Source organism: Onychomys torridus, chromosome 2 (assembly GCF_903995425.1).
Source record: "Onychomys torridus chromosome 2, mOncTor1.1, whole genome shotgun sequence".
Classification (NCBI taxonomy): Eukaryota; Metazoa; Chordata; class Mammalia; order Rodentia; family Cricetidae; genus Onychomys; species Onychomys torridus.
This window is the reverse complement of record NC_050444.1, coordinates 39,363,583-39,435,671: the sequence shown is the minus strand read 5'-3', so window position 1 is coordinate 39,435,671 and position 72,089 is coordinate 39,363,583. Positions and strand designations below refer to the sequence as shown.

Here is a 72,089-nt window from a genome sequence, read left to right as displayed (position 1 = left end):
CCAGTGGTAAGGAAGGAATATGAGAATCCAGACGAGAGCCAAAATTAAGGCCAGTTTTCACACCCTCTGCCTCTGCCTGGCTCTCTCTCCCCTACATCTTGCCTCATCTGTGTTTAATGCCCATCCGCGTCAGGCCTGCTCTATTCTTGCCTTATATTGCTTTGTTTTCCTTTTCTTTACTTCCCTCCTCTCTTTATCCTTTCTGCTTACTTTCCCCGTCCTGAAGACTATAGTCTGCCTCGGTTTGCAGGGTTCCGTGCCTCAGTCCTGAGGTGACTGTTCTGCGTGATCTGGCTGCACATCTTTGTCCTTCTCTCTTCAGTCTTTCAGCCAAAATCTCTCACCCCTTCCCAACGTCTCCCACTGCTTCACTCTTCTATTTATGCATCCCTCTGCTACTTTCTACCATTCCAGTGCTAACCAACAGTCTACACTGTGTCTTTTCTTTTCCATTCATCCCTGCAATAGCTAATATATTGTTGGCATGCACAGTGCAGTCAACACCCCCTTGCTCCCTGGGGTGATAAGGTTTGAGAAGTGGTTGTTGTATAGTTGACTATTACTCTATTGTCATAGTAGGTCTACCATGAATAGTAACTGTTATTTTGGGGTCAGGGATCGAGTGTAGGACCCGGAATACCAGTTTCACAGGAAATAACACCTCAACCCTACTGCAACCTGTCCATCTCAAACACTGCAAACACAAAATATTAAATCAGTGAGCTAACTCCTGATCTATAAGTCCCAGCACAAGCAGCAATTAAAAAAAAAAAAAAAAAAAAGCTAACAGGTCCCTCCAAAAACTGCCCAACCTGTAGTGATGGTCTCCATGGGAATGAGAGTTCCAAAGAACTCAAAACAATGGTGACTAGACTGCTTAAAGAAATGAAAGAGGAAAAAACCAAACACTGAATTCCAAGGGAACACAGACAAGCTGTTGACAGAAATAAGGAAGTCAGCGCAAGATGTGAAAGTGGGATTCAATAAAGAGAAATACTGAAGAAAGATGAAGTGCATGATGCTGGGGATGCAAACACTCAAGTTGCCGTTTGGAAAGAAATCCAATAGCGTGAACACTACATCCACCCTCTGACTAAGTGACAGCTCCTTTCTCGGCACCTACCCAAACTATAGCCCCGAATCTGTCCCCAGATCTCACCCATATTTTCTTCCAACAGAGTTTATAAACTACAGCCCACCATCTAAACTTCAACTTGATTTTCCCCTCGAGTTCTCACCTACCTATCGACAGGTGTGCCTTTGACCCCTTCCTCACCACAGCCAACGTTCCTCAAGTAAAAAATCCCTTCCTTCCTTCCTTCCTTCAGCAAATATTGACTGAATACCTACTATGTGCAGATGCTTTCACAGAGTGAAGACACCTGACTTTGTGGAGATTATCTGTTTGGTGGAGTGAAGAGGAGGACAAGGAAAGGAGAGCTATACAAAGAACCACACGCTAACAATAAGTACATTGTATGTAGTCAGTTACAAAAGGATAAGCATCCTACATCATGTGACTAGATTAAGTCTGGTGTCTTCCATTCCTGGATTTTCACTTAATTTACTCTGAAAAACAAAATATCGGAAACAAATCACGGTGCCGTGTTAGCAGTTACTTTCTTAGATTCACAGAAAGCAGTTGAATCACAATGTAGATGGTGGAAATAGGGTTGTGGGCCACACTGGTAAATGCCTGAGTACAAATGGCTCCCAGGAGCTCAGAGGATTTGCTATTAAAAAGTGCAAGAAGCAAACTGTCTGCAGACCAAAGAGTAATTGGAAAGAACACGTTCCGCAGATGTGTGGGAGACGATGTCACTGCCTGAGCACACTGGTTGCTGGCCACTGGCGACATCAAACCCTGTGTACACCCTGGTGTTTGTTCCACTCTCAGCCACCACCACCGGGGGAGGGGGCCCGCCTCTCCATTGCTGTAGCTCCATATTCGTCCTTCTTTCTGTGTGTCTTTTGTGGGGGCCATAACAATCTATTATTATTTGTTTCTATCCATCAAAATTTATGATCCTGGTCTTAAGAGACTTCCTGGCTGCTTTAACGACCTTCAAGGGGATGCCAGGAATATCACCTACTGTGTCAACTTCTCAGGCATGTCCAGGAACCAGAACTTCATCTGTGTCTTGTTGAAGCTCAAGCAATCATCATTCGGCACCAAAGCTGTGACCTTTTTGTCATTTCTGATCAGCAGGGCCCTGATACACCTTCTGATGGTGGAATCTGGCTGAGCTTCCACCCTGCTTTGACGGGTCTCTCTGAATGAAAAGGTCCTTCAGAAGGGCCAGCCTCGGGGCTGTGCCCAAATACACCTGTGTGCGTGCGTGCGTGCGTGCGTGCGTGCGTGCGTGCGTGCGTGCGTGTGTGCGTTAGCATGCCATATCTGGTCCTGTTAGGGACCACAGAGCTTCCTGATAATACAGAGACTATGACACTAGTCCATCCTGCCAGTGCCACAGACCAGAGCAAAAGGACTGTGTTAGTCTTGTAACTTTAAATGAACTGTATGTATAACACCCAACTTTCTAGGGGAAGATAGTCTATCATGTGCATGTGGGCTTATACTGGGACAGGATATCTCTGAGAGGATAGTTTAGAAACTGAAATTGCCTCTGGGGTGGGACCTTGGGATGTGAGAGGAAGAAACGAGGGGCAGTTCATGCCTTTGAACTCTTGTTTTAACAAAGTGTATCTTAATTTTTAAATTGTTTTTAAGATTTATTTTTGAACACTTTTAAACTTCTAAAAAAAATTAAAATTAAAACGTGGGAATACAGTGAGCTCCCATATCATCTCTCCCCACCCAGTCTCTGTTTGCCTCTGTTATAACTGATCGGCATCCTAGTAACCAAGGCCAGGACTTACCTCAGCACTTTCTTCTAGAAATGCACCTCCCATTAGTTTGGCAGCTGTGTGAGGACATCCAACCACCGATGATTGGCATTTCAGAATAGTCTCACCTGCCTAAACACCTCATCCTTCCTCTAAAGACCTTGGCAACAGCTAGGTCTTTCTCTTTCTTTGTGTGTTCTCCTGTTTGTTTAGGGTTTGGTTTAGGTTGGATTCTATAGCTTTGCCTTTGTTGTTTTGTTTTGTTTTTTGTTTTTTTTCCTTTATGAACTGCATCTTAACATATTTTACAAAAGGTTTTTAACTGTGAAAATATTTTCAAGGGGCTGGAGAGATGGCTCAGTGGTTAAGAGCACTTGCAGGGGACCCAGGTTCAGTTCCCAGCACCCACACGGCGACTCATCTGTAGCTTCCAGCTTCAGGAGACCCCGATGCCCTTTCTCTGCTCTCCATGAGCACCAGGCATGCACATGGTGCACATACATGCATGCCAGCCAAACACTCATATACATAAAATAAATACATCTAAAAACCTTAAATAATTTAACTTAATTGGCCTCTCAGGGACTGCCTCTAAACCACGGCCATAAATGGATTTCACAGTGTTGACTAATGCTAATAAATACGTGTTCAGAAAACTGTTTCAATATGGTTGAGTCCTTTCTAGATAGTCATCGGTTGTGTCTAGTGTCTAAAAATTAGCTCTGCTGATATACAATCACGCCACCCAACAGGGGCCAGGGAGAGACTTCGGTGGCCAAAGCACTACTATGTAAACTGAGAACCCCAAGTCATTTCATACTCGTAATCTTTGATCCCTTCCTTAGCCCACCCCACCTCTGGGGAACTCAGAAGCATCAGCACAGAGGCGAGGTCGGGGACCTGAGTAGGACTTGAGGTGGATGAGCCTCTTGTTTCATTTGGTGGTCAAGTAAGCTTTAAAATCGAAAATTCTTTTTTTCCCCTCAACTCTTTTAGGCCTCTTTTAAACATCTATATCAAAAGTCCACGTGCAAAGCAGTGATCACAAAATCAGTGTGTCCTGAACAAGGTGCCAGTCTACCTCACGTCAAGAGGAGGCGCAAGGTCAAGCATGCAGAGAGGGATGCTCACTCAGATGGGATGTGTCCCACCCCCATATTTGATGCATTTCAAATTAAATGCTTTCCACCACAATAGATATGATTCTTTTATTTTACTTGTACTAGAAACTACCAGAATGTCTGAATTATTTAAATCGACTCCCGGCTTGCTCTGACAGTAAGCAGTGATTGCGTGACGTGATGCTGAAACAGTAATGGCGGCCTAACTCGGTTATCTCCAGTCTTTCTTGTCCCATCACCACCTTCTGGCCTGAGTTTGTTTGCAGAAATCAACAGGGGGAATGGGAAGTGGGCCTGGGGGTCTCAGGGCAGGAGGGCACAGCAAGGAGGCTGGCCATGCAGGAAAGCACTTTTTGATGCTGACTTTTAAGAAAAGTCACCTTAAACTCTTAATTGTCACCTCGAATCACTGACTTTGTTCGGATGCTCATTCCTGGGCTTCTCACCCAGAGATTATGGTAGATTTGGGAACAACATCTTAAAAGGTCTCAAATACAACGAAATCTCGGGGGATCCAGATGTTAGTGGGCCAATGGGCCCTAACTCCTTGGTGGGCTTCTCCAATTCCCCGTCCCTGCATGTTCCCATAGCCCAGGCTTTCCTGCAGAAAAAAAAACGAATTCCTAAAGGGGATTCTTACTTAAACAGTCCATACGTCACTATTCCCTTGTGGCTTACACGCAATCTGTCCCCAGAACTGTTCAAGTTGGTCACTGCCTGAGCAGCTCTGCAGTGAGAGGTGACTTCAGAGAAAAAAACAGATGCAGAACCTCACAGACTGCACAGTGTCTTTTCTATTGCAGATGCTCTCGTGGGATCCTCCCAGCAGGTCTATTTCAGGTGAGAAACTGGAGGCTCAGAGAGGCCCAAGCACTTGCTCACGGTCACAGAGACATTGAGTGTGTTTGCATCTGCTCTGATGCTGGATGGCCAGCTAGCTACCTAACAGCTGCAGTGTCTCTGAAGCAAGCAAGCAAGGGTGACATCATTTGAGTTTATGTCTAATGGGAAGAGAGAAAACAGAAACCTTTTGAAAACGCTTTCACTTGTTGGCTACATGAGCATGACTGGTAATAACCCCTTTGAGGAAGGAAATAATTTGGCTACTTGTGGTTTAGAAATTCGGCCCCACCCTCCGTGTCATACCTTTGGAGTAATCGACCTCCCAACTCACTGTGCCCTCGGCTTGAGTCACGTCAGTGTGGCGGGAACAGGAGAAAGGGGAATTCCACTGAGTCTAAATCTTAGTTCAAGAATGGGTGACTCATGCACCGTTGGCAACCTGCCATCCTGCTAAGAAGACACACACAGTCAGAACACAACAGCAGGCCGTGGGCCTCCAGAACTTCAGCTTTTAGCCGATAGCTCTAATGTAGGCCCAGAGCACATATAATACTTGTCCACAGAGAAATTGTAAAGTACTCTGGTGATTAGTGTTAGCAATCAACTTGACTGAACCTAGAATCACCTCTTTCCATGTCTGTGAGGGATTATCTTGATGACATTAGTCATCTATGGATGGAACTGTTTCCTAGGCAGAGGATCCTGGACTGTATAAAATGGAGAAATCCAGCCGAACACCAGCAAGCATTAACTGTTCAGTTTCTTGACTGTGGATGCAGTGTGACCAGCCCCATCAAGCGTCTGCTGCCTTGACTGCCCCACCAAGGATGGACTGTACCTTGAACTAGAAGCCAGAACAAGCCATTTCTCCAAGGCATTGCTTTTGTTAGGGTATTTTATCACAGCCACAGCCAAGAAACTAGAATACCACCAAAAAGTTAGGGAAGTCTTGAAGTTGACAATAACGGTGTCAAATTGATCTGAGTTCTTTCTGGGTTGTCGCAAGAAGGGGGAAAATACTGACATGAAGAGAGCGTTCAGCTAAAGTGCACCCTGTCGGCTTCATTCTTTGTGAGTTGAGCACCCGCTGGGTGCTGAGGACACAGGGAAAAGGCAGACAGGGCAGAGATAAGGCTTTGCTGACAGTACAGTGTGATGCATGCAGGGACACAGGAGGAGCTGAGGCAGGGCTGCAGAGGAGGGCTGACTCACCCAGGAGAAGCTGGGATGGTGAAGTACCAGGAGGAAGAGGTTGCTTGGTAACAAAGTGGAAAGAGTGTCAGACAAAACAAAGAGTGAAAGAAAACCACCGAAGCCGAGAACATTTAATAGAAGAGCGCTGGTTGGCTGCGGAAATAGTACATTTAATAGAAGAAGAGCGCTGGTTGGCTGCGGGAATAGTACATTTAATAGAAGAAGAGTGCTGGTTGGCTGCGGGATTAGTACATTTAATAGAAGAAGAGCGCTGGTTGGCTGCGGGAATAGTACATTTAATAGAAGAAGAGCGCTGGTTGGCTGCGGGAAAATACATTTAATAGAAGAAGAGCGCTGGTTGGCTGCGGGAATAATACATTTAATAGAAGAAGAGCGCTGGTTGGCTGTGGGAATAATACATTTAATAGAAGAAGAGCGCTGGTTGGCTGCGGGAATAGTACATTTAATAGAAGAAGAGCGCTGGTTAGCTAAAATAAATCCATTTCCTCTGAAAAAACAAGAACAGTACTTAGTGGAAACAGAAGGCAAGGCTGAGAGTGCTCTGCTGAGCCTTGCATTTTACTGTGATTGGCAGTGGGGAGTCACAGGGAGCTCACATGAAGAGCAGAGTGCTCTAAGCACACCAGCGAGTGCACTCGGAACAACTGTCAGCAGGTCGCGTCTGTCAAGAGCAACAAGGTGTTCTCAAGATGTTGAAAAATAACCAAAAAGGACCAAGAATGAAGAAATAGTCAAGCAAAACTGGATCTGGGTGTGTCATGGGCCCTCCAGTTATCCTTGAGCAATTGTAAAGATTACAGGGAGAAGCATATAATACCCTTTGGAGAATGGGCTGCCATATGCTGAATGGCATATTACATCTGGTGACACATTCCAAAGTGTGACTGGAAACTCACAGCATCCAAAATGACATTTGGTCCAATCAAATTACTAATAAAAATAGCTACCCCCTAGACATGAGGTCAGTTCCTGAGGAAGCCAGGGAGGGTGGTGGTCTGCTTTGCTAGACAGGGCTTCTCTGGAGGAGAATCTTGCAGTACTCAGAGGACGGATATTTGTCAAGACCTCCTGCGTTCTAGCAACCTAAAGGTTATAAGAATACAGAGAAAACAAGAAGAAATGGCTTCCATCTCAAGGGTGTTTCTAGGGTGTGGAATAGCCCCAACAAGATGAACTCAGCAACATGGACCTTCACAACAGCACAGATAAGATACTATAGAAATTTAAAGTGAGAAAAATGATTTGGAAAACATAGTAACTGCACACAATTTTAAAACTGCCTAAAATCTTTGCTTTTTTTTTTTTTTTTTTTTTTTTTTGAGTTATAATCCAGGGAACCAGAGCCTGTTGGAAATGCAGAATTAGCATCTGCCCAGAGCTACTGAATTGAGATCTGCATTTTCCTAAGACCCCTCTGGTGGTGTGTGTTCACATTCAAGCTGGAGGTGTGCTGATATTAAGCTAGTGAGATACTAAAGTTCACTTTAAACATAGTCCTTAAAAAAATAAGTAAGCAGCAAGTGGTCCAAACCAAATCATTCATGTGGTAAGATTAGTCTAACCATTATATAGTCTTTCAAAATTAGTAGTTCTCTCCCTCTGGTGCATCTTGTATTTCTAATTCTTGTATTACTCCCCCTGAGGAGGATGCAGGTGTGTGGTGGGCAAAGATGAAAAGAGAAGAGAAAAATTGGTCCTCATTGGGAAGCAGATCGGGCTGGCAACCCACCAGCAGGTTCATGCTAGAAAAATGACTCCTGGTGCTTTGAGGTGGGCAGGAGGCATGTGAGCTTAGATCTCTGTTTCACCTGTCTGGCAGCTGCCCTGCTGCCTGGCCACGTCAACACTGTCAGGTGCCAACTCCAGTGCACATGTCCACCAGGCAGTAACTAGACAGCAGCTAAATCCACGGCATGAGCTCATACGGCAAGGCGCCCAAAGACACCATTGAGTGCATGCAGAGATCATTGCAAGAACAGAGGGAAAGGGAAGGATAGCAAACAGGAAATACAAAGCCAAGGGAAAAGATGTTCAGATACCAGGGTCCTGGCTCAGGAGATCCTGGTGGGCTTCATGAAGGAAGCAAAGCGACTAAGCCTTGACCCCTGACCAGGTGGTGAAAATTGGAAGTGGCAAAGTCTAGAGCAGTGGTTCTCAGCCTTCCTTATGCTGTGACCCTTTAATTCAGTCCCTCATGTTGTGGTGACCCCCAACCATACAATTATTCTTGTTGCTACTTCATAACTGTAATTTTGATACTTTCATGAATCATAATGTAAATATCTGACATGTGACCCTTGTGAAAGGGGTTGTGACCCACAGGTAGAGAACCACTGGTCTAGGGCATATTTAAAAAAAAAAAAATTTATTTTTATTTTCACTTTTAAGTATATATGTTTGTGAGTGTGTGTAGGTGTATACAGGTACACATGGAACCCAGAAGAAGGTGCTAGGTCGCCTAGAGATGCCTGATATGGGAATTGAACTTGGGTCCTCTGCAAGAGCTACAGGCACTCTTGGCCTCTGAGCTGTCTCTCCAGCCCCCCAGAGCATTTTTTATGGTGTGTGGGTCTGGGGATGTAACTCAGTAGAGCACTTGCCTAGCATTGTGTGAAACCCTGAGTTCTATGTACAGAATTCAAAATAAGTAAACTCAAAAGGGTATTTACACCAAAACATCAAGGAATGGGGAGAAGAGTAATTCCTCTGAGGAGTGGAGGCGAGCTGCTGTGCATCTGGGAAGACGGCTTAGCAGGGAATGAGCTTGCTCTCCAAGGGCAGTCACAGAACTTGGCATCTGGATAGAACTGTATGCACAAGGAGCTGTTCTGCCAGCTTGCTTAACACAGACTCAAATGACCTATTGATTGCAGAAGGCCAAGCTTAGAGTATTGCCTTGTGAAAATATATATCAAATGTGCAACTGGAAGAGAACGTCTGACAACCTCCCACCCTTGAAAGTGGGAGTTTCTTCGTCACCCGTACCTGCAAGGCTGTGGCCATTTCTAGGAGTGGCCAGCTCTGGCCTCATTGCAGATGGCAGGCCAGCTGCATATGAGCTTACACAGAGTGCCAGAGCAGGTGGCACTCAGGACCACCTGTGATGCAATCTGGGTGCCCTGGCCCCTTCCTAAAGCTCAAGTAGTGTTCAGGGTGCCTACTTCACCCCTAGAAACAGAAACACAATGAGATCATCAACTATTTAGAAGAGAGAGTTAAATAAAGAAAATGCCACTTATTCCACTTGGCCTAGACCAAAGGACAAAGAGATCGGTGTGAAATCACTTCCTGGATGGGAATGAGGTGAGACATGTTCAGTTGCTTCCCAGTGGAGGTGAGGAGATAACTTTCCTTTTCCCTAATTCCCACGGAGAATCACTGTATGTGGGAGGTAGGTCCTTCCTGGTGAGGGATCTAGCGCTTACCTCTGCTCAGAAAGAGAAAAAAGGACACCTCCTTCTCCACATGGCCTCAGATACCCCCCTGCCAAATGCCCTTCAAGGCTTTAGCTCATTGTGCTTTGATGTCAACTAACGAAGGAGAGACAAGATGACAGTTAACTAAGGCGACAATTAAATTCAATTACCTAATCTTTCAAATTAGAAGTCATTGACGGAGCCAGGAATGGTGGTGTACCCTGCAGCCCCAGAACCCAGGACACTGAGACAGGAGGATGGTGAAGCTGAGGCCACCTTAGACTCTGCACAAAGAGCCTAATTGTTTTTGTTGCTCAAAACAAGGACAACACACGCACGTTAGATCTGCCTCTTGATCAGATCCACCTTTTGATCAGATCCGCCTTTTGATCTGGGCTTTCTTGGCTAGCCTGTGCTAAAAAGAAAAGGGCAGAGCCAGAAATTCCATTTCAGAACAGTTTCAGCTCTCCTGAGCTCAGATCCTTACTGTGGCTCCCCAGCAAACACTGAAGGCAGAAGGACTGGGCTTCTCAAGGGCAAGGCAAAGGCAGATAAGAACATTCTGTCACTGTCCTCTCACCTGACCCTGTCACTGTCCCCAGCCAGCTTTCTGGGGTGGGGGAGGGGATGAGTGCTGGACATTAAACCGTAGATTATTTTTTAAACTTTCATAGTAGGATCTATTTCTAATGCATTTCACATACATAAGCTTAATTATTTAGAAGCCATATTCTTTAAAAAGAAAGAAATTTTATTTAATTTTCCCTAACATATGTAAATTATGATCATTTCAATATAATATATATGTAAGATGTTTTTCTTTTTTTCTTTTTTTTTTTAACTAAATCTTGGAGATCTGATATAGTGTGCTTTCTGCACATAGAGAACATTCCTTTCAAACCAGCCTCATTTCAAATGATGAATGACTCCTTGTGGTGAGTGGTTCCTACTGAGTCTCTCAGAGTTGGAGAAGTAAACATGAGTGGGAAAGATAACCTAAGGATATCAGTATTCTGAGGCATTAAAAAAAAAATGGCTGCCTATTTCAGGAGGGGAAGACAGAGGAGAATGGTCAATCTTCTGGGAAGGCCATGATCATCATTGTCATGGTCATCTCTTTATCCATGCTGCCATGATCTATAGCCCGACCCTCAGTATTGGGTATGACCGACCTCTTTCTGATTGCCAATAAAGAGACAGAAGTACTTCAAATGAAGGATGGGAATGGGGGGGGGGGGGAGGAGAAGGAGAAACAGAGTATCAGTAAACTAAGGACTTATTCATGCCCATATCATGTAGCAGTGAATGTGGGATCTTGTGTGCAGAAGACAGTTCTCAAATTCCCAACACACCTCTGTGACATTGCTGTGTCTCATCCTGCACAGATTTTACTCTTTAGTAAATTTTGTTTGGGGGCTTGGGAGTTTGTTTTTGGGGCTATCTCACGCTGAGGCCCAGGGTAGCCTCAAGCTCACAGCCACCCTCCCACCTGAGCCTCCCAAGTGCTGGGAGCCAACATGCCCAGATTTTACCATTTTAGAAGAACAGTGATGCCACCCAAACACACCTAACACCTGAGCTTGTTATCTGGGATGGTGTCTCGGCATCACAGTTCATAGGGCAGGCAGGAGCCAAGCAGGCTAACTGTGGATAAATATGCCAGAATCGGGCTTTTCAGGTCCCCTGGTGGGCGGTCTCTCTGAGCTAGCTTCAGAATAGGGACCCACTGCGGGGCACTCAGCTTGGTTCCCTAGTCCTCTTTCATAGTAACTTCCTGTCTCTCCCAGGTCTCACGCACCAGGAACGATTTGGCACTGAGTACCAAAACCTCTATCACCTGAACTGGAGGAAGAGGAGGAGAGGAGAGCAGAGGAGGAAGATCAGGCATGCTATCGTGACCAGATCATCTTTACATATATAATGGGCCTTCTAGAGGGAACACCCAGCTAATGAGAGCAAGTCAGTAAGATATGGTTCATGAAAGAAAAGGAGCTTCTTCTGCCCCAGGGCAGGCGTGTTCTAGAGCTGACAGTTCTGTTCAAATCCAATGGTCATTGCTCACTCTGTCTAAACAGTGGTCAGCTCCAGGCCCGGGTAAGTCAAATTCACTAGAATCAAAGTACATGGCTACGGACAGCAGCGTTCTCTTGGCCCCTACCCATCTCTCCAGCCATACCACAAGCCTGCAATGGAGATGCCCATCTGCCCTTCCTGCCAAGTCTTGTTCTGGCCCAAAACTCTGGTCCAGATGTACTTGGGAAGAACTTGCAAATCTCAGTGTCTCTCCCTTCTCGCCAGAGTCCTGCCTCTCTGCACGAGTACACACCCTCGGTCGGAGCTTGTGGGGCAGCTCTGGACTCAGCGTGAGTTCCATGATCCATCATCCCTGACACCCTTGTATTCAGCGTCTTAACAATGGCCGGTAAGACCAGCCGGTGCTCGCTGGAGTGCAAACATCGCCCTGGTCTCTGCCCTCAAAGGCCAGATGGAAACACCCACCCCATCCCCCTTACCCCACCCCCGCATTCGTGGCCCAGATCGCACAGGCAAATGGCTTTTATCTCAAAGGGAAGAGGCCGGTCCTGAGCCACAACTCCACCCCGCAAGCACACACAACGTCAAAAAGACATTAGTCCAAAGGGCCTGTCACAGTGAAAACAGTTCTTTCACTTCTTTATTCATTTTTAATTTTCTTTTCCCGCCAAAATGCCTGTAGCAGCAGCAGCGGATCCTCGGGGACACCTGCCATCTGACCCGCGGGTGCCATCCCTAATTCCGCCCCATCTGGTGTCTGGCAATCACAAAGGCTGGCGGCCGCTGCGCTGGGCGGGCTGCGCATTTGTGCAACACAGGCCACAGCCGCCTCGCGCCGGGCGGACGCGACACCCTTCTGGCAGGCGTGCGCCGCCTGGGAGCACAGGGCCAAGCAGACAAAGACCCCGGGCCCCGCCCCGCTCCTTGGCCTCACTGAAGACAGCTGGTCGGCCTCAGGCCTGAGCAGGGATGTCGTTTGCTCGACTGACCTTCAGCAAGGGGCTGGCAGTTTAGGGGCCCTAAGACCTTCTCTAGCATTGGCGCTCTCATGTGCCCATCGGTTCAATCTAGGAAGTACCTAGAACGCACACAATGGTCTAAGGGGCGCTGCCAAGTGTGCGCAACACTACCTTTTTGTGTGTAGTAGCAAAACTTTGGAAACACAATAAAAACTAAGAATGAGGGAGCCCGGTGTGGTTGTTCTTGCCTGAAATCCAAGCATTTGGAAGTTGAGGGAAGAGGATTACCAGTCGTTTGAGACCATCTTGGGCTGCATAGTGAATTCCAAGCCTGTGTAGACTGCAGAGGAGAACTTGCTTCTGAAACCAAAAGCATGCATAGATAGATAGATAGATAGATAGATAGATAGATAGACAGACGGATGGATGATGGATGGATAGATGATAGATAGATAGATAGATAGATAAATGGATGGATGGAAGGATGGATAGATGATAGATAGATAGATAGATAGATAGATAGATAGATAGATAGATAGATAGATAGATAGATAGATAAGGGCTGGGTTGGGTTAGGGACCCATCTTAGTGATAGAGTTCCCCCCTAGTTGATGTGCCACACCCTGCATTCTGTCCCTAACACAGAAAGGGGTGGGAAGAAGGAGACTGAGACAAGGGAATAAGGGAGAAGTGATTCTGGTCACATAAATCATGGAGCAATTATTGCCATAAAATAGTCTACTTGATCAAAGATGATGCCAGAGGAGTGTAGGTATCAAACAATATGCTCAAGGGCACATTGCTACAAAATAAAAGTATTTGTTATAATCTGTGCTGCATTTCTATACACATCCTTGTATATATGTGTGATTTACAAAAACTATAACATCAAGATGCTCACAGTGATTATTTCTACGTAGTGAACTTGAATCTGGTTTGATCTCTCTGGCTTTGGTTATCTGTATTTTATGACTTTTATATATTTCTATAATTAAATTTGTGTTGTCTGTATAACAAAAAAGGAAAAATTTAAGGAATAAACTCTGGGAACTATTGAGTTTTTGTGTAGATGTCACATAAAGCCATGGACCGGATGATATCACCTGTGGAAACTGACAACTCACTTGTTAACACACATGTCACGGATTCTCTTTTCAGTGTAGAAGCAAGAAGAGAGCCCAGGAAGAGGCCTGGAGACTCCGGAGTTTACAAGTTAGATGTAGAAGGAGAAAGAGACAAGATGGAACCAAGTAACAGTGACCAGGAGGAGAGAAAGCAGAAGACAGGGATCCCAGAGGCCAGACGGGTAAAGGGAGAAGTGGGCAGAGTTGGGGACCAGTCAACGATGAAGAGAACTCCACGGAGTTTGGAGAGAGGACATTGGCTGTGAAGAGCAACAGAGAAGTGGGAGTTGGAGGCATAATGAAATGACCAGGTGGAGAGAGAGAGAGCAGGGGACGTGATGCAGGAGAGCATGGACACTACAATGAGCAGGAGGGTGACATGGCTCACAGGTAGCTTGAACCAGGAAGCCCTGCCCTTGACAGGGAGAGAAAGCAGAGCAAAGATGAGCATGACCCACGAGTTTGGAGGATGAGTAGGGGATAGTGATGAGGTTGTTCGGACTGCCACATGTTTCCAATATGGATTGCAAGAGTAAGTATGAGAACCATCCCCTGAACCAGGAGAAGGGATTCCAGGTGGGCAGGATCGTACAGCCACTCAAGGGACTGCTTAGTTCTGTGGGCATCACACATTTCACAAGTCAGTGGGAGCCCCTGGAAATTTTCCTCTTGGTGCCCTACAGGCCTCCACCAAACTTGCATGTGCTGGTGGAGGCAAGGCTGCACCCCAGCATGATTCTCAAAGCAGAGTTCTGGGTCCTGATGCCCATCACCTCCTTACTGGGAACAGCATCCCCACCCCTGCCTGAAACTGGTTCTGACTTCAAGATTTAATTTGGGGGCCACATCCCACAGAAATCTGGGGGAGGACTGCCACTGGGGACAGGAATTGTAACCATATAAGGGCATCTGTTTCTAAAATGAGACCCAGAGTTCCTTGAGGTACCCACAATGCACTGTGTTTATTGCTATTCCTTGGTTTCTTAGTGTGGAGTTCAATAAATCTGTGTAGCATGAAGAGGGATTGAAACGGGGGATTGGCAGCTCTCTGGTTTTGGAACTGAGGAAGTCAAACAGGTCTGGGCTTTTTGTAGTGCCAAGATCAGAATTTGAGGATTCACGAGTGCCAAGCAAGCGCCCTGCCATGAAGCTACGTTTCGGGTTACAAATTCTGCGTATTAGCCACGAGCTGCAAACTAACTGCTTTATTATTAGACACAATTTGGAATTAGAGACACTTGTGTACTGTCTGTTGATGTTTGTTGTTCCAACATCATTATTAATAGAACCGCATTTTGAGCTCCAATCTGCACCCATTTTAGATGATAAATTATGTGTTCACTTCAGTTATAATCATTCTCACGTTAACCAGGACCTTCTGAGTCATTCTCCCATGAAAACAGGTCCCTCACAGGTACCTCAACACTCAGATGGAATTGTCAGTGGGCTGAGCACTGAATGGGGTTGGGGTAGTTACATTGGTTCAAATATTCAGAACAGTTTTTGCTGCTCTTGATTTTTAGCTATCTGTCTATGGCTGTCCAACTCTCAAATCAGAGTTGGAATTGGAGATGTGAGCCACCATGGCTGGCTATGAATTGTGTATATTAATTTTTTGCTTTGATTTTCTTTTGTTACAATTTTATTAGCTATATATACCAAACAACACTAAGAGGAGAAGAAAGAGGAAGAGCAAGAGGAGGAGGAGGATTTGACTGCTGAGGATCTGAACCCAGAGGTAAACTCAGGTTCTTTTCTACGTTAGGCGAGAGCTCTGCTGCTGGGCTACTGAGCTAGTTCCCCAAACAATTACTTTAATAACTTGATTGAAATATAATTTATATTCCATAAAGTTCATTAGTTTGAAGTGTTCAACAATTTTCAGTAAGTTTACAGTTGTACCACAACACCACAGGGTTTGTGTTAATTTTATTCAAGTAATTATAGCAAGGCATATTGTTAGGATTTTTATGAAATGAATTGCTTAGAACCTATAACTCCATCCCCAGACGTGTATGTCCTAACTTTTTTTCTCAGCACACTATTGTTGAATAACTTACCTCATTTTCCAGAAGATAAGTGGGAATGATACAATAGCCGCGTTCTTGAGAGAGACATAGCTTTGATAGCTCTCTCCAGGACATGCTCCACCTTAGAGTCTTATGAAAGGAGGGAACGGAATCATAAACAAGGAGACGGTTCTCTCCTTACACTGCAGGAGAAAGTTGATAGCCGACATCTGATGACTTAATTGACGGCCCAGAGCCCTGCTGCCCAAACTCCTCCTATCCCAACACCAACATTACATCCCTCCACTAGCCCTGTGGTTTTACTTAGAATTCCCGCTTTGTCATTGAAAGCCATTTTCTCTGGATTATAAGAAGAAAATTGTGCAGCTGCTGGGAACGCAATAGGCCCTGTGTTCCCTTGGCCTTCACCATGGTCCTATGTTCCATAGGAAAATCCCAGATCTTAAAACACCAACCTTCTTCTCTTTCACCAGCGACCCTAATGAAACACCATCCTGGATGCAGTCATTTTAATTGAAATATAGTATTACCGTGTTCCTACATATTTAATATTGTGAAATTGACTAAGACAAGAAAGTGAGTGTATTTTCTCATATCAATGTGCCAAGGAAAGGATGGAAACAAAGGCTAATCTCTGCAAGTTTCATGATGTGCCATTCAAGAACAATATAACAATACAAGAACATAGCCAAAAAGAAATAAAAGAGATCTTTCTAAGACCTTCTAGCAAAAAGCTACACGGATAAAGTCTCTGATCTAAGAAGCTCAAGGGTGGTACCCAAAATTTTGGATTTCATTTTATGACTTCAAAAACAGGTTGGGAAGATGGATCTGAGGGTAAAAGCACTTACTGCGCAACATGAAAACCTAAGTCCAAACCCCCAGAACTTACAGAAAAGTTAGGAGCACAACTAGAGTGTCTGTCATCACAGTGTTCCCGTGGGGAAGAGGGAGGGTTAGGGTTAGGGCTAGGCAAGAGAACCCCTGGAGGTTCACAGGCTAGCTAGCCTGGTACCCAGCAGAAAAACAGGACTCGAAGTGGAAGGAAACCCTAACACTACAGGTTGTCTTCAACCTCCACACTTACAAATGCTCTCTGTCTGTCTGTCTGTCTGTCTGTCTCTGATCTCTCTCTCTCTCTCTCTCTCTCTCTCTCTCTCTCTGTGTGTGTGTGTGTGTGTGTGTGTGTGTGTGTGTGTCCTAATACACACACACACACACACACACACACACAAAATATAAAGATAAAAAAATCTAGGGATAAGAGGTGTAAAGAAAATCTTAGGGATGTAAGAGGCCTAAGACTTCTAGGGAGAATTATCACCGAGAGTCTTCCTTGGCTGTGAACTCCGAGGACAACACTGCCAACTAGCCAGGAAAACTGTGTCCACTGGTACAATAGTGGCAAATCAATAATGGGGTAACCAACTGCTCTCTGCCAAGAGAGGAGCCCACTCCACAGCTGGCACTGTAAACCTGGTCAAAAGCCTGTGGCTGGGGACGTCCCAGGCCCTACCCTAAGACAAAAGCTGCTGTTATTGTTTTACTAAATGGACTTGATGTATCCATCAGATTGCCTTCTAAACCATTTATGTTTATACTCATAGATTATGGGCACCACCATCTTTTATCAAAGAATCTCATTTTTGTGGTGGGCAGCAATAACTACAGTGACTTATAACTGGTCAAAGTGCTCAGAATAAGGGATTTATTTTTAAAATATTAATTTGCTCATTTGTTTGTTTGTGTATATATTTGTGCATACAATATGTATACATGTAAGTTCATGTGTAAGGGCATATGCATGGCACAGTGGATGTGTGTCAGAAGACAACCTTGGGTGTCAGTTCTTGCCTGCCATCTTGTTTGAGAAGGGTCTCTCTTGCTGTTTGCGATACCGCACTGCGTGTTCCAGTCTAGCTGGCCTTTGAGTTCCCATCTCACTGCAGGAGTGCTGCGATTACAGACACAGCCCACCATGTCTGGCTTTTACATGGTTGTAGAAGTCTGAACTCAGGCTATCAGGTTTGTGTGGCAAGTGCTTTTAGCTGCTGAGCCATCTGTACAGCCATAATGAGGGACTCAGCCGTATGCAGGGTCTACATCACCACCTCCAAGGTTCGGGAACATCATAGAAGGTGGGCCAGAAAGAGTGTAGAAGCTAGAGGAAGTAGAGTGAGGTCAAACACGGCCACTAGGACATGGCATGATTATTGCATTCTTGACCTTGTACAGTTGTAATAACGGCTCAAGACTCGCACAAGATTGGAGCTACCAGCGTTCCCTTATGAGGGAAAGAAGGGCCCTTTAGCCATGGCCCTCCCTAAGACCTATAGAAAGGGAATGGTAGATAGAAGGGAGGTCCACCCCCCTCCTGAGTATCCATGGTAGTTAATTGTCACTGGGAAGGGGATGTATTTCTCCAGTAGTATAGCCACTAGTAAGGTGCTTGTGCTCTGATGAATGACCCCTTACCCAGAACCCTGTAAGAAACCCTAATGAAACTCACTGGGCCATCAGAAAAACAGAAGGTGGGGGGAGGGGAGTAAAAGACAGACTAGTTGGGAAGAGGAAGGGGATCAATTAAAAAGAACAAGAGAGGATAACAGGGATAATGGTGATAAAAATACATTATATGTATGCATGAAAATGCCATAACAAATCCCAGTATGCATAGTTGATATATGTGAATAAAATTTTTATTTTATTTTTTATTGAAAACAGATTTTAATACAACATATTATTCTGATTATGGTTTCCCCTCCTCCAACTCCTCCAGATGCTCCCCACTTCCCCACCAACCCAAATCCATACTCTTTCTTTCTTTCATTAGAAAACATGCATCTAGGCCAGACGGTGGTGGTGCACACCTTTACTCCCAGCACTTGGGAGGCAGAGGCAGGTGGATCTCTGTGAGTTTGAGGCCAGCCTGGTCTACAGAGTGAGTTTCAGGACAGGCTCCAAAGCTACACAAAGAAACCCTATCCTGAAAAACCAAAAAGGGCCAGGTGGTGGTGGTGCACGCCTTTAATCCCAGCACTCAGGAGGCAGAGCCAGACAGCTATCTGTGAGTTCAAGGCCAGCCTGGTCTACAGAGTGAGATCCAGGACAGGCACCAAAATACACAGAGAAACCCTGTCTCAAAAAACTAAAAAAAAAAAAAAAAGGAAAAAAAAAGAAAAGAAAAAGAAAACAGGAATCCAATAACGATGATGATGATGATGATATAAAAGCAAAGAAACCAGAACAGGACAAAATAAATATACAAAAGAGACAAAGAAAAAGTATGATAAAGACATACAGACTCTGAGACACACCAAATTTGCACAATCTGAAAAAAACCATAAAAACAAAATTAGAACTCTTAATATATAAGCAAAAGATCTGTAAGGTAAATAAAAAATAAATAAATCAGCCTAGACAAAGCATATTATTATGAGACAAAAAAACAAACAACAAAAAAAAACTCCAAAAATACCATTGAGTTCATTTTGTGTTAGCCATCTACTGTTGGGCATGGACCCCTGCCCTTAAGTGTGGTTTAGTCTGTGCTGGCTAGTTTTATGTCAACTTGATACAAGCTACAGTCACTAGAGAGGAGGGAGCCTCAACTGAGAAAATGGCTCAACAAGATCAGACTCGAGGCAGGCCTGTTGGGCATTTTCTCAATTAGTGATTGATGAGGGAGGGCCCAGCCTATTGTGGGTGGGGCCACCCCAGGAAGGTGTTCCTGGGTTCTATAAGAAAGCAGGCTGAGCAAGGCATGGGGAGTAATCCAGTTAGCAGCTCCCCTCCATGCTTCTGCATAAGGTCCTGCCTCCAGGTTTGGGCTCTGTTTGAGTTCCTGTCCTGATATCCTTGGATAATGAACAATGATATGGAAGTGTAAGCCAAATAAACACTTTCCTCCCCAACTTCTTTTGGTTATGGTGCTTCATCATAGCAATAGCAACCATAACTAAGACAGAGTCCATTGGAGAAAAGTAATTTTTTCTTTGTGGTCTCTCACTCTATACACAGTGTCCAGTTGTGAGTCTATTTGTTCCAATCTACTGCAGGAGGAAACTTCTCTGATGATGGCTGAGCAAGAGACTGATCTCTGAGTACAGAAGAATGTCATTGGGGGTCATTTTATTACTATGTTCCTTTAGCAGAATAGTAATAATTTATTTTCCCCTAGGTCTACGGCTCATCTCTCAGATTCTTGGCCACCCAAGCAGTGTTGGGCATGCATTCCATCTCATGAAGTGGGCCTTAAATCCAATCAGATAATAGTTGGTTACTTCCACAACTTTTGTGCCACTGTTATACTCAAGTATCCTGTAGGTAGGACACCATAGTCCATCGCAGAGTTTGTGGCTGGGTTGGTGTTTACTTTCCTGCTCTGATAGCATGCAGGGCACCTTCCAGTACAGTGAACATTAGTCAGTAGGGGTAAAGGCTCTAGATGGACACAAGCTCAACTTCTCCACATTTAATGAGATATGTAGATGTTGGCAATTGGGCCTTACCACGTCTGTGGAGATCAATCAATAGTTTTAGCAATAGCCTGGGTTGTTTGGGAGTTCCATGGGACCCCTTTGGCCAACAGCATGATAGGATGTAACCCATTCCCAGCACTGGAGGCTTCATTGGGTGGCAAGAGATATCCAGGTGGGGCTTTGTCTCTCCTGTTATTTGCTGATTCTGTTTAGGTTTCTTTCATATATGTATATATTTCAAGAGGCCTATACTGTATTAGGTTTTTATACGACCCCTCAAATGGCCCTTAGTTTTAGCTATCCCTCCCCATTTCCCCTCTCTTGCTCTTCCCTCTCCCTTCCTCTGTGATCTCCTCCATTATGCCTACTCAGTATAAGCTAATAAAATTTTAAAAAGAAAAAACTACAACAGACTTTATACCAAGAGATACAAGTTTTACACTGTATTTTTTAACATGTCACTTTATATCTGTGTGACCTTGGGTATGACCTGAGTGCCTTGGTCATGAATTTTAGTATCTTTATAACTAAAACAAAAGATATCTATTTTTTTTCAAATTATACCCATCAACCATCAGCTTTCCTTGAATAAGATTATATCCTCACCCAAACTCCCTTTTCCCTTTTAAAAATTTAGTTCTTTGAAAATTTCATGCAAGGAGTGGGTCTTTTTTGAAATGGTATCTAACATCTCCCCAGCTCCTCCCAGTGCCCCTCTTTCCTATCTGCCCAACTTTTTCCTTTTTTTTTTTCAGCCATCTCACCTAACCTCCTACATACTCTTGACTGCATCCCTTTGCCAAGAGTTTTTAATTGAATGTTCATGTGTATGTGTTTTAGAGAAAGCTTTAAACACTGAATTCCAGCTTTCTCATTAGTTTCTGTGATAGATATCCATGGTCTACACACTGGAGATACTCAGTGACTCTTCATGCTTAATCAAATGGAAAACAACTTTAACTGTTAGTCACATTACTTTGGAGCCAAGGGTCCTGAAGCATGGCATTCCTTTATGATGTGTCTTTCTGTGGCCAGGACCAACTTGCCTGCTTTTCAGTTGAAGTAATCACTGTAGTTGCAAGTTTTCCTGTGTCCCAGCCAGCCAGTGGTCAGAATAAATCTCTCCCATTCGCTTCTCCCAAGTAAACACATTCAGAGGCTTATATTAATTATAACTGCTTTGCCATTAGCTCAGGCTTATTACTGACTAGCTCTTACACTTAAATTGACCCATCTTTCTTATCTATATTTAGCCACATGTCTTGGTACCTTTTTTTAGTTCTGTCTTGTCATTTTGCTTCCTCTGTGTCTGGCTGGTGACTCCTGACTCAGTCTTCCTCTTCCCAGAATTCTCCTTGTCTGCTTGTCCCACCTATACTTCCTGCCTGGCTACTGACCAATCAGCATTTTGTTTATCAACCAATCAGAGCAACACATATTCACAGCATATGAAATGGCATCCCACAGCACCTTCCTTTTTCTGTCTAATCAAAAAGGAAGGTTTTAACTTTAACATAGTAAAATTACATATAATAGAACAGTTATCAAGCAAGAATTACAGTTATAATATCTAGTCTATTTGTAATTGGCAAAATTAAAGAAAATATTCTATTTATTCTACATTTGTGAGTCTGAACTTTCATATCTAATTTATCTTTATCCTTACCAAGGAAAATTATAACTATCTAGTCTTCAACTACATCAAAGACCCCAGAAGGATATAATATTACCTAAGTAAACAGGAAATGTATTGTAAGCAACTTCCAAAATTCTGGAAATGATAGAGATAGCTGCCTGCCTGGACAGTTACCCAAAGTTCCTCTGCAACATTGGGGACATCCATCTTTAGCCTATAGGCCTAGTCTCTTAGTCACTTTTCTCTATGTCCTGTAGAATGTCTGGCAGTCTCCTCTGCGAAGCAGGAACTTGAAGGACCATCTTGCCTTACAAAGTTCAGTGGTCACCTTACTATGGGTCCTGCATGTCCAGTTGGTACAACATTTTGTCAAGCAGTCCAGGTAAGAACAGTTTCTTTCACAAATGGCTATTTTTGCCAAGAAGAAGATAAACTCCATATGGAGTGTCTTTGATGCCCATCTTTCTCTTTGAAGTAAATTGGTGCTGCCAGGAGCAGATGTGTCTCACTATCCAGAAAGTTTAAGTTTTAAAACATTTTAAATGCCATATTCTGTAGGTCTTTGAAGTGTTTGAAGATTACCTAATTGAAATATAGCTATGTATACCTAGAAAACTTACTAACATGAAGTTTGATTATCATAGATGACTAATTATTAATCTATATTTCTCAACTATACACTACAATTTCAAATTAGTTTCACAAACAAAATACTTTAAACAAGAGTAGAAATATACATACAGTATAACAAAATTAATTTTAAATTTGTATCAATAGGCTGGCGGTGGTGGCGCACACCCTTGCTGCAAGCTGCAGGAAAATGCAATGGAATTTAGTTACTATCACAAAAGTCAAGGACTTCTCCAAAGGTCAAGCCACAGCTTAAAAAGTCTTGGTGATATTTTCGCTTTTGTGTATATACATATATATTAGCTGGTTCCTAAAATTATTTTCTTGTGTGCTTCCAAGAACTCCTAACAGTGTATTTATCTAAATGCCTATCAAGCATCCAAGGCCAAACGAAACAATACCTGTCTCCTAGGTCAGGTGGATAGCTTTATTTCTTGTGCAATTTAGGGTAAGACCCTCCTTTCTTAAACAACCTTACTAATAGACCCCTAACTTCCTACCTAACCACTTCTGGGAATGTAGAATGAGCACATAGATCCCCTTTCTCATATACTAACAGTCATTAGCACTCAGGTGACCTCCTCTTTTACCACTCCCACTTTGGATTGTAAAGAAATCCTGGTGGTCACTGCCTGAGGAAAAAGTCTTACCTGCCTTTGTGACCCTATAGAGTTCAAGCCTGGTGACCTTGCTCGACCAGGGGATTGCTATTGCTTGGGTTTATAACTAGATTCCTGGGAAACTTAGGAGGAATGTGGAGAACTTATAGACAGAGGACGGAGAGGGATAAGGAGGTTTTGACCAGAGAGAACCTGTGGACGAGATGGAAGATGAGGAAGAGTCAGATGGGGAAGTACTAGCTGGGTAAGAACAAGATGAAAAGGCCCTAGATGGGGCAGAATTAAGACGAGGGAATTAAGATAGAACTTAGAGGGAGCAGTAGATAAATATAGACAGAAATCAGGCAAGAAAGGAGCGATGCACGAGAACAGAACTGAAGCTATGTAAATAGGATGTTATTCCAGAGGAATTAAAGCAAGTGGACTGTAGATCTCGGTGTGCTGAGATTCTATTTCCCCAAAATAGTCCTCACTGTTCATAGTTCTCTCTCTTGAACCCCTGGGATGTATAATAAAAAGGCTGGTCCCTCTAATATTATACAAGACACCTCTAATCCCAGCACTCAGGAAGCAGAGCCAGGCAGATCTCTATGAGTTTGAGGCCAGCCTGGTCTACAGAGCAAGAGCAGTACAGGTACCAAAACTATACAGAGAAACCCTGTCTCAAAAAAATTGTATCAATAAACTGATAACCATAGCATTGTAAAACATTTCAAACAAGTTGTTGTTGTTTAAAAGTAGAGTCAATAATCTACCCTTTTATTCTATCATATTGTGGGATGATGTTCTGTATGCTGTGAATATGTGTTGCTCTGATTGGTTGATAAATAAAGCTGTTTGGCCAATGGTGAGGCAGAATACAGTAATGTGGGACATTCTAAAGAGAGAGAGAGAAAGAAACAGAGAGCAGAGGAAAAGCAAGATGTAAAGACACTGGTAAGCCACAAGCCACGTGGCAAAGTATAGATTTATAGAAAAGGGTTAATTTAAGATATAAGAGCAAGCTAGCAAGAAGCCTGCCATGACTGTAGTTTAAAAATAATATAAGCCTGTGTATGTTTATTTGAGTCTGAGTGGATGTGGATCGTGTGGGACACAAGAAAATTTTCAGCTACAAATCACTCACATTTTTTACATTGATACATATGCTCTTGTTCTTAAAAATAATTTTTGTATGATGATGAAAGCCATGTAGGTTCCTGTGTGCTTTTGGGATAAAAGTTCAACATCTTAGCAGAATTTTAAAGACCCTTTAAGATCTATCTCCCATGGACATATTCATAGTATTGCTTCTTCAAGGCAAAGTTGGCCACTTGTCATTCTAAGAGTGTCTTTAATTTCCTATTCTCTAGTTTTTACCCCTTCTTGCTGGCTAAGATGCAATTCCATCTCTACTGATCAAAATTACCTTATCATCATAACCCAGTTTTGGAGTACAGCCAAATCTTGATAGATCTTGCATAGATTCATGTATACATTATTCTATAATTATCCGCTGAACACCTGCCACATCTGAGGCACAGTATATATGCTTGAATAACAGTTGTAAACAAAACATATGTTTTCCTGTCCTCTTAATCATCCTTGCCAATACTAATTAGACCACCTGTTCAAAGAATTTGAGTTGGATATCTATTTACAATAACTTTTTTTGTTAATGAATTAATACATTTGGCCAATAAGAATGCTTCATGTCTGTGCACAAGTCCATAGTTTATAGGTATCATTATTGCATTTCATCCTAATTCCAAAACTTGTTTGTTTCCTTTTTATAAAAGGAGAGCCTGGCATCTCAGGAGCCAAGTTGACCAACTCAGGCTAGTGTCAGGTCAAGGATGAGTCTCCTGCCTTTTCTATTCCTCCTCCAATTTCACCCTCTCCTTCAGACCCAAGGAGAGCTTGATGGAAGAAGGACAGATGATGTTAGCTCTATTCTCTAAAAGAAAAGGAAAAAAAAACTATGGATAGCTGTCAGAGACATGGTGAAAATAATTGAAAGCAGTGATATTTGGAAATAAAGTCTATCTTATTGTTTTGACCAAGATAATATAAATCTAAAAGATATCTGAAGTTCACGAGGCTTATTGGAATTTGTTTTATAATCACTTCAAGCTTTAAAAATTAGCATTATAACTTACGATGGTAAAAATTTTAAATGTAAATAATTGGTATCTCTAAGCTTGCCTCTACTATTAAAGTAATTTAGCATTTCAGTCGAGGAAAGGCAAATAATCACTAATCCAGAAATTCTAACATACTGCTCTCAGCTTGAAAATGTTCCCTTTTAACTCTGACTGGATACAGAGTTTTGTAGGGGTTTTGTTCTAATTCCCACATTCCACCTTCATACTTTCAACAAAATGTCCTATTTATACTTTTTTTTCTTTTACAAAGTCTGTAAAGTTAGGTTTCTGAATCAGAAAACCCAAATTCAAACCCATCTCTGTAGCTTTCCTCATACATGGGAAGGTTTTGTGGGGCCCAACATTATTACAGTGTGGAAGCTCCCCTTTCAGAATACAAAAGTGAAGTAGGATTGACTGACTATTGCTTTTCAGTGACAAAGAAAATCAAAACACACATCTGGAGACACCAAGATTTAAGATCTCCTTTTCTGAGATTTCATTAGTCAGCTTACCAGAAATGCTTAGCTAGACCCTCTCAAAGACTGCAAGCTGGCTCCCTTTCCACACCCTGAGACTCCCAACACGCACAGGAACCAGTGCAAGTGATGGCCTTGACATTTAAGCATCAGTTAATAATAAATTCACCTCTGCCAGTATGAGCAGGTGGAATAACTTCCAGTCTTCAGTTTGCTCATCAAAAGGACTCAGAAGTTAGTTATGCATATGCAAATCAGAAAGTAGTGTTGGAAAGCTGAGGCCAGTTAGTATTCTCCAATAACAGAGGCCAGGTGGTGAATACTGTATCAGAAACACCCAGTAGTGTGTTCTGCTCCTTGGAGAGACCAGTTCCTTTCTGATATATTATTGCCAGCTTTCGGCAAACAATCTCTACCTTCATTCGTTTTAATAGATTTTTTTAGACTAGAAGATATCATGCATTTTTACCAATGCTTCACTAGTAATGAATGGCCAAAACTGGAATTCAATAAAGCAATGCTTTATCTGGGTCTTGCCCTTGATTATTCCTTCTGAAAACAATATCTAATGAGATCTGAAACATGCCCCCCAAACCCCGGCCCCCAGAGCATTGAAGCATCTAGAAATGAGGTTAGAGGACTCAAGAGACTCAACGGCTCTGGCCTGTGAGCAGACGGGCCATTCATAACTTTGTAGTCTCCAATTCAGAACCATCTCCAGTGAATTTCCTGCCCAAGCTGGTCTGCATATTGAACAAAAGCCTGGAGACACAGTGTTTCACGCCCTATTGGAGGTACACACTGCCCAGGGCTGGCCTCTCTGGTGGCCTGAAGTCTGACCGAAGGGACTCTGAGCTGCTTTTACAGTCACTACAGGGAAATCCAGTTTGGGCTGTGCAGACTTTCTCCTTCCTTCTGGGATATCATCCTCTGAGCTGAACCCACAAAGGCTTCATATGCTATTTCCTGTTCCTCACCAGAAACATACGTCCCTTTGATGACCGTTCTAAAAAAGTAGGAAAACTCTGCAAGTTGGTGTTTGTTTGTTTGTTTGTTTGTTTGTTTGTTTGTTAAGGTAAATAACAGGAAAACAAAGCCTTGGCAGGGACCAATGAAAGTTGCTGTCACTCAGGCACCACTCCCCAGTCCACTAAATGCCTCTGCAATTATAAAAGCTCAGCCACAGCCCAGCGTTAGCTTCCTTTCTGTAACAATCACAGAAGGAATGGAAGGGAGGATAGGAAATAGTAACCCCAACAGTTCTGGGGTGACAGGGCAGGAAAACAGCCACGTGTAGCTTGGGGTAACAGAGGAAACAAGTCAGGGAGAGGGAGGTGGGTTTCTTTATCGCCCCCCCATGATGTCTCTGTGCTGGTCTTTTTCTCTTTCTCATATTAAACACAGCAGGGCTGGGACTGTAGCTCAGCTGGTAGAGTGCTTACTCCGCATGCACAAAGCTCTGGGTTTGATCCCCAACACATCATGAACTTGCTTTGGTGGCACATGCCTATAATTTTACTACTTGGAAGGTGAAAGGAGATAGATTAGAAATTCAAGGTCTTTAGAGCCCAGCCTAGACTCCATGAGACTTTGCCTCAAAAAACAAACAAACAAACAAACAAAAAACCAGGAGGGAAGTGAGTAATATATGTTTTAAATTCTTGGAGATGAGATAGTTGAATATATAAACAGATAATGTTGATGTCTATCAGTTGATGTCTATCAGTTACCCACTCTGTAAGACACAGACCTTATCTTAAATTTTTAATTTAAGATTTGTGAATCTTTACATTTAAAATTAGTTTAAATTTAAAATTTGTGAAAGTAGAAAAGACACCTGCTTGATTTAGTATTACCTTTTGATGCTATGGTAAACCTTAGATTTTACTTTTTTGAGATACTTGACCCAAACTGACATACTAGATTATACCAAACTAAAAAGTTTCTGAAGTCTACAGTCAGCGATAGGATACTTGCTTTACACGCACAGAACCTTGGGTTCAACCTACATGAAGGCAAGTAAATAAATACTTCTGTTCAACAAAGGTAGCAATGAACAGAGTGGAGAAATAGCCTAGAAAATGGGAGAAAATTCTGTCCAGTTACTCATCCAATAAAGGATTAGTACCCAGACTCTGTTAAGAATCCTAAAAATTTTAACAGCCAAAGAACTAGTAATTCAAATTAACAAATAGACCAAGCAGACACTTTTCAAAAGAAGAAATACAAGTGACTAATAAATGTATAGAAAAATGTTCAAAATCTTTTTTTTTTTTTTTTTGGTTCTTCTCTGTGTAGCTTTGCGCCCTTCCTGGAACTCCCTTTGGAGACCAGGCTGGCCTCGAACTCACAGAGATCTGCTTGCCTCTGCCTCCCGAGTGCTGGGATTAAAGGCGAGCGCCACCACCGCCCAGCTCAAAATCTTTAGTCATCAAGGAAATGCAATTTCCAATAACATTACAACTTCTCCCTATCCCCATTTGAATGGTCAGCATCAAGAAAACAAAAATATTGTATCATATACCCTGAGTGAAATTTTGGGAGAAGAAATGTTTACACATTGTTGGAGGGGGATGTGGATTAGTGTAACCACTTCAGAAACCAAATAAAGAGTCTTTAAAAAAAAATCACTAAAATTTGAACGATCTTATGACCCAGCTCTACTACTCCTAGGACTACACCCAAAGGAATCAAAATGAAATATGGTAGACTTTGGCAGATCATAGCCAGGTATGCATCTGTGCCTGCTGAAGCTGTGGCCTCTGGCCTGATTGCGTTCTTCCCCAGGAGTCCTAGTAGGGGAGCAGATACTCTTCCCACATACACACAAAATAGCTTTCACACGCACACGCACACGCACACACAGTGGAAGCAATGATGGTACAAATTGGCGAGTAGTTAAGGGGTGATGCCAATTCAGAAAAAGCAGAGCGGCTTCCAGTAGAGAACTATCCTGCCTCATTCATGAACCATGCCTCTTGGTAATATTCCACACCATTTGCTTCTCCATCCTTTGTATTGTCCTTTTAGCAAACGGGCATTCTGCCTGTTTCCTCTGCTGCTACTGCAGATCATCCTTGTCCTGTGATGCCGAGGTCAGGCCAGGACTGTGTCACTGTGCGTTCAGGCTTCTGCCTGTGGTTGTGCCAAAGGGGAAAGGCGAGCTGAATCAGCACAAGGGCATCCTAGGGACCTGGTGGAGGGCCTGGACGCATGCTCACCAACCTAAAACAAGCCTTCGTGTTGTTGGCCGTCACTGCATTTCCTTAATCATATCTCTTCCTTGTTCTCTTAGAGGACCTACTTTCTCCGTTCATTCACAATTTTGTTCACGTTTGTTCTTTAAACACAGTTCTGCACACTGTCCTTATTCCCTTCCCCTCCCCCAAGCCAGGCCCCCTCTTCTCAAGTCTTCCTTTTGTTCTTTTCCTTGATATGTGGCCCACCGAGTTTAATCAGGGTTACTTTCATGAGCATGGCTGGGCTTTATTTATTTAAGCAAGGGCAACTTATCAGGGGCTACACTAATGTGGTATGACTACCTCTCCCCAGCAGCAACCATCCATAGTACTCAGAGAGAGATGGGAGTCCCGAGACCCCTCCCCAGCCATGATAGAATGTTCCTGAGCTGTTGTACAGGTGTGCACAGCTGCTTGTGAGTTCGTGAGTGCGATAGTCATGTCACATTCAACAGTGCTTCATAGCACAACTTTCTGTCCTCGAGTCTCATGGTAAGTTCACTCCTACAGTGTTCTCTGAACCTTGGAGAGGGTGACACAAATGTCCCATTTAGGACTAAGAACTCAGAAGTCTTGATTCTGAGACCATTGTCCATGTTTTTTGTTTTTTGTTTTTTGGGGTTTGTTGTTGTTTTGGTTTTGGTTTTTCGAGATAGGGTTTCTCTGTGTAGCTTTGGTGCCTTTCCTGGAGCTCACTCTGTAGCCCAGGCTGGCCTCAAACTCATAGAGATCCACCTGCCTCTGCTTCCCTTTAAAGGCGTGTGTCACCACCACCCAGTGATTCTGCCTTCTTTTTAGTGAATGCCCAGACATTTTAAGGAACTGCATCTTCTGACACATGTCCTTGCCCAAGAGCAGATCTCATTCCTGGACAGCTTACATGCAATGAAGACCTGGTCTCTTCACCTCAACTTGAGCAACTAAAAGAGCTCTACTAAAGAGATCCCATGGAGTTAGCAGAGGCCTTTACAGAGACCCCCTGCAGCTCAGCTTTTCCCTGCCAATTTTGTTTCTTCTGGATGGCTTAAGCACCCCCCTATGCATTACCTGTATGCTAATTTTGGTCTCCTGTATGCTTCCCATACAATGAATGGCCTACCAAGGTAGGCCTACCTCAGGAACCTCTTCTATACCATCCCCTCCTCCATCAATCCCCATACTCACACCCCTAACCTTGGGGTCTTTATTTTACTTTTTGGTTTTTGGAGACAGAGTTTTTCTGTGTAGTCCAAGCTGTCCTGGAACTTACTAGGTAGATCTGCCTTCCTCTGTCTCCCAAGTGCTGCGATTAAAAACATGCACCACTATATCTGGCTTGCCTTAGGGTCTTTAAATATGGAATTGACTTTTTTTCCCTAAGTCTTTACCTGGTGTTCCCCCAATCTATTTACCCATTTGCCTCTGGCCAATCAGTCTGAGATCAATCACTTCAGACACAATTTTCTCCCAAGAAAACCAGATCCTCATATGAAACACCAATTATTTCCTGCATAGACCTCAGGTTTATGTCTGTCTGTTCCCTCAGCAGCGCTGTTCAGAACTGCTCAAGGCTGCCATCCTTGGCTGTCTGCTAAGTGCTAGGTAAGTCCATGGGAGCAAGACAAACTGCTGGCCTCAGGAACCTTACAATCTACCGGGAGAAGATGGGGTTTGAAAATGTGATATTTCTCTATTTTCCTAAGTCAGTGACTTGCACAAGGTCACAGACAAAGAGAAGAATTTAGATTAAACTCAAAGATTCAGGAAGGAGAGAAGGCACTGATTGTAACTTACTAAATTATCTATTTTGACCTGAAGTAGGCAGTATTTCTTCTGAATTACATTCTTCCGTGAATGCATAGTAATCTAGAATTGCCCAGAACTGTGAATGTATTGACCAGTATACAAATAGTCACTCACCACACGTGGACTTTAAGCCCATGAAATATGGCTGAACTGAATTTCTTATGAACAAAATAGACATTTTAAAAAATTTTATAAACTTCATTATAAAAATACCTACATATAAATAAAGACATCACACATTAAAAGTAACCAGAACCAAAGTCTGTACAACTCTATGAATTTCTATACAATTAGAAAGGCATTTGGAACAGAAGTGGTGGATCTGTAGATTAAATCTCACTTTCAGTATTTCGTGCACTTATCCATCACCCAAAACAAAATCTATAACAGGATTAGAACTAGAAAAACAATTAACTTTCTATTCTCTTCTATAACTCGTGTCTATTACCTGCATTAAGTCCTTCCCTGTCCCCTTATATTCAGCCTTTTCTTCATGTTATACTGTACCCACATGTATATTTGTTTTCATACACACACACACACACACACACACACACACACCACGGTTAGACTCCGCACATTAGAACATGCAGGTTTCTTTCTGAAACTGTGTGACCTCACTTAATATTACACATTCTAAGTTCCTGCAGTTTCCTGCAAATTTTTTCCATTTGGAGCTAAGTAGTATTCCATATTTTATGTATACAAAATTTTTATTATTCATCTTTTGATACACAACTAGCTTCATTCCACTTCTTTGCTATTGTAAATAAAGCAGCAACAAACTTGGGGCACAGATACCTCTATGGCAGGCTGTGGAGTTCTCTGGTCATGTGAAACAGGTCCTATGGTAGTTCTATTTACATTTTTGGATAAATCTCCAAACTGATTTGCACAATGGCCATATCAATTTGAAGCCTCATCACCAGTGAGTACGGGCTCCTTTCTCACCATATCCTCTACAGTTCTGTCAGACTTCTCCAGAGCAGCCGTTCTGACTGGGGCAAGGTGCTATCTCAAAGGAGTTTTACTTTGCATTTCCCTGGTGGTTAGGGATACTGAACACTCTTTAAAATAATTATTGGCCATTTTTGTGTTTTGTTTTTTTTAACTGTCTACTCAGTTCATCTGCCCATTTGTTGATTGGCTATTTTAGTTCCTTGGTATTTAATGTCTGCAAGTCTTCGTAAATTCTGGATATTGGCCCTTATTTGAAGTGTAATGAACATTGGATTTCAAACATTTAGAAAGAAAAAAAGGAAAAGAAAAATATTTAATTTATAATCTTGTGAAGTAGTCCCACATTAAACTTACAATCTATTTTTTTTTGTTTTGTTTTGGTTTTGGGGTTTTGTTTTTTTGTTTTGTTTTGTTTTGTTTTGTTTTTTGTTTTGTTTTTTTTTGTTTTGTTTTGTTTGGTTTGGGTTTTTTTTGTTTTTGTTTTTTTTTTTTTGGAGACAGGGTTTCTCTGTGTAGTTTTGGAACTCTATCTGTAGCCCAGGCTGGCCTCAAACTCTCAGAGATCCACCTGGTTCTACCTCCTGAGTGCTGGGATTAAAGGTGTGCACCACCACCGCCCAGTTAAACTTACAATATTTTGAATATATTGATTTAAATAAATTAGGTTGTTAAACTGTAAAAATTAGATATCTTCTCTCTTATCAGTTAGGTAAGAGCAAAAGTCTACAATCAAGTGGTGACAGCCCTACTTTCTGCTCAGCCCTAAGTGAACAGAGACCTTAGGAACAAGGACTAAGAGTTCATCAGGTGAGTGAGTTAAGTGATATTTAGAGGATGTCAACTCCAAATAAACAAGATATTTAACAGGTGGTGTTATAAAGAAATGCAGCCGACAACGTACAAGGGATTAGTGGACATGTAGTATTACATGCTACGTAGATGACATTTGGTGACCAGAGATTGGATGAGCATGGACATTCCTGTGGGGGTGACAAGGAAGGCATACAGCTCGATTTGAGGAGAAAGGCTGGGAAAAGTTAACAGATGGGCAACTGCAGACACCGCAGGGAATTTATAAGGGATGGGGTCTATCAAAGGTTCAAGTAGTGGATCAGAATAACCTCTTACTCACAAAAATGTGATATGAAACTACACAGGAAGAAGTCATTTATGCCATGCAGAAGCTTAAGATTAGTTTAGCAGGAGAAATGAGTCTGCCATATGCTGGCAAGTAATGGCATTAAGTGCTGGCTTTGTTGCATGTAGGTAGAGTAGTACTGGGAATACTTCATTACATTTTGCTCTGGTGGTGAGCATTTTTATTTTCTTGTTATCCAATTCAGGATTAATTTTTACAACTGACTGAAACATAATGTTCAAAGAGAATAGTTTTCCTATTGTTAATACCGCAGCTTGTGTTTTTACAGCTATGAGCATATCTATGACATCAGCATCTACAGCAAGAAAGAACACTGGAGCACCCCACACCCCCACTCACAAAGAGTGACCACCACCCCAACTTGTAACAGCATACGTTAGCTTTGCCTGGCTTAATACTTCTATATAAATGAAATAACGTGCCATGTAATCTCTTGCACCCTATGCTGAATTATAAAGCATCCGTCTAAATTAAGGACAACTGAAGCTCAGCTTCAACATTGTGTTTGGATAAGTCTCTTAACATAAGCCTACTCCATAGTCACAGAAGTGAATTTTAAGAGTGTTTATCTCAAAGGAGTGCCGTAAGGATTAAAATGAGCTTAAGTACATAAGGGCTTAGCATAGTAACTGGCATGTTGCTGCAGCTGCTATACTGAACTCAAAATTTTAGTCTGCATATAACCCTAGTTCTGTTTGGTGGGTGGGGGGGGGGTGGAGTTCACTCTCTAGGCTAAGTCCAAACATTCCACTCACTTGGCTGCTGGATCTAGCTAACATTTTTGGCCAACAGAGAAGTATTTCTGTTACATATTTTCCCCTTCATCTAGATTATCAGCTCCTCTAGAATATCAGCTCCTCTGATACTGATGACCTTAGTGAAACACCATATGACTGCCACACACTGCCTTCTCAGAGTATACCCAGAACCTAGCATGGAAGCATGGGAAGTACTCAGTTAAGCTGAATAAGTGCTAACAGTATCAGGACTTAAGAAACTGTCAGACTACTTAAACCTTTGAGCTATGGTTGACAAAAATTATAGTAGTTAGAACTGAATAGAGCTGACAAGATGGTTCAGTAGGTAAGAGGTGCTTGCCTGAATTCCATCCCTGGAACCCACATGATTCAAACACACTCTGTACAGGGCACTTGAATAAGCATACCAGTTCTAAGAATTTCAGAAAGAACGTAGTATATACACTATGAAACTAAGTTTCCCTCAACTCCAATAGCTTTAAAAGTACTTGCACCAAGATACTAGGTTTTCAAAGTCTTCTATCACACTGGCCACAAAATTTCTAATTATATTTTTTTCTTGTCTTTCTATCTCAAGTATTCTTGTTACGCATATGTGCTCATTTCAAAAACCAAACAGTAGAAAGTGAATATCCCAAAGTATCTCTCTTGATTCAACTTACCGTCTACTACATAACACATTTTCATTCCAGAGAATAAGTATCTCTTCAAATACTATCATCTGTTTTATATTAGAAATTAAAGTTCTGATTACCTGGCTGGCTTATCACTCCTTAAGTAATAAATCAAGCAGTAAATTTCATGGTATTAAAAAAATGAGCTAAAAGATTCTCAAAAAGTTTCTTAGCTGTAAGGCAAAACTTGCCTTATGTAAATAACCAAGAAATCAAAGCTATTTATAAACCTGTTATGTAAGTATAGCTAGTACTTCCTGATAAAAACTAATTACTAAAATTCAACATTTACCAAGATTTTCTAAGCCCCATTGATAGACTCAGAAATGAAATAATCATAAACAGCAACTCCTACTCTTTAGAAACATAAGGATAGTGTTACGAAGGACTCAGGAAATGCTTCACAGGCCTGTGCTATATGGCTGACATTTTAGCATTCTAAAGAGAGCAGAAAAAAAAAGAGGGTAACATCACAAACACAGGCATGAAAAAAAAATCATATATATAGATGTTCTTGGGAGAGCTAAGTCACCAGTAGGATTGAAAATGAAGTGTGGAAACCAGTCTCATCTAGGAAATAAATAAGAATCACCATTATTTAGGCAACCCCAGAGATTTGATCACATCTACATGTGATTATCATTTCCTTCTATTAACATCTAAGGTGAAAATATACCTAGTCCTCTGAAGCTTTATTTTACATACAAACAAATAGAATTCTGGTTTCATATATCAAGTCTTAAAAAATTATGTAAGCCTTTTACTGAGAGGTAAACTCATCTTCAGTGAGTTAATTCCAACAGATTGCTAGGCCTAGAAAACTAAGTCATGGTGATGAACTAACTCACTAAGATACTGCAATATTGCCAATACTTGTCTCGTGGCCACTTGGCCATTTCTAGACACTCTAATGCCAGGTCAGTTTCTTCATTTCTCTAGAATGATGCTCAGAACAACGTGCAATAATTCAAATGAAGATAAAAGTGGCCTTATGCACAGAGTCTTCATGGCAGACTTAAATACGGGGGTTGAAAGAAGCTAAGAAATTATTCAGTGGATGAACAAAGGAAAATCAACTCCATTTAGAAATATGACAAAGGAAGGGCAGGTCCAGATGGGGACAAAGAAATCTGCTTTGAGCATTCTATTTCCAATGTCAATAAAAGTTACATGGACTTATTTAAATTTTTTTTTCATTTTACATACCATCCCCAGTTCTCCCTCTCCCCCCTTTCCCCGCCTTCCCACCCCACCCACATTCCCCATCTACTCCTCAGTGAGTAGTCAACAAAGTAGTCAACAAAGTCTGGCATACCAAGTTGAGGCAGGACCTAACCCCTCCCCCCTGCATCAAGGCAGAGCAAAGTATCCCACCTTAGAGGATGAGCTCTAAAAAGTCAGTTCATGCACCTCATATAAGTCCTGGTCCCACTGCCAGTGGCCCCACGAACAGATCAAGCCTCCCAACTGTCACCCACACTCAGAGAGCCCAGTTCAGTCCCATACAGGCTCCCCAGCTGTCAGTCCAGAGTCAGTGAGCTTCCACTAGCTCGGGTCAGCTGTCTCTGTGGTTTTCCCCATCATTATCTTGATCCCCGACTTGCTCATATGATCCCTCCCTCTGTTCAACTGCTCTCCAATCCCAGAGAAGCTAGGTTAAAAAGGGAGGAACCTAAGAGGGATACACATGGAAGGTCCCAAGAAAAGGAAATAGTTAAGATCTCCTGGGTGAACTGAGAGGGGGTAGTAGAAGGGAAGGGATGGGGGTGGGGAACATGAGGGACCAGCATGGTCCAGTTGGGGGAGGGACAGGGAGGGAGAGCAATGAAAAAGGTATCTTGATAGAGAGAGCCATTATGGGGTTAGGGAGAAACCTGGTGCTAGGGAAATTCCCAGGATTCCACAAGCATGGCCCCAGCTAAGACTCATAGCAACAGTGGAGAGGATGCTTGAACTGGCCTTCCTCTATAATCAGATTGGTGACTACCCTAATTGTCCTCATAGAACCTACATCCAGTAACTGATGGAAGCAGATGCAGAGACCCACAGCCAAGCACTGGGCTAAACTCCTGGAAGTATTTAAAAGGAAGTTGAAATGTTTCTGAATGCAGCTTGGTAGACAGGCCACATTTGTTAATAGAAGAAATCACCTGCAAAGGAACTTCTAAGAGTACAGAGGGTAAGAACACAATGTTTGACTCAGGTCTTAAGGGTTCAAACAAACCCATCACACAGAACCAAAGTAAAATGAGCAACACCAAGTCAGCTTGTACACAGATGCTTTATTTGGATGTTAATAGATTTCAACATTGTCTGCAAGATTCTCTTACAATGCAAAGTTTTCTCATATATTAAAAAAACTAAATTTGGTCAGTGTAATTGCTGTATTAATATGAAAACCTTACAACAAAATGCAATATCATATGTGTGTAGTCAGTTTCCATGCATGTATGGCTGCTACCTGTATGCCTGGCATCTTCAGAAAACTGAAGAATTCAAATGAACAGTAAAAAGGATGACTTAAGATGCCTGACATGCTTATGATTACAAATCTTGCAAAAAAAAAAAAAAAAAAAAAGCAACAAAGCAGTTAACTTGAGGATTCAACCAACACCAACCCAAATATGTACTACGTTCCATAAGCCCAGGATTATATACAATATATTAACATTTGTGTTAACTTAATGCTCAAGAAAAATTATGTTTTAAAATATGTAGCGTGTTTGAGATATTTTACTTTGGCAACTGGAGACTATTGTATCCAATGCAGCTAAAGGCTACATTTTTAAAAGGAATTTTGTGCTATTATTACCCCAAAGTAACTGAAATGATATGATTTTTTTCCACAATCATTGGTTTTACAAAGCAACATTTCTGTGAGAAGTTCATTAATTAGAAAAAAATCAACATATTTAACATGCTAAGAAGATTCAAATTGTTTTACCTATTTGTTATCAAGAAGGCATAATCTTAATACCACCACATATATTCTTTACTTCTCACTAACATATAGTATGCAAAAACTAGCAATTGGATTTAAAGCTTAAAACCCTTTTAGGTCTACTGTTGAAGAACTAGGCATTAAAATATTCAGTAGTCCCATTTCTATTAACAGATAAGTAGATTTTTAAAATCTTAAGCTGTTTGGTTTGGTTTGGTTTTGAGGCATAGTAGTGTTTTGGTCTTTGTAAGAATCTGCTTGGTAATAGTTGAATCCATTAAGTTAACTTGAGAACTTGCCATCATTTGCTTATCTTTTCACACAGTGCAAGTGGTGGTCGCTCTTTCCATCTCTCATAGCAGCAAGCCGATTCTGCTACTTTCTATAGCAGCATACTTCAGGAGTGGAGAGGGAGAGAGTGTGTCAATTATAAATAATTCAAACTACAGTGTACAATTCTATTTGCCTGTCAGTGTTTAGGTTGACAGCACACCATTATATGTCTCAAAAATTACATAAAATCTCTACCACATAAGCAAAGACATTCTTTCAAAAAGAAATAAAATAAGTGCAAACACCTAAACAGGCAACTGAAGCAACTGTTGTAACCTGGAAACACAAAACATTTATAAAAGGACAAAATATTTGTATAAATAAAAGATAATATTTTCTAATTCTGAAACATTGAGTAAATACAATAAACTTTCTAAGTGCAGACTGTTTTAGGGAGTAAGGTACCATATTGTTTTTTAAACAAAATGAAAATTTCAAACACATACACAAATCACCAGATTAATTTATATGACCTCCAATATAATTTAAAAAGAAAATATTAAATTATTATTTAGTACATTTTAGAACTACTTTATAACCAACATGATTTAAAGGATATAGTGCAATATTTAGGTAGATGTGACATACAGTATAGACACTGTATTCTTTGCAGCTATAACTTAACTATTTCATACTTGAAAGTCAAAGTTATTCTTTACTAGGTTAGCTGTAATGACAAGAAACAACAATGGCTTCTAGACACCCTGTATATATATAATTATCTACATTTAAGCTTTAAAAATGAAAATAAATTATAAAAACAGACATCTTTCTAATTTACAGTTTTCCTGCTCCTACACACTGTACAATACATTCAGCTGACTTCTCAGCTCTTCTGAGACTTATGAAGAAATACTGACTCTTTACTAGTAAGAAAAAGCCCGCTCTCAATGCTTTTATAGTACTATGCTCAAATAAATATGCTTAACACTGTAGTTAATTTCATTGTTTCTGAAAAATACCAAAAATTAGTAGTGCAACTTTCTAGCTTCCTTGAGACTCTTTCTCACTGTGTTTCTTTATAAATGGTAATCTAAATAAATGAGCACACATGCAGAAGTACTTCATAAAGCCCCTGTGCTTCCTAAATAGAGACTTTCAGAGACCACACATAACTTGTTTATAACAGACTACATACAGCCTTGAGAAAGTAGCGACATATATCCAATAAAGAAATTATCTGAAAATTTACTCTGGAATATCTATGAACATCCTTATTTTCCCATTTTGTTCTTTAAAAACAAATTTTAAAAGTCTCATTTTTTAAAAATTAAGTAATGAATTTGCCTACCCCTTACTTTAAGTGGCTTTTTTGCCTGTCCAATATAGAAAAAAATGCAAACTATTTTAGGAATGTATTAAAACTTTTAAAAGAATTAATTGAGACAAATTTCATTGCAACCTAATTTGGCATAAAATACAGTAAGGCGGCAGGCCATTTTATCAGCTTTAGTAACAGTTAGAGTATGAGAGCTCTTGAAGTGCTGCTGGCAGCTGTGTAAGTACTCAGATATCTTCTCGCTTGTTCAGTCATGATGAGTTGGTCTTCTGTCTTCCCATATACCACTGTTTCCCATTCACAATTTGACTGTGAAGGAAATATCAATAGTGATGCAAAAATTAGTAAAGTTAACTACCCAAACCATTTCATAATTAGAGTGTGTTCATGCTTATGTGTGTGTGTGTGCATGTGTGTGTGGTGCATGCGTGTGTGTGTGTGTGTGTGTGTGTGTGTGTGTGTGTGTGTAAAACATGCCACACAATGGATGTAGAGGTCAAAGGACAAATTTCTACCATGTAGACTACAGAATCAAACTTAGATCATAAGGATTGGTAGCAAGCACCTTTATCCACTGAGCCATATTGCCAGTCCACATAACTAGACTTTTAAAAATCAATTATTTTGACTAGGAATTTTATAAGTAATTGGTATAAAATGTTTTGATAACAATATTGTATCTTTTTAAATGAGATGCTATATTTTTAAACACATACTAAAATATATATGATCAATTTTGTGTAATTATTATAACTGTGTATATTGTTCACTTGCCTATGGTGACAGTATATTAGTTTTGTTCCCAACAACTCCCCACAAATCAAATGAATCATAAAAGGACCAGAAACATTAACCGCTTTTGTACCCAAATTTTGCAACAGTTCTAAAGAGAGGAACTGGAGATGTAGCTCATTGGTAGAGTATTTATCTAGTATGTGGGAGGCTTGGGTTTGGTCCCCAGTACCAAGAAAAAAAGAAAAGACTTAAAAGGAAGATGTAATATCAAAAAGTAAACCACGGGCGCACCCTCTTTGCTTTCTTCCCTATCCAAGGGTAAAGATTTCTATATATTATATGTAAGAGTCACTACATAATGAACTCTCCTAAGAAGCTCTATGTTAATTAAAGACTGGGAATTCAAAGCATTTTACATCAATTAAAAGAATGCATTCTGTCTCTCTCTGAAAGCCATGGCTCAAGGCAGACAGGTAGCTATATCTGATGGCCACACCTGTTTCCAGGGACTGCTCGGATGTCAGGGAAACTATTCTGCAGGCAGTGTAGCATGAAGAGGAAGTCTTCCTCTCCAACAACTCATATTCTCTGGGCAAACTCCTAAGAGACCAAGCGAAGAATTTCACCAGCCTTCATTTGCATCTACTTACTGGACACAGAGGAGTAGGGGAAAATTTTTTGTTCGATAGCTTCTGATCCACAGAGTTTATTGGGACCTATTATATCATTAAAATCATGCTGAAAATGCTTCCAACTACTTACCATTTCAGGACAACAAATGTGGCTATTTATTTTTATTTTACTGGTGAAGAAGTGCCAGAAGTGGATTTAAATATATACACATACTGATTACGGAATCATGAAAGGGCTGGGCATGATGGCACAAGTCTGTATCCAGGGACTTAGGAAGCGGAAGCTGCAAGACTATGATTTCAAGGTCAGCTACAAAATGAGGTGAGATACTGTCTCAAAACAAAACCCTAAAAATCTTTGGCTACAACTTCATTATATAGATGGTATGAGCACTGATGAATGAGTCTCTCTCAAACCCAAACCTGCTTTCAGTGACAAAATAATAATTTTTTATTAAACTTATCAATTTAAACTTTAAAATAAAAACTATTAACTTATGATCAGTAAGTTTAAAGTGATCATTGACTAAACAACAACAAAAATCACTAAAGAAACTTATAAATCCATACCTGAAGATTCTTTTCCAATTTGACAACTTTGGAAGTGTTAGGGTTTGGTTTCTTTTTAGTAAGTGTATATGTTTTGTTGGCTGAATTTATATCTTGTTTTTCAGGAGTCAAGTTGCACCTATTGTCATGTATTTCCAATAATGGTATCATTAATAAAGATGTTGTAAGTATATTTTCTGACTAAGAGAAAAAAGAAAGAGGAAAATAACTAATTCAAAAGTAGAGACAAGAGACTAGTGGGTAACTGGGATTGGAAGCCCTGTCAACTTTCCTCTTAGGAAGCATTTGGCTCTACTGAAATAGCTAGTGCTATAGTAATATCTTGGTAATTACACAAAATAAATTTCTATGCTATACTAATATTTTGGTAATTAAAATTTAAAGCTTTGTGAATCACCATTTTTTGACATCAAAGGACTAACTTCTCTCAAAATAAAACAAGCTTAAAAAATAATATATTCTTCATAGATAACAAACTCTCTCTGAATTAGGCAAAACAATCCTAAATTTCCTATGATTCTCCTTTAAATGATCTGGTTAAGCAATGAATACAAAATGAGAACCACCATGACTTAAGACAACCATTTAAAAAAATGTATGAACTCTTCACAAACCTGCATGTCTGAAATGTCTTCAGTTAGTAACTGAGTGCCCGGTTCTTCTTTGTCCCAGCTATCTAAGGCTAGTGATTTTCTGACTTTCTTCACAGATGAAGAATGCTAAGAAAGATAATTTACAAGGTAACTTTATATCCAGTCTCTTGACCATGATAAAAACTCATTAACAGTAATACTGGAAGAGCTGACATGGAAAAGCACACCCACAATCACAGCTCTCAGAAAGTGCAGGAAGGAGATTTGCAAATTTGAGGGCAGCCAATGCTACATAAAGACCCTCCTCTAACTATGGAAATAAATATATAAACAATACTCAAGATTACCTCTTGCTTGCAGTTTTTGTAAGCAGGTTCATCTTCTTCTTTGAGGAATATGTCTGTTCCAGTTTCTTCTTTTAAAACTTCTCGAATGTCTTCTTCCAAGAAGGCAAGTGGCTGGGACTAAATTATTTTTTCAAAAGTTTTAAAAGGCAATTGCCAGAAATTCCTTTTTTTCTTTATGTATATTAAACCCTGTCTTTTGCCGTGGGAAGAAAACAAGCCTGACAACTCAAGTTCTATCCCTAGAGTCCATGGTGGAAGGAGAGAATTCATTCCCAAAAGCTGTCCTTCAACCTCCTTAAGAACATCACGCAATATGCATACCCACAATAATAATAAATGGTTGGTATTTATTTCTAAACTGTCTTTTATAATTTTCTAATATTAACAAAATTATCTCCTACTTGCTATAGATGTATAAATTAACTAATCAGTTTACAGCAAAATTACTTAAAATATTAATAAATATTAATTAATTTTAATGAACCCATCCCCTAAGATTACTAAAAATAAAACAAAATTTAAATCACCATTGAAGAAAACAAATTTAAACACATTTTTTTCTTTCTAATAAACTTATAAAATATTTGCATACATCTAGAATGTTCTGGGCTTAAGATAACAATAATTATGAGAACACAAATAACTAAAACACTTGACAGGTATATTAATTCATGAACTATTGCTACCACTGCTACAAAAATAATAGCAGTAACAACTCACTATATTGAAACTGGAGACAAGCCCCTTTATTTGTATTGTCTCTTTTAGCTTCACAATAAAAACCTGGGGTGTACTTAATAACTTGTACATAGAAAACTGAATTTCAAAAAGGTTTCCTGACCCATTAGTTTGCTAAACAGCATTAAGTGAGTAGCTATATCAAAATATTAATTCTGTTTCAGTGAAACTACTAAATACGTGTTTTAACATTAATTTAAAAAAAAGCATGCCACTAACAACTGTTTTCTTCTACTTAACATGAGAACATAAAAATTTAAAGTGAGCCAGACAAAGGGTTATTTACAGGCCAAGGAAGATTAACACAAATTTACATTCATAAATTAAGAGATTAAAAAAATAAAAATAAAATTTAAAAAAAAAAGAGATAAAATTTTGTTTCAGTTTCAATGAACATTTTTAAATGTTAAAAGATTCAAGATGGTAAAAATCAGTTTCTCTTTAATTAAAACTAGGAAAGTGTTTGAAAATAAAGAGTATTCATACCACAATTTTAAGGGGTCCATATTTCTTTTCCTGAGCAGCAAGTGCATTCTTAAATGGAGTAGGAGTTCTTGGTGTGGTACCCAATATAGATCTTCTAATAGTAGGTGTTCTAAACCTAGTCAATCATTCAGATATTTGTATTATTGTCATGATATGAGTTCATATATGTTAAGGAAGGCAAAGCCATACAAAATCATAAACTACATTTTTATATGGACATATGTTTTTAAAGCATTACAGAGATATTTAAAACACAGCTGCCTAAAGTAACTTATACTCTAATAATTTTTAAAAGGAAAAAACGACTTAGAAAAAGTATTAAGACTATTTTGCTTGAAATAAAAATTATATGCTACATTTAGCCAGTTTTCAGCATTCTACAGGAACAAAACAGAAGACTGTGACTTTAAAAACAGTAACAACAACCTTCTAAGTCCTATAGACATAGAGATCATGTGATATGCCATTCACTTAAATAAAATGCTAACATACCCTTGACATTAAGCTTCCTGCTTTCCCTGACATAATTATTCAATACAGACTTACCCTACATTTTCTTTTTGATCTTTGGGAGTTGCTTCCTTCTGAAGAGGAGTTGTAATGAGAACTTTTTGCCCACAAATTGGAGTTGATGTAAATGAAGGGTTTTCTATATTAAGTTGTTCATTTCCAGGACATGTGTTAAAAAACTTAAAGGGGAAGAGAATTCACAGACAATATTTTAGATCAAAATTCCTATATAAATATCAAACTGATAAGACTTCTCTGTTGTTTTAGGAGGAGATTTTCAGTAATATTACATATACTTTCTACTTCATGGAAATTAAACTTCATAAAGGCAACACATTTCTGTTTTGTTCACTGCTGCCTCTCAGCACTTTAACCACTTTGAACAGGTTAGCACATAAAGAACATTTAAGAAACAGTTGTCTTAAAAATGGTCGGGTTTTTATAACAGCACAAAAAATTAAAACAAAACAGTATTCTATCAAATACAGACCTACAGAAACCATACATAGTTGTTGCAATAAATCTCCCAGTTTTGTACAAGAGTATAACTGAGAAAGTTAACTGTGAGTTGTTACTCATAAATAATGTTTTAAGTGTACTTTTCTTTGAGAATATCTTGAACTCCGACTAGAATAATAGAGTGGGCATGGTGTGTGCACCTGTAGTTCCAACTACTCAGGAAGATCAAGCCTTGGGAAGGGACAACTCTACCTGCCTAGAAGGCAGCATAGATACTTTAAGCAGACAAAACACTTTCTAAATTACACAACTAACTAACTGAGTTTTAACTTATATACCATTATGAAATCCTAATTTACTTTTGTCGATAGCAGACTAGAAGTGGTAATATGGAAATCTACTCTATCTCTATCACTCCTGTCTCCTAATACTTAAATCATCAAACTCTTTCAAAGGATAAAATCCAAATGGCATGGGATATAAGCACCTTCCACTTGTATAGAATTTACTTCAGTAAAAATTACTAATGTATAAAGCTCTGGAAATGGAAAAACTCATCTTCCTTGGAATAATTTTGAATTTTGAGAGCTAGAGGAAGAATATACTATTCATGTTGTAGTTCATGTAAATTATAATACCTCAAACATTTTCAGATCACAGTAGCTGTGTATTACCATATCCTACTCATCTTCCCAACTTAAAACACACCTCCAATAATATTCCAGCATTCTCCATATTTATTTGACCATTAAGCTCCCTACTTCTCTCACAAAACTTTCTAACATGTGTGATGATCAGTGCTATCAACTTGACAAAATCTAGAATCACCTGGGAAATGAGCCTCTGCATGCTTGTGAGGGATTAATTTAACTGGGTTAAACGAGGTGGGAAAACCCAGCCTAAAAGAGAAGAGGCCATTCTCCGGGTAGCAGAAACTGAGCTAAGCAGCAGCAACATGCACTCACAGCTCTCTTCCAGCTGTGGATGTTAATGCGACCAGCTCTCTCAATTCCTATCACTGTGACTGCTCTGTACTGTCACCTCAAATTTCAGCTAAAATAAATTCTACCCTTCCTTCTTTAAGTTGCTTTTGTTAGGATATTTTATCACAGCAAAAGAAAAAAATTAAAATAATCAAAACACTTTCAGCAAATAGCAGCTGCTGAACTTCAAAACTGTATTCGCTTTGGCTTCCAATGTCTTTAGAAAAATTAACTGATATGCTATAAGAAATGTGACATAAGCCTGGAATGTAACAAATTTTTTATATTAATAAAAATAATCCTAATGTATACATCTGCTGCATGGAATATTACTAAGAAGTTAAGCAGGTAGTCTCGAATATCCAAACATGAGATTCTTAGAATAAATTATTGTCTAGATTTCTTCAAAAGAATGTTAAAAAGGAGCCGGGCAGTGGTGGCATATGCCTTTCAATCCCAGCAGGGAGGCAGAAGCAGGCGATCTCTGTGAGTTTGAGGCCAGCTAGGCTACAGAGTGAGTTCCAAGAAAGGCTCACAAAGCTACACAGAGAAACCCTGTCTCAAAAAAACAAAAAAAAAAAAAAAAAAAAGTCAAAAAGGAAAACTTCACATGTAAATAAAAATGTAAATTGTTATATGTGGATTAAAGTCTGTTTATGGCATGTCAGGTATATATGCTGAACAGTCAAGGATCAAAGAGTCATACTGGATCTTAGTCTCAGCTCTGTATTATATACCATTGGGCAAATAAATCATTTTACTTTTAGGGGCCAGTTTACTGAAGAGTCTTATAAAGAAATAGGACTATATGACAAAGAAAACTTCCCTTTTAGCTCCTGAAATTCTAGGGTGCTACAATGAAGATACTACCCTTTGTGAGACACTTTCTGAGTTCACCATTCTCATGTATACATTAAATATATCTGTATTTGTGTTAACAAAGCCATCGACTGCCAGGCGGTGGTGGCCCATGCCTTTAATCCCAGCACACGGGAGGCAGAGGCAGGTGGATCTCTGTGAGTTCTAGGCCAGCCTGGTCTACAGAGCAAGTTCCAGGACAGGCACCAAAACTACACAGAGAAACCTTGTCTCAAAAAAAAACAAAAAAAACAAAAACAAACAAAAAACAAAGCCACCAACTGCTATTAAAGACACTAAAGATCCAATTCAGTTCATCTTGTCTACATTTACGAACATAAAAACACTAGTACCTGTGAAGGAGAAAATGGTAGTGTTTTCACTGGTGTGTGTTTTAATGCTGTGGTACTGCCTTCACTGAACGAGCCATCACCAAGCTCACTGCCTAGAGACTGACCCACTCGTATTCTTTTCTTCTTTCGGAGGATGGTTGGTGGAGTGCTAAACTTGACCAAATTTGGGGATGTCAGAGGAATAGCTTCACTGTCTCCACCATTACAACTGTTCTTTTTCCCTTCAAGTACAAGACTGACATTAAATTGGCATTCCATGGCTCCTTCATTATGTTGAATCCGCATTAGTTTAACTGGAGTAGACTTGACAGGAGAAGCAGCAGCATCAGAAAGATCAAAACTGGTAACATCACTCCATGCTACAGGATCCTACAAAAAATTGAATTCTTAACTCGTTAAGCTGTAACCTAGTTAAATATGATCTGAACACAGAATGATAATTTCTACTAAGTTATTTACTTATTTTTACCAGTAAGAACAAACTTTGTCTAAACATCTTTGTTTAATTAAGCAGGACCACCTTAGAAGAAAATATTACAACTTTTTTATAATACCAATTTGGAATATTCCAAGATAATGATTCATCTAATGCAATAGCTGAAATTTTCTGTCAGAATATTTTACATAAAAAGAAAAGATTATTTTAGGCTATTATTAAAAAGAATTAATTCATCATAAAATCATCCTCTTAAACAGGAAAATACTATGAAATTCTACATAACCATTTGGTACTTTGTATGGAAAACATACTTTGATTTAGAAATTCAATATAGTCAAGTGTATAATTGTCATAATTCGACAACAAAGCCTTCTATAAATATTACTTTTTATTGGTGATACTGAAAATCTAGAGGCCCTCTAAATGCACAGGAACAACAATGCAGTCAGTAAATAAACTTATAGTCATATGATAGAATACTATAAAGCCTCAAAATTCAAGTTTGAAAAATATATTTAAGATCCAGGCATGGTGACACACACCTTTAATCCCAGCATTCAGGAGACAAGAGGCAGAAAGATCTCTGCAAGTTCAAGGCCAACCTGGTCTACATATGGAGTTCCAGGTCAGCCAAGGATATACAGTGAGACCTTGTTCAAAAATATACATTGAGACAAAATATACAGTGAGACCTTGTTCAGAAACCAAAGACAAGCTCATAATATAAGTAGAAGACAAAAATATAACATGAATTACATCAAATGATCGTCTAAATATACAGATTTAATTTTTCCTCTTTATAGTTTCTCTAGTTTCCAATGTTCTAATGAACTTAAGTAATTAATCTAATAATGAATTAAGTTTTTAATTCTAAAGCATCTTTTTAAGACACATACTTGAAGAGGACTTAAACCTTTAATTTTTTTTTGCTACAAATCTCTACAAAAGAGATCAAAACTAGGCAATGCTTAATATTTAAGTTGGTAAATGTTAAGTATTAAACTAAGCTTCTAAACATGAGATTATTTCATAATTTCAAACTTACAGATTCAATCAGTTCTAGAGTCTCTGCAAATTCTGGGATGGTCTGTAGAGAAGACAGTACAGCATTTGCTTCTACAGCTAGAAACTTTGTGGGCGAATTCTGCTGAGCAGAAACAGTCTGATTTTCATCCATGCTATAAAATTCAGTAGTATGTTCCTCAAGGTTATTCAGTGTATTAGACATGCTATCATCCATGAGGAAACTGCCAGACCAGCTAGAAAAGCTTCCAGGTTGCTAAAAGGACAAAAGAAATTTGAATATTATTTGCAATTCTCAATATAGGTATGAATTTAATTTTAAATAAAAATTTCAATAACATACTTTGTCTCATTTTAGCTAAAAAGATATAGTACCCAATATAGCTTTTCTTCAATATTAGTATACAATTTGTTTCCACAATCTCATTCCTTGACTAGATTTCCTTTTGCTAAATAAATTTTAACTATAAAGTCACTGCGAATAAAATTAGCACTTACATATAACAAAGACCTAAAACCTGACCTCATTTCCTTTTCAAACTTCATTCCACAATTCCACTCAAAACCCTCCTTCAAGAACACCAAGCTTTACTACTTTTAACTCTCTGAGAATGATATTCTTTCTCTGGAGAGCCATTTTACATACTATTGTTCTCTTTATCTAAAACATTCCCTAACCCACAATCCACACAAAGTGTTAGTCTTGATTTAAGAAACAGTTAAATATTAAGAAGTATGCCATGTGCCTGATAATATACTTTCATTTGTTCTATTTACAATATTGCTCTAATTCATCTATCTTGCTACTATATATAATATATAATCATCCTGGGTTTCAAGACTAAATTCAGGGCTGGAGAGATAGCTCAATGGTTAAGATCACTGGCTGTTCTTCCAGAGGACCTGGGTTCAATTCTCAGCACCCATATGGCAGCTCAAAACCATGATGTATATTTTACCTGCTCAAACATAAACAAAAAATCATCTTTGGCTGACTTATGTACAATGCACAATCTACACTTGTATTAATGTAGAATGTATGTTACCTTTAAAAGTTTATGTATTTTCAGAGCAAGGGTACCAGACACCAATAAAAAACAGATGGCCCAGGTGATCCAGCATTCAAAACAGCTTCAAGGCTGCTGGCTGAGATGATCCAGCCTCACAAAATACTCCAGTCAAGACTTAACAATTATCCTGATTTTCTCGAGGTTCCCCCAGAGACACCAGCACCCAACAACAACAGGAAGTAGTGTAGAGAATGATGCCCACATTCCCAAGAGATGGCCTTTGGTTATTCAATGGATTATAAATGTCATTGTTTAGGAAAGTTGGTTACAAGTTGTTATTGGTCATAGCCAGAAAAAGAAGCTAAACAAAAGAGTCAAATTCAAAGATCTCTTTCTAAAGGAAAAAAGGGGGGTATGATATAAGAATAACAGGAAAAAGGGGTATATTATTGAATCTACTTTAATCCAAAACAACAACAATTAATCCCCAAATATTTCACATTGGTATGGATTTTGGTATATTGATATAAATTTAAAGTTATTTTTGTTGTATGTCTCAACTCTTGTTTAGGGTATTATGTTTATGAAGCTCATTAAAAAATATAAAGTATCATTAAGAAATACAGATTAGTAGTCATCTATAATAGTCAAACTTACAGTCAGGTTAGGTATGTTTTCAAGGTCATACACAGATATATTTAGATAGATAATCTTCAAACACTTCAAAGACCTAGAGAATATGACATTTAATATGTTTAATAACCTAAGGCTTTTCATAACAGTGAGCCACATCTGCTCCTGACAGCACCAATCTATTTCATAAAAGGATGATGGGCATCAAAGAACCTCCATATGGAATTTGCTTTCTTTATGGCAAAAGCTAGCCACTGGGCAAAGAAACTGTCCTTACCTCAATTGCTGACAATATACTGTCCAAACTGGACCAGCAGGATGCAAAAAAAAAGTGACTGCCAAACTTTGTCAAGACAAGGTAGGATAGTCTTTCAAAATTCCCTACTTCTCAAAAATGTCTGTCATATATACTAGGCCTGTAGGCCAACGCTGTATGCTCCCAACATTACAGAAGAACTCTGGGTGACTGTCCAGACAGCCAGATGTCCCTGTCATTAGGTAACATTATACCCTTCGGGAGTCTTTGATGGAGTTAAAAACTAAATAACTAGACTTAAAGTTTTCCTTAGTTATAATAAAAAGGTAGATTAGGTATAAAACTTTAGATTAGGATAAAATAAATAGAACATTTTCTCTAAATTTGCCAAATACAAATGGATTGGATACTGTAACTGTAATTCTTGCTTGATAACTGTTGTTGTATATAATTTTACTACATTAAAGTTAAAACTTTCCTTTTATATTTAGACAAAAGGGGATAAATGCTGTGGAATAATCCTTCTGTACACTGTGAAAGTGTGTTATTCTCATTGTTAATAAAAAGTTGGTTGGCCGAGAGCTAGATAGGATTTTCAGGGCAGAGAATGCTGGGAAGAAGAAAGGCAGAGTCTAAGGAGTTGTGAGCCAGACACAGAAGAAGCAATACCAGAAGTTCATAGATGAGGTAAACAAGCCTCGGGGCAGTTAATTTAAGTTGTAAGAGTAGGCTGGAACCAAGCCTAAGCTATCAGCCAAGCTTTTATAATTAAGTCTCCGTGTGGTTATTTGGAAGTGGCTACCAAGACACAGAGAAACTCTTCCTACACAGAGGCCTCTAGTTCAGTTCACAGCAGCCACATGTGAGCTCAAACCACCTATAACTTCATTTTCAGAGGATCTCAAACCCCCTTCTGACCTCTACAATTTACCTAGCTGAGCAAAGCATAATTCAGTAAACTAGTAGTCACTATTATCATACAATTGTTTTAAAAAACAAATAAATGTGTATCAAGTCTTATCAAGTGTACAAAGTAATTTTCTTCCTTTTAATATAAAATGTGAATTACTTTAGCTAGTATATTTTTCTTATTAAATGAAACAGGTATGCTAAATCTGGAGCTAAGGTAGTTATTAGTTTAAAAATATGTATTCTTTGATAACATCATACATGTATAAAATGTATCTTCAACATTTCCACCCACAATTCACCTCTCTATCCCCTGACACCTTCCCAACATTCCTCCAACACTATTATTTTTTTTAAAAAACCAAAAATTGGACTGGAATGATGGCCCAGCAGTTAAGAGCACTGGCTCAAAAGACCTGGGTTTGATTCCTAGCATCCACATGGCAGGTCATAACCATTTGTAACTCCATTCTAGGGAATCTGACACTTTATTCAGGCCTCCTAAGGGCTCATGTATGTGGTACATAGATATACATGCATGTAAAACAGCCATACACATATAAAAAGTGGAAAAATTAAAAATTTTAAATCTAAAAGTACTTGAATTTTTTTGTAATTGTTTTGTTTTAGTTTTAGTTTGAAGCACTGAGGACAAAGCCCAAGGCCTCAAACAGGAAAAGGCTCCTGCCACTGAGCTACATCCCATTCCAAAAATTTCCAGAATGGCTTAAACATCACATAATCATCTACAAATAAGGACTCTCTGAAGGCAACTATTTTGTCACTTCTTTAGAAAAACTAAAATTAACATTAAAACAAGCACACTTCCAATCTTCCTATTTACTGATGGTTTATAGTTTCAAAACAAAAACTGCCTTTCCTATAGTGAAAATCTTACCTGCAATAATTAACATGTCATTTTAATAACATTTTAAATAATGTAAGACAATATCACTTATTTCATGATACTAGTTCAATATTTCAGTTTATTCTATCAGAGTGATGCTGAGTTTCCAGTAACTCAACATGTTATTTGCCCCTCATTCACTCTGAAATCAAGGAGAGGAAAGGGAACTTTTTCAGTGCTAAGACTGAACCCAAGATCTCATGCACATTAGACAAATGTTCTATCACTGAACTGTAGGCCCAAGCTAAGAGAACTTCTCTAAATAAAAAAAGACTCCAGATATCACTTTAAACATCTAATTTCTGTAATTCATTTAGCGTGGCCTGTTTAATTCTAGTAGAATTTATATCATTTTTCTTAATTTAATACTCCTAGTTATTCTGACTAACCAAATCAAAGACATACATATCAACCTTTTTCTTTTGAAAAAGTTATTTAGAGAATATAAAATCTAAATGTTCCCATCTGTTGCTGCTATTATTATTATTATTATTATTATTATTATTATTATTATTATTATTTTGGTTTGGTTTTTCAAGACAGGGTTTCTCTGTGTAGCTCTGGCTGTCCTGGAACTTGTTTTGTAGATCAGGCTGGCCTAAAACTCACTGAGATCGCCTGCCTCTGCCTCCCTGAGTGCTGGGATTAAAGGCATGTGCCACCACTGCCAAGCATATTATTCCTTTTTCCAATTTATTGAATTCATATCCTAAATAGACTAAAATAGAATGTTTCAAAGAAAATAAAAGTAATTTTAGAGCTTATAATCTCTCTACATTTCTCATTTTATAAGCTTTTTCAATTTAATCCATCATCCATCGTTACATGGAATGTCAAGTTTTTAAAATAATACACACAAAAAAATTACAAATCAAAGATTTTATTCTAATATTTATAATTTAATAAGCATTTTAAAGTATCCTAATACAGAACACAAGACATAAGTCATAATCAAGCAACCTCAAAATTGCAAATTAAAATGAGAAAAAGTGTTTGTATTAAAATGTGAAGTCACATTGAAAACACTCTATAGCTAAGAAAAAGCATAAATGCACTCATATGAAGGACTCATAAATATATATAGATATAGAGATATATATAAGCTCATTTCTTACAGATGGAAGCCTCTTTCTTCTAACTTCATTCTCAGCTGACATAAGAAGCAACTCAAGTTCCTTTATTTTTTTTTCCTTATCAGGATCTTCATCAACAAAGGGTTGCTAAAATAAGTTAAATAAAAGAGAAAAACAGGCACCATCACAAATGCTCTAAAATAGGGTTTCCCTTTTTGTTTCCTTCTGTGTAACCTATAATAAAGCTTAATGCTATGAAATCCAAAAGCTACTAACATTGTAATGCTACTAAATCTATGAATCACAATATCTCAGGAATCTAAAAAGGTACTTGGTAAATATTTTCAACTTTGTAAAAAAAAATTGGGGAAAAAATAAAGACATATTATTTCAGGCATGGTAGTGATTCCTCCACTCTGGAAACAGAAAGAAAGGAGGGTTTCAAGTTTAAAGCTATCGTGGACTACATGGTAACACCCTATATCAGCAAAGCAAAAAGAAAAGACAAGAAACAGGGGTGATTATATAGTTCAATTACTAATTTGCCTACTGTGAAGAAGCCCTGGTCTCTATCTCCAGCACCTCCTAAAACCATGCATGATGGCCACATCTGTAATCCCAGCACTAGGAAAGTGTAGATATGAAGACTACAAGTTCAAAGGCATTCTTGGGTACTTACCAAGTTCAAGGCCAGTCTGGGCTACATGACACTGTTACAAAAACAAATGAACAACAGCAAAAAAAAAAAAACAAACAAACAAAACAAAACAAAAAAACCCTAAAAAACATATTGCATTAACTATGTATCAAAAATGTATGCCTGGAATATTTTAGATAACTACATTGTAATGTATTTTATACAATCCAGCAACTGTTTGAAAGATTTAAGCTGCAAGACTGAACAAATTACCACACTGGTGCTGCTGATCACCTCATACTGTTATGGTTTTTATTTTTCAAATTCATTTATACATTTTCCTTTAGTTTTATAATACTCAAAGTAAAAAAACAAAACAAAAACCCAATGTTTTTTTTATCCTACTTTAATAGATAAGATACTGAATACTAAACTTCTAAAACTATGTCAAAAGCTTTTTTTTTTTTTTTTTTTTTTTTTTTTGGTGAGGGGTGGGCACAAAGTCTTGCCTCAAATTCACATCTTCGTGCCCCTAACTTCCCAAGTGCTGGGATCACAGGTCTTCAAAGATATATCACAGATATATCACAGAACATAGCACCACCAGGCTTCCTCTATTTTTGTTTTTTGTTTTCACTTGATTTTTGTTGTTTTTGCTTTTTGAGACAGGCTTTATTCTGTAGCCCTGACTGACCTGAAACTTGCTATGTAGCTCTGCTTGTCTTGCAGTGTGGCAGTCCTTTCTGCCTCAGCTTAAGAACTGGGATTACAGATAAGCAATGCATAATGACTGCCTTCCTTTGTATTTTTGTTACAAATAATACTTACCTGAATAAAGGCAGATGTCTGAACATGTTCAACACAATTGCCATCAGGTGATACATACTGATAACCAGGGATCTAAAAAATAAGTAAAGCATTGCTATTATAGGTTATACAAGTTTTAAAATTTTGATGCCAAGAAAGCTTGTGATAAAAAGTAGAACACTGAGCAGGGTGGCACATGTCTTTAACGTCAGCACCCAGGAGGCAGAGGCAGACAGATCTGTGTAAGATCTCAGGACTAGATGGTGAGATCCTGTCTCAAAACAAACAACAACAACAAAACAAAACCCCCCAAAAAATCACTGGATATTGGATATTTATTAATAACTTTGAAAATTCAAAACTACAATAGTTTTTACTTAATAATTATATCACCTGTCCCTAGAATATACTGATAAAACCATAAGTATAGGAAAAGAAATCTGTATTTTAAGATTGTGTTTTTGTCTTTTGGTTTTGTTATGTAGCCCAAGCATCTTGGAGTTAACTATGTAGCTGAGGCTGGTCTCAAACTTCTGATCCTCCTGCCTCAGCCTCCCCAAAGCTGAAATTACAGGTTTCTATCACCACACCTGGCTTCCAAGCCTAGTTCTATCAGCCAATCAGTACATTTCCTACCTACTATATATTCTTAAAAGTCAGCTTCTGAGGGCTGCTCTGCTGCCTACAGAAGACAATAAAGTGTGTTCCTACTCCTATCAGCACCTAACGTCAGTCAATCTCTGAGTTAAAAACAAGCAGACAAACAAAACAGGGCTTTTTCTGTCACTCATTTAAAAACAATCAGAGTCACTCGTATATTCTTTTTTTTTTTTTTTTTTTTTGGTAACTCCAATAAATTAGAAACTTATTTTTCTCAAAGTTTTCAATGAAAATATGCCACAGTATTTCAAACCAATGTATTTTTTTCTTATTATATGGAAGACAACTCTTAAAATATTAAAATATATCCTTATCTTTCCAACATATTTTGGTTGAGATTGTCAATCACTCCCTTAGCAATAATTAATTTTAAAACTATCTTCATATAAGTCAAAAAACTTTAGATGGTAATTTTTCTAAGACAGAAGCAAAACCTTGTAGTTTATGCTATTGAAATCTAGGACTCAGAAGAAAATATTTGAAAAACAAAACATTAAAATCCTTAAGGTCGGGTTGGGGATTTAGCTCAATGGTAGAGCGCTTGCCTAGCAAGCACAAGGCCCTGGGTTTGATCCTCGGCTCAAAAAAAAAAAAAAAAAAAAATCCTTAAGGTCAAGTGTCAGCAGATAACTACACTATTGTCCCATGTTTTCCTATTAAGATCTCACTACTTTAAGTGGTTCTTTTAAAAGTATTTCTAAAAAAAAAAAAAAAACTTAGTGATGCTCATAAAAAGTAAAATGACATAAAACCCAAGGCTCAGAAAAACAGACTTGTGTGTGTGTGTGTGTGTGTGTGTGTGTGTAGTTTTGGTGCCTGTCCTGGATCTCACTGTTAACCAGGCTGGCCTCGAACTCACAGAGATCCGCTTGGCTTTGCCTCTTGAGTGCTGGGATTAAAGGTGTGGAAACAGACTTTTTAATACTGTGCCCAATTTTATCTTTTGTTAGCTACTACCTGGTCCTAACAGTCTTTACATTTTATGTGAAAAGAACTAAGAATTGCTCATTACAAACTTGTAAAAAGCAGACAATCAGGAAAAGAAAAAGCAAGTCTTATGAAGAGTCTTAAACAAATTTCTTACAGGTGGGTAAATGCATATTGTAAGGGATAAGACAGAGCTCGTCAGTTTGAACTTAGGTAACCTCTAGTGAGTCTGTCTAGATGAAGAAGGCTGCAATCACTCAAGAGCAAAGGGGAACAAGATTAAGAATCAACTATTTACTGTTCCCCAAAGGACTGTTTAAATGATGTCTCTCTGTTTCTCCTTTAAACTGTTCTATACACACCTGTGAGACAGGCAAGGTTACAGTTACACAGAACAGGTTTGAGGAGAAGCTACAGTAGCGTGGAAGCACATCTTTATGTCCACTGGAACATAACCAGAAACAATTAAAGAGTAGTGCTGTATGCACATACTACATTTCTTAATGTCAAAATCACATGTAAAAGGAAACTTTTAAATAAAGTTTGCACTGAAATATTTGTCAAACTTATGGCTTACTTTTTCAATTTGGAAATTTAAATGTCTGTGTCACTGCCCAATACAAATTTTACTTGTCCTAAAAAACCAAGAACCTTTCCCATATAGCAACTAAAGAAACTGTTTTTAAATAATAAAAGTATTAAAAATATGTGCCTGAACAGGTATGTAAAACTGATTCTGGGTTTGCAAATGGTCCATAGTCGCACAAGGTTTGTGTTGGAGTTTTGATGACGCGCGCTCTGACTTTACTCCATCTTGTAAGTAGCCCTCCTGCTCCACTTTTCTTCGCATCGTAGAGTTCCAATGATTTTTGATAGAATTATCAGTCCTGAGAAATGAAAGGGTATCATTTTAAAAGGAAAAGGGAGTCCACACATTTTAGCACTATTTATAATACACATTTTTACAATTGGTGAAATTAAGTATTTAAAAGGTCCCTGCTATCATAGTTTAAATTCTTACTGAAAGCACAGCAACAGGAAAGACAATGAAATAACTAGGGAAATTATCATTGCAGTGTGGATAACGAAAATGGGATGAGAAGTGAGTAAGTGGGGTAGTTTTGGTTAGTGGGCCAGGAAAAACCTCTGGTGAGCTGACAGTGAAGTTGAGGTCTGAAAGTCGAGAATGAACTAGCAGTACAAGAACAGGAAAATGTCAGGCATAGGGTCATCAGCCTGCAGTCTCAGCACTTGGGAGACTGAGGTAGCAGAATGGGAACGCAAGGCTAGCCTGGACAACACAGCAAAAACCTGCTCAAAAATAAAAACAGAAGAAAGCCTTCTGGATAAAAGGCATACCAAGTACAAAAGTCTCACATCAGAAAAAGGAAAAAAGAAAAACAAAAAACTATCAAAAAAAATGTAGAGCTAGAGATACAGCTCAGGAGTGAAGTGCCTGCCTAGATGTCTATCATAAATGAGGTCCTAGGTTCAATCCTCAATTCCATTTTTTTTTAAGTAAAAAAAAATACAAATTACAGATTGCTAGTATTCTTTACCATTTCTTAGACTATTTTATTTATAGAAAATGAGTTCATCAGCTCCCTTTTTATCCCAAGGTTCTTTTTATAAAGATAAATTCTATTCTGCATAAAATAGACACTTATTAGAAACCTACTTTGCTAAAGCACTAAGCTAGGTTCTACACAAAGAAAAAGGTGCATAAAATACTGAATATATCAGAAGTTTGCAGCCCAGGATTAGTAACTTGGATGAAAAATATATATATAATACTGTGGCTTAATTTCCTATGAAACAAAGATACTGTTTCCTTTCATATATTTCCAAAGTATACAAAATTAAGAAGGAATACATATGAAAGCATATTAGTTACTATGAAGTATGACATAGACAATTATAAAGCATAAGGATGTATATTCTGAATGAGATATGAAGTTGTCCCAGGTAGCTGGTCTGCTGTACTAGCGACTGCCAGAAAGTATCTGAACAGTACATTGAAGAGTGTACTTAGCACATCACGCCTTTGAGGAAGATGTTATACTTCAGTCACATGGACTGAAGTACTGCTTTCACAGCTTAAAGTATACCATAATTAAGAACTGAATTTCCTTGACATACTTTCACAATAATTTCTTTCAATCAGTGTATATGCAATCCCCTATGTGAAAGAGATCTCCAATTTAGATTTCATTTCACCAGTTTGTACAAGGCACTGCCTGACTGGCAATAATACGAAAACATGACTTGTGGAGTAGATGTTGTTTACATAACTTAAAGGCCTGAATGTTTTATTGCACAAATTAATCATATTCCTTACCACAAAATTTATTACAAATGGTCCCAAATGGCTGTTTGTATTATGTAGTATAAATTTGAATTATAAATAAAAGAAAGGGGTACTTGCAAATATAGCTAATAGTAAGGTAGCAAAGAACATGTTGAAGATCAGAAAAACAATGTATATTCATTTATATAAGCACCTTCCAGGAAGTAATTTAGCAATTTCTGCCCAACGGTTTCCCAGCCGCTTATGTGCTTCATATATGATCCTGTCTTCTTCTTCTGTCCAAGAAGATTTCTTTACTTCAGGATTCAAGTGATTATGCCATCTTTCTCTGCACTGCTTGCCTATTCTTCCTTTTAAATGTTTTGCAATTAAAGACCACCTTTTTGGTCCATATTTCTGAACTAATTCAATAACCTAGGAAGCAAAAACAAAGGTTGAAAAGCCATTACCATGGCAGAATTTTAAAATGCAACTCAAGCATGTCAAGGCTGGGGTAGCCTCACAGAGTCTGCAGAGTGTGCACAAGGTCCTAGGTTTGATCGGAAACACCTCAACAACAACACAAAGGCCAACAACTCCAAACTGAGAATTCCACTCAAAATAAATACATTAAATTTCAGCTATAACTGTAATCCACAAAAAGTAATTTTACTAATAGCTAATCCTCCAGCATATAGCAAGTTCAAAATCAATTCCCAAGGTCAAAAACCTCAGGTGGCTAATTAAAGTAATTCATAAGCTAAACTATTTTCATATAAAATTAATTCAAAATAACTATAAATTTTCAGATTTGTCTTTTCTATTCTTACACCTTCAAAAAAACAAGAGAAAGTAAGCTTCAACACAAAGCCAAGTAAGTCCATTAGGAAGCAGGAAAGATCTATAATTACTGGCTTTTCATTTCCTCCTTTATCAATCTGAAAAAATGCAAAATGTACATTTCCCCTACATTTTAAACTTGTTTTTAGTTTACCTAAAATTAGAGTAACAGTTTAATCTCCTCAGCCTGCCTTACTTCACTGCTACTCTGACCCACTGCCAAATATCATAATCATTCTATATTGGTGGATTATTTAAATTTAACATCTATCAATATTTTTGTGATGTGTCTACTTGTCATATTTTGAAAATAAGGTTTAAAGATTAAATGTGCAGCTCTAGTTATTGTTTCTGTGCTTGTTTCCCCAATACTAGGTATGTTTAACAAGTGCTCTACCACTGAACTATATTCCCAGCCCTTTCCTTACTTTCTACTCTGAGACAGGGTCTCAGTAAGTTGCCCAGGTATGCCTTGAACTTGCAATGCCCTATTTAGACCTACTGAGTAACTAGGATTATAGCCAATGCCACCAGGCCCAGCTATTAAATATCTTTTTAAAAGTTCCCACATCATATTTTATTTATTATTATTATTTGCATGTTTATGTTTTGTAAGTATGAGTAGAAGCACATACAAACCACAGTGACTGGCAGGAGGCAGTTCTCTACTCCCACTGTGAATTCAGGGATTCCACAGAGGTTGTCAAGTTCATACAGCAAATCACAAGAGCTTGTACCAGTTGAGCCACCTCACCAGCCCCAGATCACACATTTCAAAATTTATCATTGGCCACAGAGAAAAATCAGATCAGTCCTGAGCCTAGATACTTTTTGTTTCTTTGTTCCTATGGGTACTAAGAATGCTCTTATTCCCCAAGTACATTAGCAATAGGAAAGCTTTAAAGGGCTTGAGTTAAAGAACAATTCCTAGTATAAGGCAGATGCTTCAGTTCTTCAACAAGTTTTTTTTTTTAATCTTTCTTTCTTTCTTTTTTTCTTTTTTTTTTTTGAGCTGAGGATCGAACCCAGGGCCTTGCGCTTGCTAGGCAAGCGCTCTACCACTGAGCTAAATCCCCAACCCTCAACAGGTTTTATGAGACAAATAATTGGGTTTTGTATCATAAACCCTCTGGAAACATGAAAACACAATGTTCTAACATTTATTTAATCCTGGGTTCATTTAAGATCAAGAGGAAAAATTACAAAAATTACAAATGATTTCCTTACATATCAAATTATTGAGTGTGAAGATAAAATTAAAATTCACTTTTAATATTAATTAAGCTATGCCTTAAATGTTGCTAAACCAAACCTTAAGGCATTCTTCTCTTTTTTTTTTGGTTTTTCGAGACAGGGTTTCTCTGTAGCTTTTAAGCCTGTCCTGGAACTCGCTCTGGAGACCAGGCTGGCCTCGAACTCACAGAGATCCACCTGCCTCTGCCTCCCGAGTGCTGGGATTACAGGCGTGCGCCACCATCGCCTGGCAGCATTCTTCCTTTTTTAAAGCCATTATATGTGGTTTCATTCATTTTGCCCACCCCCCACCCCAAGGGGGAGGCAGGCAGGTTGTGAGAGGGAAGCTATATTTCAAGACATTTAACATTCAATTCTTATGCACACAGCCCTCAAAGAATAGTACCAAGTACTTAAAGTATGAACTGGGAAAATATTCAGTTATAAAAGTGCTTTCCTTGCAAGCATGAAGACCTGAGATCCATCCCCAGAAACTAAATTTTAAAAAAAAGCTGGGCATACTAGTATGAACTGGCAATCTTAGGAACAGGGAGGCAGAAGGGCAGGTCTGTGATGCTCACAGGCCCACCAACTACCCCTACTTGGCAAGCCTAAGGCCAATGAGAGACCTTTTTGTAAAAAATGTTGGATGACACTGTCTTGAGGAATACCACCACCTATGGTAGTCCTCAGGCCTCCACATGTACATGCACAACACATGTATGCCCACCTCCAACCCTAGCGCACACACGCGCACACACACACACACACACACACACACAAACACACAAACACACTTTATGTGTTAACAACATGTCAATAAGAAAATAAATCTAGCTGGGCAGTGGTAGTGCACACCTTTAATCCTAGCACTCAGGAGGCAGAGCATGGTCTACAGAGTGAGTTCCAGAGTAGCCAGGGCTACACAGAGAAACCTTGTCTTGAAAAACAAACAAGCCAGGCAGTGGTAGCACATGCCTTTAATTCCAGCACTCAGGAGGCAGAGCCAGGCAAACCTCTGTGAGTTCGAGGCCAGCCTGGGCTACCAAGTGCATACCAGGAAAGGCACAAAGCTACACAGAGAAACTCTGTCTCGAAAAAAAAAAAGAAAGAAAGAAAGAAAGAAAGAAAGAAAGAAAGAAAGAAAGAAAGAAAGAAAGAAAAACAAACAACAAATATATAAAAATAAAATAAAACAAATCTAATAAATAGTAAATAATCTAATTAATCTAGTATACCTACACAGTGACATAAAGAATATGAACTTGGGGCAAGTGAATGGCTCAACAGCCCTCGTCATTAATGACCTAAGTTTGATCCCTGAGACCCAAATGGTGGGTAGAAGGAACGAACTAGCTCCCACAAATTATCCTTTATCTCCATATATGAACTGTGGCATGAGCATGCATGCACATACATGTATCCAAACATATACACACAAATAAATTTTTTTTCAAAAGAATATGAACATGTTACCCTCTGATCTTCTTCTTTAGTCCAAGGACCCTTTATCAATTCTGGATTTAAAACCTTCTGCCATCGGTGTTGGCACTGAAAATCAGAACGGTTCTAAAAGAATTTGGACATATTTATTATTGAATAATTGTCTCCCAGGAAACAAATTAGCCCAAGTTTAAGTATACCCATATGAACAAAATATGAATCAATAGTATATTCAATATCAAACTTTTACATGTAATATTTATTTTACATGCCTAAAATCCCAATTCTGTTCTTTTAATTAATCACAAGTTTAGACTGCAAATTAAAAACAATACATTTGTAATTAAGTATGTACCTCTATACTATCCTTTATAAGACAGTAAGACATACGTCATAAAAAATTAATCCAGAATTAAGAAATAAATGCCATTTTTGTTTTATGGTAGTAGTCTTTTTAGGCCTCTGGATGAATGCTGTACAGTTTGAGTATCCTTCATCCAAAATTCTTGAGACTAAAAATGTTTCAGATTTCAGGGTTTTTTGAGATTTGGAAACATTTACATATATATAAAGTGATATATCTTGGAGATAGAACAGAAGTCTATATATGAAACTCATTTATGCTTCATAGCTACCTTATACACATAATCTAATAATTTTATATATTTTAAGCACAGCTAGCATTTTTACTGTGACATATTACATGAAGTCAAGTGTAAAACATTCTACCATGGCTCTATGTCAGTATTCAAAAAAGTTGTGAATTTTAAAGCACTCCAGATTTCAGATCTTTGGATTTGAGGTACTCAACCCTTACTAGAAAATTACTTTCTAAACCATTAGCAAATAACTATAAACATACCAGAAAAAAAAAAATTAACCAGCTGTTTTAAGAAATGAAGCCTAAACTACACAGACACATTTCTGAAAAAAAAAATAGACTATGTAAATCAATGCCTTAAGTAGGACATGTTATTACAGAAATACATTTCCCATTTCACTTACTTGAAGATGACTAGCAATTAGAGCCCAATCATCAGTTCCATGTTGTTCAACCAACTTCTTTAACTTGTCATCCTATTAAGAGAGGCATAAAAATTAAAAATCTTTCCCCACCCTGTATGTAGATGACATTCTCATTCTCTCAAGTCATTATTTGGTACTCTTTTCTTTTTGTTTTGTTGTTGTTGTTTGTTTGTTTGTTTCGAGACAAGGTTTCTCTGTGTAGCTTTAGAGCCTGTCCTGGAACTCACTCTGTAGCCCAGGCTGGCCTCGAACTCAAAGAGATCTTCCTGCCTCTGCCTCCTGAGTGCTGGGATTAAAGGCACGTGCCATCACCGTGGCCAGGCTTGGTACTCATTTTGAGAAAAACTAAAGTCGCTATCACACAAATCTCCCACTTACTATACTATTTCAGTAAATCCTAAACAACCAGTTGTTCATGTCATTGATTTGTCCTTTGTTTTGGGGGTTTTGTTACTGTTTTTCAAGACAGGCTTTCTCTATGTAACAGCTCTGCTGTCCTAGAACTCGCTCTGTAGACCAGGCTTGCCTTGAACTCAGAGATCCATCTGGCTCTGCCTCCCTGGGAAAAAGGCATATACCACCACTGCCTGGCAATGTCACTGATTTTTTAAAAAAAGAATGTATAACTGAGTTGAGAGATAATTTGTCCTCATTGTTTTTATTAAAATGCCATTAACAGTATTAATTGATAAATATGAGACTAGTAAATTTTGCCAGGTAACTACCTCATCTCTTGTCCATTTTACTCTGTTCCAGAGTTTCTTCAGTCCTTTTTGTTGAGGTACCTCATAATCATGATCAGCATACTGAAGGTCGTCATCCTCGTCCTCACTACAAAAGAACATAATATGCAAGCTCAAAATTTTTATTTAAATTATTTAATTCAAGCACTGAATCTGTATATGCAGGTGTGACTAAAGAAGCTACTCAGAATAAACAATACAATGTAAAGATTAATCAAAGTATAGAAAACTAAGTTCTGAAAGGGGAAGATGGGAACAATAGAGGGTGCTGGAATACACGTGACATGAAAGCAAAAGGGACTATTAGGGGAAAGGAAGGAGACCTGTGAGGAAGTGTGAGCAAAGGGAAATCAGCAAGCTACAGGTTCAGTGAGACACACTATCTCAAAAATAAGTTGGAGTATATGGAGGAAAACACCCAAGATTGTGTTCTGTCCTCTACAAGTGCACATGCACACATTTCTGTACACACACACACACACACACACACACACACACACACAGGAAGGGAATAAAATTAAAAATAATAGTTGAGGACATGAGATGACCCAAAGTCCCCAAAGGAGGCAAGCCTCCATGATCATCTGAATTAGAAGATACTAAGTATCCAGAGGATTGAAAAAAGTAGGGAACATCTGAAAAGGACACTCACTAAAATTTGTTTAAAACTCTTTAAGTACCTAAGAGTATGTCCGTCTATTAAATTTCCCTCTAAAAATTTCACAACAGGGGCTGGAGAGATCCTTTAGGTGTTAAGCATACTTGAAGATCTTACAGAGGGCCTGGGTTTGGTTCCCAGAACCCACATGGTGGTTCCCAGCTGCCTATTCTAGGGGACCCAACACCCTTTAATAGCCTCCCCAGGCACACACACAGAACACATCACTCATACACACACATACACAAAAGAATTTTTTTTAAAGAAATCTTGCTAAGCATGATTTAATCCCAGCACTCAGGGGGGCAGAAGCAGATGGATCTCTGTTTGAGGCCAGTCTGATCTAAATAGGGGGTTCCAAAGCAGGTGAAGCTACATACTGAGATCTTGTCTAAAAAAAATTGTAAATAAATCATTAAAAGAAAACAAACTTCATAACTATAAGGGAGTAGTTTTGCCACCTATTGCCATTTCTCGGAGTTAAAAACACTTGGACTTAGAAAAGTAACTTCTTCCCAAAGTCTCACCAAATAAGGCATGGCTGAGTTCTAAAGCTCACTGTCCAACCACTTTAGTATATATAACACATTGGGAAAATGGGGAAAGCATACTAAGAATTTACCGAAGGCAAACCTCAAGTGCCTTCTAAAATGAGAACAAGGTTCAAGTTGTAACTTTATAACCCTAAACATACTAACCTCTCAGGACTGTAAGATGACTATAATATCACCTACCTTTAAGAAAAGATGATTTAGTATTATGTAAATAGATCATCTACAGTATTTAAAATTATTTTTCCTTACTAAATTTAAGTCCTAAAAAATCATTCTGATTTCAAATATCAAGTCTGAAGATTTGAGTATATTTAGTACAATATATGAATAACTTTTAGTATCTAAACGTAGTATACAAATTCAGTCTAACAAAATTTAAGTCAAGCTCTGGATTTTATGCACACATAATATACCCTTTGTAGGAACACCTAATTTCCTCTGACTTGTCAAATCCATTTGACTAAAATTTTCCCTATTTGGGAAGACAAAACATCAAACTCCTCTAGTCTCTTAGCTATGATGTCTGTATTGTAAAAATAATCTGCTAGTCCTTAATATTATCATCAAACTATGCCTCAAACCAATACACAGGTTTAATTAAAGAAAATACCTACTAGTAGCAACCAATATCTACTATCAGAAATATCATGGGATCAACCAAAAGCATACAATAACATGAAGATGCTTCAAGGTCCAGGAATTTCAAGTTTCTAAGTAAGCTCCTTAACTGGACAATGTTCCATCCTGTAGTTTATAGAGTATCTTCTCTTTCTTTATCTTAATGCTAGTCACATTTGCCAACCTTCCCAACCAAACAGTAACCTCAACAGTATAAAGACCAAGGTTACCATGTCTACCTCCCAAACCAAGCACAGTACCTGTCATTCAAATATTTATAAGATCAATGAATTATTTTCTTATTCTTCCTTCTGTTCTAACTGCTTTATACTACAAAATTTTACAGTATTCCATTTGACCCTATCCAAAATGTCTGCCTTGCTCAATACCAGTGTGATCTCAAAGTGGATACAAGAAAGGGGGGGGATGGCGAGGGGGAGGAGACAGTGGTTCTCAACCTTTGGGGTAACATTATCAGTTATTTACAACAGTAGCAAAGTTCTAGTTATGAAGTAGCAGTGAAATAATGTTATGGTTGGGGGGTCACCCCACATGAGGAACTGTATTAAAGGTTTACAGCATTGGGAAGGTTGAGAACCACGGCTCTAGGAAGAGGAGGAAGACATTCTTTTTTGTTAAAATCCAAATGTACCTCCAAGTGGTAGAATTTTAAGAAGTAGAACCTGCTAAAACAAACTTTTAAAGGAAATTCAGCACACAAGGGGTTGGTTGAGGGTATCTAAACCTAGCCTAACCTTTCCTGGAAATACCCCAACAACATTACCACTTCCTGACACCCCCCCCCAAAAAAAAACCTGTCAGGCATGCTTCTCACAAGTTCTCTTCATCCTCATTCCTCTCTGGTCTCAAGAGCTTCCATCACATTTCCAAAACTAATTTTTAACTAGGTTATCTCTATGCCAAAACAAATTTTAATTTAGAAATATGCCTGTAGATCTTTAATAACCACAAAAATACCTATATAACATTTTATCTGTACAAAATCCACCTTAAAGTTCTTATCAAAATATTTAAAAGATATGAGTTGCAAAAGTGTTACTTTTTGTCAAAAAGACTAGTCACCAAGGAGTAATTTTTCTAAAACCTTGTTCACTTTAAAACTCTGTTATTTATTTTTTTGCCTGCATCCTCTGTGAGAAACTTCTATTTCTTCATGAGGTTGTACTGTGTTGCACTTACCCTGGTCATCAGTTTCAGACAGTGAGCTATATATATAGTCCACTCAGCACTCAGGAAGCTGGGCTGAGTGGGTGAGGTAAGGACAAAGGAACATTACAGTAGGATTCTTAGAATCATCTACCATTGGGACTTTCCTAGCATTTGACTAATCTACCTCTTAAGTTTAGCACTTTTTGTGCATGGGCTTTTGTTTTGATTTTTGTTTTCAGAGATGAGTGTTAAACCCAGAGCCTTCATCTATGCTAAACAAGAATCATATCATGAAGCTACAATCCCTAGCCCCAAGTTATTACTATGCACATTTGACTGTTGAAAACATGGTACAATTTCTAGTAACATAACAAACAAGCCTAGAAATATATCAATTTCACTAACTGTAACAAGAAAATGCCTAACTCTGCTCAGAATTTACTAAGAAAAAGAAAGGAGTGATGGGGCCATCAAGATGATTCAGAGACAGTAGTGTAGGCTTGACAACCTAAGTTCATCTGCAGGACCCACATGGTAGAAGGAGAGAACTGACTCCTGAGAACTATTCTCTGATCGTAGCACAAGAGCATCTGCACATGCACACGTACAAACATATACACACACAACTATAAAAAATAATTTTAGCCGGGCAATGGTGGTACATGTCTGTAATCCTAGCACTCGGGAGGCACAGGCAGGTAGATCTCTGTGAGTTTGAGGCCAGCCTAGGCTACAGAGCTAGTCCAGGACAGGCTCCAAAGCTACAGAGAAACCCTATCTCGAAAAACCAAAATAATAATAATAATAATAATAATAATATTAAAGAAAGATAATCTCCAAACGTAATCTTGTCAAAGTTCCACTTTCACCATTTAACAATAAAAAGATGCTACTGCTCAACAGCAGTGGTTAAAAACTATAGACAGATCCAATCATCTTTCAATGTTTTACAGCATTTGGGGGCATTTTTGTATTGCAGAAGTCAGTGCTAGTGATATGTAATGATTAAGTAAAACTGAGCTTTCTACCATGTAGTTAAATGAATGAATTATTTCTACTCTAGCATGATTGACCTAGAGGACAAGAGAAGTAGATAAAATACTATTCTAGTTACAAACCAAAGGTTCACCAAGCTAAGATTTGGTTTCCACAATTACTGTTATTCTTATTTAAGTCAAGAAAAATTCTTTTTTTTAAAGTTAGTGTTGCAAGCATAGCTGTTATTTTCTTTTTGGTTTGGTTTGGTTTTTGTCACAACATCTGACTATCGCAAGGTAACCTTGAATTCACTACCAATCTAAGCTGGCCTTGAACTAATGATCCTCCTTCCTGTCTTCCAAGAGCTAGTATTACAGATGTGCACTGCCACAACTGACTAGAAACTGTTTTGTGGGTAAATAAAATGAGGAAGAGGATTATAAAACAGCAAAAAGAAGCATAAAAATATCTGTAATGTGTAAGGAAATGGTTAAGAGTACTTTTACGTTGGGGTATAAGCTAATAACATACGATAGTCAGGACTTTACGTGTGAATCAATACACAAAATTACACTTGGTTTTTAAGGTAAAATGTTTGGGAGAAGTACAAACTAACAGATAATCTAATAAAGATGAGTTAAACAAAGGAAAGTTATAATTCACTTTTACTGAAAAAGTAACCTCTAGTTTGAAATGAACAAAACTAAAGAATTTGTTTAGTAAAACTGCTTCAACTTGATCACATTTTTAATCCAAATTTCCTTAAATCTCAAATAGTTATCATAATAAAAAATACAAAGCTGGTCATAATGGCTCATATCTATAATTTCAACACTTGGGAGGCTGAGTCTGGAAGATTTTCATGAATTCAAGTCCAGCCCAGGCAACATAGTGAGATGGTGAATTTTAGGCTATCCAGTACTACAGAGAGAGACCCTATCTCAAAAAAAAATCTTTGTTATACTTTTTGAGGTTAGGGCAACTGTATATTTAATTATTTTCTGTTCAACTGCACTCAAATTATGAGAATTTACCAAGTTAATTTAACAAAGTGAAACTAGGCCACCCAGTGGTTAATATGGTATACTGCATGCATGAATACTAGCTTCCACCTCTATACTGCAAAACAGTATTATTAGGGTAAGACAAAGTTTGACTTCAGATAATCTGGACCATTATTAATACTACAAACACTGAAATAAATACTGAACAGAGATCTATATAACTATTCATAAACAAAAACAATGAACAATATTTCAAATTCATTTAAATAATATATTTTTAAACAACAACAACAAAAAGGTAACAAAAGTTATAAAATAGCACACACGTATGCCAGGTGGTGGTGGCACACACTTTTTATCCCGGCACTCGGGAGGCAGAGCCAGGTGGATCTCTGTGAGTTCAAGGCCAGCCTGGTCTACAGAGTGAGATCCAAGACAGGCACCAAAACTTACACAGAGAAACCCTGTCTCAAAAAAAAAAAAAAAAATAGCATACACATTAAAACTATAAGCTACCTTACATACTAAAAAGTCCAAATCCCTTATATTAACAAATAAAAACTGAAATAGATTATACCTGCTTTCCCAAAATAGTACTGCTGAAGACGAAGCTAACTAAAAAAAGTCCTTTATCATAGTTTTATATACATTCACTTCCACTCTTGTTTCTGGAAAAAACAGCAAACTTGCTATATACATACACACAACTGCATACATACTACTAAGAAAAAACTTCCTGTATAGAATCTAGCTTTCATCTTATCATTTTAATTTAATCATTGGTCATCTTAAGTATAAATATCTTAAACTGTACCTAGTAAGTAGGCTTTGCAACATCAGAATTACTGTGACTTTATTTTTAAGTGTTTAATTGGCCTTTAAAAACTAAACTGGGGCAGTAAAGATTGCTCAGCAAGTGTTTGCTGCCAAGTCTGTCAACCTGAGTTTGATCGTCAAGACACACATAGCACAAGGAGTGAACTAATTCCAGATAACTGCCCTTCACCTTGCACACACTGGCACAAACACACACATGCATGCATGCACACACATTAAAAAAAAAAGATAAAAATTTTAAGTACTAACATAAAAGTACACTTATTTTTACATAAAAATGCTTAAAAATCAAATGCATGTTGTTAACAGATATCCCAATAAAAGAATGAACTGTAAATTACATCATTAAAATCCTCATTGGGTTCTAAAATTATTTTAAGTCACAATACTACATGACCTTTTTCTATATGCAAATCTCAGTAACAGACTCTGCAGCTATTAAAATAAAAAGAACCAATATATTTCAGTTATTCCTTATTTAGGTTAAACATTTTCTGCTCTTAGCTAGTTTGCTTTGTTTTTCAGATCACATAGAAAGAGTCTACTACAGAATTTATGCCTATATCCTTATAAAATTTTCCATTCACATTAGTAAGTGTTTGTATGCTGGAGATCTCAAAGTACCAGAATGACTTTGTTTCTCTGTTATAAACTGAACTCATCTATACTAAGATTCTTAACCAAAAGAAGAGTCTCTAATGAAAAATATTTTAATCTCAAATATTTCACGTTATTATCCGCTAATATGCATGAGACATATTCAGATATACAAGGAATTTAACAGTCCATAGAACTCACTAAAGAAAACCCAAAGAAGCACACCGAAGATGATTTCTCACCACATCCTCTATCCATATACCCCAGAGAAGTGGTTTCACTTCAGCACAATTACTCCAAACTTACAACTCTTTACATCATTCTATATTGATTCAATTAACTTCAACTAACTGGCAAGAAATAAAAACCAACAAAACAATTAATGCTTAGAGGTCAGATTCACAGTACTGTTAATAAAATAATTTACAAGAAGAAATTGTTACATCATTTCTCCTTAGCCTACTATTAGGAAGCAAGATCAACTGTGACATGAAAATGCAAAAAACTGAGAGAAGAATGTGACATTCATATATCAGTATTTAACAGTAACTTTGAACTAAATGACGGGGACAGAATTAGCCAAGATACTGTTTCAAGTAAGATTAACAATGATTCTAAGTAGATAATGGCACACAGTAGATATACACAAGGTTCTCTTATTGGCTTGATACATTCACTTGTCACTTTACAGCATTTCCAAACACTGGTAGACTTCAAAATTCAAAAAGCCGAAAGCAGTACCCAGCAATCTGAATTATCTCTAAATTTGCATGTTTTCTGAGGCTGGGAATGTTACGTCCTTAAAGTTGCAGACCATCAGTTCTTACCTCCACGCTCCTGTTTCATTTCCCAAAAGATAAGTGGCATGATCCGCAGTCATTTTTGGTTGTCCAGACTGGAGGAAAAGGGCTACTGTCTTCTACTGAGTAAAGGTAAGGATGCTGCTAAAAATCCTACAACTATCTAACACAAAATTGTAACAGTGACAAGGTGGTGTGCCTGTCGGTATATGCACATCTGTTCCACTTCAATGTTCAATCTAGTCTGTAGCTGCTACACATAAAGTAATTATGTCTAAATTAAATTTATGTTGATACCTCCAGAACCATCTTACGTGCAGCAGATGCTTAATAAATGAACAAAGCAAAGTATTTTATGTGTAGTTATTTTAAAGCTAAATCTTCAATGGATGACTCCCAATACTAAATTTCAACTCAGGAAATACAACTCTTAAGATTTTGAGGCTACGGATCTAGGTAAATGGAAATATTTGTAAAATCTGCCAAATACTTTTTAGGTTTCTTTAATACTGCAAATCGAGACACTAGGTTTTTGTCACCTGATTATTCCACACAATTTAGGAGTAGCTATTACATATATTGTATAAAATAAAAGTTAGGTTCATGAAGACATTCTAGCACGTCTTTCAGCAACAACAACAAAATTGTGTCCTGCTTGGTTATAACACAGATACCGTCAGAATCAAACATGAACACTCGGAATGCACAGGAACTACGACACATTTAGTATCGAGTTTACCCGAAGGTAACAACATAACAATCTTCTCAGAAGATACTGAGGGGGGGGGGGGGGCGAAAAGCTGACAGAAGGGATATTTAGCAGGTCCCCTTCTTAAAAGATTTCCCAGAACGGAGCGCGCCCGGGTTGGTGACGGAGATCCTGTTCTGACTGGCACGGTCTGTCAGAGGAGAGACGCCCAGTTTCAAGTCTGGATGCGGGCAAACACAACCTCTTCTCCAGGAGCGTCCTATCCCCGAGGGGGCCCAAACTTTCCTGGCCAGAAACCTCGCTGGCCGTGGCTGTGAGCTGTGGGAGAATCCCGGCCAAGGAGCAGCAGCCTGGGCCAGCGTTAGTGCCCCCCACAGCGGCCCTGCCTCTGCGCTGGGGATGGGAGCGCTCCGGGCCGGCGCGGCCGGGGCCGGTGCGGGGCAGCGGGCAGGAAAACCTACGGCCAGGCCCGCGAGGCCCTGAGCGGGGAGGCCAGCGGCAAAGGGCCGCTAGGCCCGGGCCGGGGGATGTCACCCACCTGCGCGACCTCTTCGCCATCCTTCAAGTACCGCATAGGCGCGGGCTGGGCGGGGACGCGGGTCAGCCTCCTCCAGCCTCAGGCGAATGCTCGCTCCCGGACACCCTCCCGCCGCTTCTCCCCGGCTGCTTCCCGCAGGTGGCCGAGAGAGGACCGCAGGCCCGGTCAGGTCAGGGCCAGGCGGGACTGAGGGACAAGAGGGGTGGACCGAGACCCGCTGCTCCTAGCCGCGGCCCGGCCCGGCCAGGGATGCCCTCGACATGTCAGGAGGCGTGCTCCCGCCCTCCGCCCGCCCCTCCGCCCGCCGCCGCCGCCTCCGCCTCCGCCTCGGAGCTGCCGGCCCGGCGCGGCTCCGTCACGGGCGCCGACCCCCGCCCTCTCGCCCGCAGCGAGCAGCTCTGCAGCACTCGCAGCCTCCTGCAGGGTTTTGTCCGCACCGCCGAATCTCGCGCCTAGCCTCCCTCAAGAGCCGCCGTTTGAATCTGCGCACGCGGCCCCGCACCTCATTGGCTGGCGCGGCTGCGCGCGAGCTGGGGGGGCGGGGCGCGGGCGGGGCGGGGCGGGGCGGGGCGGAGCGCGCGCGGGCGGGCGCGGGCGCGCGGCGGAGGGGCGGGGCCGGCGGGGGCTGGAGCGGACTGGAACTCGCGGGAGTCCGCGGGGGAGGGGGGTTGCGGGAGGGAGGGGGAGCGCCGCCGCCCAGCCTGAGGAAGGCGCGAGGCCCCGTTCGCGAGCCGAGCTGACAGGACCCGGAACGCTGTCCGAGCCGCGCGGCGGAGGGGCGGCCGCGGAGGTTGCTGGGAAGGCGAGTTCGCGGGCCGGAAGC

At 39.2% G+C, this 72,089-nt stretch overlaps 1 protein-coding gene across 3 annotated transcripts; it reads right to left on the bottom strand.

Annotated features, from left to right (window-relative positions):
• Nucleotides 1-36,395: 36,395 nt before the first annotated feature.
• Mybl1 (MYB proto-oncogene like 1) lies at nt 36,396-71,543 on the bottom strand. Of its 3 annotated transcripts, none has more exons than XM_036179927.1 (16): nt 71,267-71,543; nt 62,786-62,891; nt 62,040-62,111; nt 61,068-61,160; nt 57,733-57,953; nt 55,944-56,118; nt 53,666-53,737; nt 52,243-52,347; nt 47,435-47,668; nt 45,951-46,319; nt 43,334-43,476; nt 42,788-42,902; nt 41,564-41,680; nt 41,238-41,342; nt 40,624-40,803; nt 36,396-38,995 (listed from the first exon to the last, which is right to left on the bottom strand). In XM_036179927.1, the coding sequence occupies exons 1-16, from the start codon at nt 71,284-71,286 to the stop codon at nt 38,867-38,869; spliced, it is 2,256 nt and encodes a 751-aa protein (XP_036035820.1). In that variant the 5' UTR covers nt 71,287-71,543; the 3' UTR covers nt 36,396-38,866. The 3 variants fall into 3 exon arrangements, with proteins under 3 accessions (XP_036035820.1, XP_036035821.1, XP_036035822.1); XM_036179928.1 differs by having other exon boundaries at nt 36,719-38,995; nt 56,040-56,118; nt 71,267-71,533; XM_036179929.1 differs by lacking the exon at nt 52,243-52,347 and having other exon boundaries at nt 36,719-38,995; nt 71,267-71,533.
• Nucleotides 71,544-72,089: the final 546 nt, after the last annotated feature.

What these genes read in the sequence shown, in the direction of transcription:
- Mybl1 (XM_036179927.1), bottom strand. Translation starts at nt 71,286, where the DNA reads ATGGCGAAGAGGTCGCGCAG. An exon ending in CTAAAGAAGAAGATCAGAGG is followed by an intron (nt 57,954 to 61,067) that starts GTAACATGTTCA and finishes TTTGCTTCCTAG; the next exon opens with GTTATTGAATTAGTTCAGAA. An exon ending in ATGGACCCCTTAAAATTGTG is followed by an intron (nt 41,681 to 42,787) that starts GTATGAATACTC and finishes AAAATAATTTAG; the next exon opens with TCCCAGCCACTTGCCTTCTT.